The following is a 70064-nucleotide window of genomic DNA, read 5'->3' as shown; positions in this document are numbered from 1 at the left end:
TGCCGAGAGGTGGGCCTCTCTGCTGGAGGAAGAGAAAAAGAGGGGGGCTGTGAAATCTGGCAGTTGTAAGGGGATGACCAGTGACTTGGCGGGGGGCGGGGGTAGCATCTTGAAGTGAGGTAGGGGGTTGCCCTGTGGGAGCTGGTCTAGCAAGAACAGGAGAATTTCTGCAGCACCCAGGAGGAGCTGGAGGCTAACTCTACCAGGGTGAATTCTGGAAGACTTTGGGGAGCAATTTTTAAAAAATTATTTTTCTTCTTCTTATTATTACATTTGTTAAGGAATTTCTATCTATCAAGCACTACTCTACGCACAGGGCAATTAGGTTGGACACAGTCCCTGTCTAAGTAGAAAGGAGAACAGGTATTGAATCCTCATGTTACAGTAGAGGAAACTGAGGCATAGAGAAGTTAAGTGACTTATCCAAAGTCACATAGCAAGCAATTAGCAGAGCGGGATTAGAACCCAGGTCCTCTGACTCCCAAGACCGTGGTCTTTCCACTAGGCCGTTTTCCACGTTCCCCCTCTAGACTTTAAGCCCCCTGTGGCCAGGGATCGTGCCTCCCAACTCCGTTATATTGTACTTTCCCGAGGACTTGATACAGTGGCAGTACCCAGTAAAAGCTCAGTAAATACCACTGATATTGATTTATCGACAGGCCGTGCTGCTTCCCTGAAGCTCCATGGAGTCTTTTGGGTCTTTGTCTCCGTTTATCTCATTTTAAAAGAAAAGAAATGGTCCCTGGATGAAAAATGCAGAGAATGTTTCCCCAGAATTCACAGGCTGGGACCGAAAACACAAACCAAGTGTGTGGTCTCACTGGAATCACAGTCTCTGCCCTGTGGGTGGTGGCGTCCCAGGCCGGGCCTGGAGCCTCTGCCATTTGCGGGCCAGCCAGGGTGTCCGATTCGGCCTGTGCCATGCAACTCTCCCTCGTTCTCTGTGCACGGATTCAGATAGTAATCACGATTCTTGGTGAGTGCTAACTATATGCCAAGCGCTGTTCTAAGCGCTGGGATAGATACAAGTTAATCAGGTTGGACACAGTCCCTGTCCCACGTAAGGCTCACGCTCTTAATCCCCATCTTACAGATGAGGGAACCGAAGCCCAGACAAGTGAAGTGACTTGCCCAGGGCCACCCAGAAGATATGTGGTGGAGCCAAGATTAGAACTCAGGTCCTTCTGACTCCCAGGCTTGAGCTCTAGCCATGCTGCTTCTCAGATGGACTGGGATTGCTCTTTGAGCCCGAACAAAAAATTCCCAGTACGCCCTGTGGTTCTAAATCTCGCTGTGTGCTGGGAATTTTGTGGTCGGTCTCGCAGAAAAGTTTTCCAAGACGGTTTTAAATCCCATCTTCTACTCGTCCCCTGATGCTACAGCCAATTTGCCATTCTTGGTATTAAATGATGAACCCAGTCCAGTTGGCAAAGTTCCCCTGCTCCGGAGTTACAGTTATCTCCAAGGAGAGGAGGAGGGATTGCTTTCTTCTTTACTTTATTCCCCCTTCAGATTTCCCTTCTGCAGTTAATTTAATAATGGTACTTGTTAAGCCCTTACAGTGAACCAAACACCGTTCTAAGCACTGAGGAACATACAAGCTAATCGGATTGGACACAGTCCCTGTCCCCCGTGGACCCACAGTCTAGGAAAGAGAGACTAGGATTTAGTCTCCATTTTACAGTTAAGGTAACTGAGGCACAGAGAAGTGAAGCGACTTGCCCAAGGTCACACAGCCGACAAGTGGAGACAGGACTAGAACCCAGATCCTCCCACTCCCAGTTCTGTGCTCTTTCCACTAGGCCATGCTGCTTCTCGTTATGGGCAGGGAATGCGTCTGTTTTTTGTTATAGTCTACTCTCCCAACTGCTTAGTGTAGTGCTTTGCACATAGTAAGTGCTCAATAAATATGACCGAATGAATGCATGACGAACTCTCTTCCCCTCTTCAAAGCCCTACTGAGAGCTCACCTCCTCCAGGAGGCCTTCCCAGGCTGAGCCCCCTTTCCCTCTGCTCTCCCTCCTCTCCTCCCCCACCCTCTGCTCTTCCCCCTTCCCCTTTCCTCAGCACTGTGCTCATTTGTATATATTATTTATTACCCTATTTATTTTGTTAAGGTGTATATCTCCTTGATTCTGTTTATCTTGATGATGTTGTCTTTTTGTTTTGTTCTGTTTTGCTCTGCCGTCTGTCTCCCCGATTAGACTGTGAGCCCGTCACTGGGCAGGGATTGTCTCTGTCTGTTGCCGAATTGTACATTACAAGCACTTAGTACAGTGCTCTGCACATAGTACGTGCTCAATAAATACTATTGAATGAATGAATGAATGAATGAATGAATGAATGCATGCTACAGTTCTCCTCTCAAACCAAGCCAGCCTGGATGTGACCTTGGGACCGTCCACAGGGTCGGGATCTACGGGCAGAGAGCCCGCTTGACTCGGAGGGGGCTCTTGTAATTCTTCTGCTCTGATATGGAGCCAAATTAGGGATGGGTGGGAGGGGGAAATAAAGTGAATTTAGCTTTACATAGAAGAACATGCTGTTTTGTTTAGCACAGGAGCTGGGTTCTGAGAAAAGACAGTGCCAAGCAAGTAGTAAATGTAATATTAGTAGTGTTCATTCATTCATTCATTCGTTCATTCATTCATTCAATAGTATTTATTGAGCACTTACTATGTGCAGAGGACTGTACTAAGCACTTGGAATGTACAATTTGGTAACAGATTGAGACAATCCCTGCCCTGTGACGGGCTCACAGTCTTATTAGTAGTAAGGGTCCACTTGGTGTGACTCAATATGCTAGGTGCTTGCGGAGTGGAGAGAGCATGGACCTGGGAGTCAGAAGGTCATGGGTTCTAATCCTGGCATCACCACTTGCCTGCTGTGTGGCCTTGGGCAAGTCACTTCACTTCTCTGTGCCTCAGTTCCCTCATCTGTAAAATGGGGATTACGGCTGTGAGCCCTATGCGGGACAGGGACTGTGTCCAACCCGATTTGCTCGTACCCACCCCAGTGCTTAGTACAGTGCCTGGTACATGATAAGCGCTCAACAAATGTCTTAATGATAATAATTATTATTGGGAAGAACAGAATAAAGAAGTGACACATTCCCTGCCCACAGAAGCTTTTGTTCTAATGGAGGAGGCAGGCATAAAAGTAATTACAACTACACTGGTCAAAATAAATAATTGAATAACCGTATGTAATGAGTCCTGAGGAGGATATAAATAAGATTGTTAAGAGCTAGATTTGACTAATGGGAGTATGTGGCTGAGGGTGCTAGGAGATTAATCTGAGAAAATTGATGGAGGACATAGGGGAAATAAATCTGTGCGAAGCAAACCCAGTTAACCCTAGGGTAAGGGAGAATTGATTCCAAGACCCTTGGGATTGAACGAGACCACTCAAGACACTGTGAGCCACAGCAGGGCAGGGCCCCCTGGATGCACAGGACACAGCTGTCACCAATATAGAACGCTGTCCTTCGTGTTTGAAGAAGACAAACTGACGGTAAAATTAATCCTGGGGGGCAAGTGGGATCAGAAAAGCCAATTATAATAATGCCGGTTGTGGTATCTCTTAAGCACTATCTATACACCAAGTGCTGGGCTAAACGCTGGGGTGGATAAGGATAATTAAAGCCGACATTCACCCTCCCACGCAGTTTCAGAGGGACCCGGTGAGGGGCCCACAGTTCCAGTTGTACTGTGCACACAAAGCACTGTGCTAATCACTTGGAAGAGACCGACAGAGGTAGAAGCAGTGTTGCCTGGTGGAAAGAGCACGGGACCTTGGAAATAGAGGGCTGGGATTCGAATCCAGGCTCTGCCACTTGCCTCCTGGGTGATCTTGGGGAAGTCGCTTCACTTCTTTGGGCCTCAGTTTCCTCATCTGTACCAATACCTGTGGTATTTCTCAAGTGCTTACACTATGCCAAGCATTGTAATAATTACTGGGGTAGATAGAAGATAATCAGGTCCCACATGGGTCTCACAGTCTAATTAGGCGAGAGAACAAGGGATTAAATAAAGATTGACTATCTCCTCTCCCTGCCCTTAATACTGTTTCTCACCTGTTTATCTTGTATCTACCCCAGCTCTAGACTTAGCGAAAACCCTTAACAAATATCACAATTATTTCTGTAGAAGACACGGTCATTTCCCTCATGGAGCTTACAGTCAAACAGGAAAAAACTAAACCGTCAAGAAGTAAATCCCGGCCCCTGTGGCCACTCGTTTGTGGTCACTGATGTGGCAGCACCATATTTTGAGCTCCGGCCTGAGAGTCAGAAGGTCATGGGTTCTAATCTCGGCTTCCCCTCTTGTCTGCTGTGTGACCTTGGGCAGATCACGTCACTTCTCTGTGCCTCAAATACCTCATCTGTGAAATGGGAATTGAGACTATGAGCCCCACATGGGACAGGGACTGTGTCCAACTCAATTTGCTTGTATCCACCCCAGCGCTTAACACAATGCCTGGCAGGTAGTAAGCGCTTAACAAATACCACTATTATTATTATTATATTTCTGGTGCCGGGACAGCAATGCTAACAAAGCTTCCCAGACCCAAACAGAAAAGACCATTTGCAAGGGAGGCGGAGAGCCTTGCGCATTGAGTCATTTACCTCTCAGCCTCACTTCTGTCACTGTGTCCGGAATGGCTCCGCTCTGTCTGGGGGAGCCCATTGGCTTCGAGGCTCCGACTCAGTATTCGCCTTCCCAAAAATGTTCTCCAGAGCCCAGAGGCCGGGGTGGATTCTCGGGATTTAGCCAGGGGACTCCGGCCTGCAGGCGCTAACAGAGGGGACTGGCACCTGGAAGGAGGATGGGATCGTAGTCCACCAGGCGCTGGAGAGAGAGTCCTGGGCTGGACCTGGACCAGGAATCACCTAGAATGAGGAGATGCAGAGAGGAAGTCAGGCTAGAGAAGGAAGCATCGGGGTGGGGGGGTGGATGTTCCTTGCCCAGTCACTGGGGGAGATCATGGATGGAGAGGGGAGGATCAGGAGTGTGGGATGGTCCTCGCCGGGTCACTGGAGGAGAATCATGGATGGAGAGGGGAGCGTCAGGGGTATTGGATGGTCCATCCCTAGCATTAAAGGGGGGCTTCCAGAAGGACAACCAGCATACGGTTCTTCCAAATGTCCTGTTTCTGCTGTGGGAGGCAGTCCTGGGCTGGGTGGACCGTGGGGTGGGCGCGGGATGGCTTGGGGTAGGATGAAGTTCTTAGGAACGGCAGCATCTTCGGTGGTACCGGGACAACGGAGCTGGTGGCAGTGCCATTGCCAGGTGTTATTTTTTAATGGTATTTAAGTGCTTATTATGTGCCAGGCACTGTTCTAAGCACTGGAGTAGTTGCAAGGTAATCAGGTTGGACACAGTCCATGTCCAGCATGGGGCTCATAGTCTTAATCCCCATTTTACAGATGAGGTAACTGAGGCACGGAAGAAGTGAAGTGACTTGTCCAAGATCACACGGCAGATGAGAGGTGAGGCTGGGACTAGAACCCAGGCCCTTCTGACTCCCAGGCCTGTGTGCTATACTAGGCCATGCTGCTTCCCAGCGTGGTGTGGATAGGAATTGGCTCCATCCCATAGTCAAGGAGGCCCACGCCTCGGCAGATCTCACGATGTGGGGAGCATTTGCAGGTGTCTCCTGGAAGAAGGGGAGAGCTTCCTTCGGCCCCAGCGCACCTTGGATTACCTCTGTCCATGGCTCGCTGCAGGACAGCTCCCTCCATGTGGGTGATGTTCAGTCGAACAGTTGTATGTATTGTGGGCTTACTGTGGACAAAGCCCTTTACTAGAGAAGCGGCGTGGCTTAGTGGAAAGAGCACGGGCCTGGGAGTAAGAGGTTGTGGGTTCTAATCCCAACTCCACCACTTGGCAGCTGTGTGACTTTGGACTTTTCTGTGCCTCAGTTATCTCATCTGTAAAATGGGGACTAAGACTGAGCCCCACCTGGGACAACCTGATAACTTTGTATCTCCCCCGGAACTTAGAACAGAGCTTGGCACATAGTAAGCATTTAACAAATACCATCATTTTTTATTACTAAGCTCTTGGGAGAGCCCGATAGAGTTGGTAGACACAATCCCTGCCCTCGAAGAGCTTACGGCCTAGTGGGGAAGGCAAAAATAAATTAATAATTGTGGTATTTGTTAAGCGCTTACTAAGACACAGTCACTGTACTAAGAGCTGGGGTGGATATAAGCTAATTGTGTTGGACACAGTTCCTGTCTTATTTTACGGATGAGGTAACTGAGGTGCAGAGAAGTGAAGTGTCTTGCCCAAAGTCACATAGCAGACAAGCGGTAGTCAGGATTAGAACCCATGGCCTCCTGATCCCAGGCCCATACTCTATCCACTAGGCCACACTACTTCTCATAATTACAGTTAAGGGGAAAAACAGAGAATAGAAATATGTACATAAGTGTTTTGGGGGAAGGGGTTGAGTAGCGAAGAACTTAGGTGGCTCAGAAGTGACTCATCCCAGTTGGGGGCTATGAAGTGGAGAGATTAGAAATCAGTCAGGGAAGGCCCCCTGGGGAGGTGTGATTCCAGAAGGACTTTGAAGATAATAGTGATCTGCCAGATGTGAATGGGGAGGAAATTCTAGGCAGCGAAGAGGGGGTGAGCAAGAAGACTGGATAGGGGCAAGTATCCCAATGAGTAAATAATTATCAGACAGATAATTGCTCTCCCCCACTTCAAAGCCTTATTGAAGGCACATCTCCTTCAGGAAGCCTTCCCTGATTGAACCTTCCTTGTTCTCCTTGTCTTCTCCCCTTCTCCCACTCCCTTCTACGCCGCTAATCTTTGCTTCTTCATCCTCTCTCCCTTCCCCCGGCACATATGTATATGTCTGTGATTTATTTATTTTTATATTAATATCTGTCTCCTCCTCTAGACTGTGAGCTCATTATGTACAGGGAATGTGATGTCATACTGTACTCTCCCAAGCGCCTAGTACAGTGCTTTGTACACAGTAAGCACTCAATAAATTTGTTCCTCCCAAGCTCACTTTTTATTTTTATTTATATTATTAATTGTAAATGATTAATTATAAGTAACTGTTATAGTATAATAATGATAAATGAGCTTGGGAGGAACAAAGAGTGTGAGCTGGGGGGAATGAGAGAAAAAAGTGGTTAAGGGGGAGGCGTAGAGCTGATTGATGTGCAGTGGGGATAAGGTCTCTCTCCACTTCACAGGAAAGTTGTGAATTCCCGGTGAGATAAGGGATAAACCATTGATTGAGTGATATGCAGCAGCAGGGGGAGTCAGAAGCAGCTGGTCACCTCCCCCAGCCCCTCTGACACACCCTTCATCAGCCCGCATGGCAGCAGCTGTGTGGAGTCCTGCCTGCTGGTCCACAGGGGCCTTTTTTATGGTATTTTTAAGTGCTTACTATGTGCCAGACACTGTACTAAGTGCTGGGACAGACACAACCTAATCAGGTTGGATGCCATCCCACTCCCACCTAGGGCTCCCAGTCCTAATCCCCATTTTACAGATGAGGAAACTGAGGCATAGAGACCTGAAGTGACTTGCCCAAGGTTACACAACAGACAAGTGACGGAATGGGGATTAGAACCAGATCCTTCTGATTCCCGTCCGGGCTCTTTCCACTAGGCCACGTTGCTTCTTGGTGGCCCTTCTGGGTATGAGGTCTAGGGAGATTCCCTAATTTACCCTCCCTTAAGAGACAGCTCCTCTCCATTGACCCAAACCGTATCCAAGACCACCCTTTAAGCACTGACTGTTTCCTGCTCTGGTTTCCCCCTCAGAAGCTGCTGGGAAGGAAAACTACTCCCTTGCCTCACTCCTACCATAGCCCATGACTTCCAGAGAACCTCGTTTCCATTCTCCATCCTCACGCCCCCCCCAACCAATATCCCTCACATCCCCGTCTTCCACCCCCACACAGTAGTAATTGTGATATTTAAGAAGCATTTATTATGTGACAAGTACTGTACTAGGTACTGGGGTAGATACAAGATAATCAAATTGGACATAGCCCTTGTCCCATAGGAGCTTAGAATCCTCTAGACTGTAAGCTCCTTATGGGCAAAAAACATGTCTGCTAATTCTGTTGTACTGTACTCTCCTCCCAAACACTTCGAACAGTGTTCTACACTTAGTAAGTGCTGAATAAATACCATTGATTGAGAACAGATATTTAATTCTCTTTTTTTCAGACAAGGACACTGAGGCACAGATAAATGAAGTGACTTACCCAAGGTCACCCAGTAGGCAAGCGTCAGAACTGGGATTAGAACCCTGGTTCTCTGTCACCCAGGCCTGTGGTCTTTCCACTAGGTTAAGCTTCTCCTCAATGGTCTTGCCTTCCCCATCCTTTACCCCCTTGCCCCATCCACACCCTCTGATGCTCCCCACCCCCAAAGATGGAAAACTCGTTGTGGGCAGCGAGTGTGTCTGTTTAATGCTATATTATACTCTCCCAAGCACTTAGTACAGTGCTAATAATGATAATAATAATTATGGTATTTGTTAAGCTATTCTAAGTGCTGGGGTACACACAGGGTAATCAGGTTGGACATAGTACTTGTCCCACATGGGGCTCACAGTCTTAAGCCCCATTTTACAGATGAGGTAACTGAGTCACAGGGAAGTGAAGTGATTTGTCCAAGATCATAGAGCAGGCACGTGGTGGAGCCGGAATTAGAACCCATATCCTCCGACTCCCAAGCCCGTGCTCTTGCCACTAGGCCATGCTGCTTCTCTAATGCTCACACAGGAAGTGCTCAATAAATTCAGTTGGATGGATGAATGAATGCATTCAATTCATTTATTCAATAGTATTTATTGAGCACTTACTACGTGAAGATCACTGTCCTAAGCGCTTGGAATATACAATTCGGCAACAGATAGAGACAATCCCTGCCCAGTAACGGGCTTACGGTCTAATCGGGGGAGGCAAACGGACAAAACCAAAACAACATAATGATCTCTTGGGCTCTCTGTTGGGCGAGTGAACCTGCAGGGTGGCAGAGGCAGGGATTCCCTGGTTCCTCTGCTCTCTCTAACCACGCGGGTCAGAGATCTGGTTCGTGGGAGCTGGTGAGAGGGCAGTGGACTGCAGTCTCACCCCCACGGCTGACCTGACCCCTGGGAAAGAGATCCCGCCAGGGGCCAGCAGCAAAGTGAGCTGTGTTCTGCACAGGAACCCCGTACTTTCATCCGTTTGTAATTTATTCTAATTTATTCTTCCTTGGAACATCCCTGTGGCCTTTGGCAGGCTCAGGCTTTTCAGGCTAAGACCGTTTCCCCCTCTGCAAACCGTGTTTTCCCTTGGCGTGTGCCAGGAACCATTTCTCCTGGGGCAGGAGAAAAAGTGAAATGGGGAAAGCGATTTGCATTTTATTAGTGAATGAGAACATTCATGTCATGCAAATTTATCCCACACCCAGAGGGGAAAGAATTCACACTCCTACAGACAAATCCACTTATAGGTAAGATCTGCGGTAGATGGTAACCATCAGTCAGTTGGTCGGTTGTTTTTTTACGGAGCGCTTACTGTGTGCAGAACCCTGTAGTAAGCACTTGAGAGAGTAGGATATAGGAGTATTTAACAGGCACCTTGCCTGCCCACGACGGGCTTCTGCTCTAGAGGGGGAGACAGGCATTAACACAAATAAATAAATGACAGATAAGTACATAAGTGCTGTGGGGCTGGGAAGGGGGATGAATAAAGGGAGCAAGTCAGGGCAGTGCAGAGGGTGGTGAAAGAAAAGAAAAAGAGGGCTTTTCGAGACTTCCCAGCCCCAAAGCACTTAGGTACATATCTGTAATTTTATTTGTTTTTAATTGTTGTCTGTCCCCCTCTAGACTGTAAGCTCATTTGGGGCAGGGAATGCCACTGTTTATTGTTGTATTGTACTTTCCCAAGTGCTCTGCACCCAATAAGTGCTCAATGAATCCGGACTGAATGAATGAATGAGGAGCTATGCCTTCATTAAGATCTTGAAGTGGGGGAGAATAATGTCTGTAGGATATGAGGAAGGAGGGCTTTCCAGGCCAGAGGCAGGACGTGGGTAGGAAGTCGGCAGTGAGATAGATGAGATCGAGGTCCGGTGAGAAGAGATTGAGATACAGTGAGAAGGTTGGAATTAGAGCAGCGAAGTGTTGGGGCTGGGTTGCAGAAAGAGAGTAGGGAGGCGAGGAAGGAGGGGACAAGGTGACTGACTGCTTTAAAGCCGATGGTGAGGAGTTTCTGTTTGATGAAGAGGTGGATGGGCAACCACTGGAGGTTTTTGAGGAGAGGGAAAACATGGCCTCAACATTTTTGTAGAAAAATGATCCGGGCAGCAGAGTGAAGTATGGACTGGAGAGGGGAGAGACAGGAGGCTGGGAGGTCAGCGAGGAGGCTGATACAGTCATTAAGGCTAGATAGGATAAGTGCTTGGATTAACGTGGTAGCACTTTGGATGGAGAGGAAAGGGGGGATTTTAGTGATGGACTGAATATAATAATTATAATGTTGGTATTTGTTAAGCGCTTACTCTGTGCAGAGCACTGTTCTAAACGCTGGGTAGATACAGGGTAATCAGGTTGTCCTACGTGAGGTTCACAGTCTTAATCCTCATTTTCCAGATGAGGGAACTGAGGCACCGAGAAGTTAAGTGACTTGCCCAAAGTCACACAGCTGACAAGTGAATATGTGGGTTGAATGGGAGCGAGAAATCAAAGACAACGCCAAGGTTATGGGCTTTTAAGACAGAAAGGATGGTGGTGCTGTCTTCGGTGATGGGAAAGTCAGGGGGAGGATAGGAGGGTTTGAGTGGGAAGATAAGTTTTAGACAGGTTAAGTTTGAGGTGATGGCAGGACATCCAAGTACAGATGTTTGCAGGTGAGAGTGGAGGGGAGGAATTTCAGAAAGGGGGAGAACAGGTCACAGAGAGTGAACACAGAGCCAACAGGCCACAGAGATCAAACAGACTGAGAAGCATCGTGGCGTAGTGGATAGAGCATGGGCTATCCCAGTGCTTAGTACAGTGTCTGGCACATAATAAGTGCTTAGACATATCACTATTATTATTGTCTTTTCCTCAGTTGCCTCATCTGTAAAATGGGAATTAAGACAGTGAGCCCCATGTGGGACAGGGGCTGTTGTCCAATCTGATGACCTTTATCTATCCTAGTGCTTAGAACAGTGGCACATAGTAAGCACTTAAATACTACAGTTATTATTATTAAGTCATAAAGAGCCATCAGGCCACAGAGAACCAATAGTCCCCAGAGAGTGAACAAGACAGGATGCTGTCATTTTGGGTCTCCTCAGTCCTGAATGGAAACCCTCAAGTCTCGTCAGTGAGGTGGGATGAACGAGGTTGGGACTTTGACTAAGACAGTGATATCTCTGCCCCACTGTGGAAAAATCCTGCTCTGGAAGCGGGAGAGATAATGACCTGAAATGATGCTGGGAGTTGTTCTAGGGGAAAAGAGGTTGGAAAACAGGAAGTTACTTTGTAAGGCCATAGGGAGAGTGGGGACAGAGTAAAATCCATTACAGATTTTAAAAAATGGTATTTGTTAAACACTTAACATGGGCCAAACAGTGTGTGGTGGCTACAAGGTAATCAGGTTGGACACAGTCCCTGTCCCACATGGAGCTCACAGTCTAGAGGAGGGAGATTGAACAGGTATAGACTCCCCATTTTTCCGCTAAGGAAACCGAGGCCCAGAGAAGTCAAGTGAATTGATCAAGGTCACACAGCAAACAAGTGGCAGAGCTGGGATTAGAATCCAGATCTTCTGACTCGGAGGCCTTGTGCTCTTTCCACTAGGCCATGTCACTTCCCTACAGATCAGATCAAAAAAACCGTCAACTCTCTCGAGGTTTTGACTGAATTTGGAAATGACTAAGAGGGAAAAAAATGTGCAGATAGAACAGGTCAGACCCGGGGTGGCATTTATTGAACGTCTGCTGAATGCCGCACACTGCACTAAATGCTTTGAAAAGTACAACAGAAGCTAAAAACGTTCCCTGCCCACAAGGGGGTTGTGTTTCAGATAACCCAACAGATATCAGGGTTGACCCAAAAGTCTCAATCAATGGTATTTATTGGGTGCTTTGTGTGCAGATCCCTGTACTAAATGTTTAGGGAGTTTACAGCCTAGACAGGGCTTACAGTCTCCTCGATTTCAAAGAAACTAATATTCTGTTTCGCTCTCTGGGGAAAACCCAAATCTTCCACCAAAAGATTGGCGGGAAGCAGATGGGTCACTAACAGTGCTGGAAGTAAGCTGGGTGCCCAGGAGGCAGCTCCTGTGTAAAGGTGATACTACTACTACTACTAATAATAATGGTACTCGTTAAGCGCTTACTATGTGCCAAGCACCATTCTAAGCGCTGCGGCAGATACAAGTTAATCAGTTTGGACACGGTCCCTCTCTCACATGGGGCTCACTGTCTTAATCTCCATTTTACAGATGAGGTAACTGAGGCAAAGAGAAGTGAGGTGACTTGTCCAAGGTCTCACAGGAGGTATGAGGTGGAGCTGAGATTAGAACCCAGGCCCTTCCGACTACAAAGGCTCTATCCACTAAACTACGTTCGTTGCTCCTTGATCAGTCCTCAACCATTCTGGGGCAGTGGAAGGGAAGGAGTGAGAAAATGGCACCTCTCCCCCGTCCCCAATCCAGAGAAAGCTCATTCACCGTCATGGTCGTCACCCCCGTCCCCCGCTCCCCATCGCCCACCTCCCCAGAAAGTCTGCTCGCTTCATTTTTCAAATGAGGTAACTGAGGCACAGAAAAGTTAGACGACTTGCCCTAGGTCACACAGCAAGCACCTGACAGAGTCAGGATTAGAACTCAAGTCCTCTGCCCCCTAGGCCAGTACTCTTTCCACTAGGCGACACTGTCGCCACCGGCCTTCCTGTTGGAAACGATGTTACTTTTAGCACTGGACTCTAGTCCAGGGCAGTCTGGGGGGATTGAGCAACCTCCTGGTGAATTTGGTCTGGGGGTAAATTAATCACAGTGGTACTTATTGAGGGCTTACTATCGGCAGAACACTGTACTAAGCGCTTGGGAGACTACGATTTGCCAGAATTAGCAGACAAGTTCCCTGCCCATAATGAGTTTACGGTCTAGAGGAACGCTTTCGATCATGCAGAACCAAGGAATGGAGGCTGTAACTCAACTAATCGTATAATAATAATGACGATATTTATTCAGTGCTTACTAGATGCCAAGCACTGTTCTAAGCGCTAAGTATTTATTGAGAGCCTGCAAGTGCGCAGAGCACTTGGGAAGGTTCAATAGCAGACACAATCCCTGCCCTCAAGGAGTTTACACTTAATCTGCAGCAATGGATCAGGATGCCCTCCTTCCCTTGTAGACTATAAGATGTTTGTGTGCAGGGATCATACATAACTACCAACTCCACTGTACTATTTTCTCCCAACCATTAAGTATTGAATAAATACCATTGATCGATTCGTTCTTTCGATGGTATTTATTGAGCGCTTACTGTGTGCAGAGCACTGTACTAAGCACTTGGGAGACTACAAATATAACAATAGGCAGACATATTCCCGGCCCACAACAAGCTTACAGTCTAGAGAGGGAGACAGGCATTGATATAAATAAATTACAGATGGGTACGCAAGTGCCATGGGGCTGGGAGGAGGGATGAATAAAGATCGATAATACCAGTGTCTCTTGCACAGTTTAATCTGGCTCTGAATCTCCGACTGCGCTGTCTGCTTCATGAGGGGGCTGGATTTGGGGGAGTTTTTTGGCCTGAGCTGTGGAGGCAGCTTTACGCTCCCTTGATGGGCATCTCCGAAAGACCTGGGCAGCACTAACTCCCAGGTCGGCCCAAAGGCAGAGCCTCGATGCGCCGCGGACCCCCTGACCCTCACCGCCCTCCCGCTAAAGCCCCTTCTCCCCTCTGGGGTCAGGAGTCAGAGAGAGCGCGGTAAATTGCATCCTGCTGACCTGGACTACTATTAATCGTATTTATTAATTGCTTACTGTGTGCAAAGCACTGAACTAAGCGCTTGGGACACTACAATATAACAGAAACACATTCCCTGCCCATGATGAGATCACGGTGTAGAGGGGGAGACAGACTTTAATGTAAATAAATAAATAAATTAGAGAGATACAAATTTGTGCCATGGGGAAGGGAGAGAAGATGAATGAAGGAACAAGTATGATTGGTGCAGAAGGGAGGGGGAGGATAATAATAATGATAACAATTATGGTATTTGTTAAACACTCTCAAGCACTGTCATAAGCACTGAGGTAATAATAATGTTGATATTTGTAAAGCGCTTACTATGTGCAGAGCACTGTTCTAAGCACTGGGGTAGATACAGGGTAATCAGGTTGTCCCACATGGGGCTCACGGTTAATCCCCATTTTACAGATGAGGTAACTGAGGCACAGAGAAGTTAAGTGAGGGTAGCTACAAGGTAGTCCCTGTCCCACAGATCAGCTGTGTGACCTTGGGCAACGGGTACCTCATCTGTAAATTGGGGATTAAGACCGTGAGCCCCACGTGGGACAACCGGATTACAGTCTACCTACCCCAGCATTTACAGCAGTGCTCGGCACATAGTAAGCGCTTAACAAATACCATTATTATAGTTATTATTATAAGGCTCACACTCTTGATCTCCATTTTCCAGAGGAGGTAACTGAGGCCCAGAGAATGCCCAAGGTCACACAGGTGACGTGGCAGAGCCCGGATTAGAGCCCCTGACTCTCTCGCTCCCAGGCTCGGGCTCTATCCCCTAAACCACACTGCTTGGCTCAGTCAGGGAAGGCTTCCTGGAGGAGATGTGCCTTCGATGAGGCTTTGAAGGAGGGGAGGGCAGTTATCTGTGTGATTAAAGGCTGGCATTTGAAAAGGAGCGAAATTTTCCTCCTGGGAAACAGATTTTCGCTGCCTTACTGACAAGGTCATGACTTCTGGAGAAAACTGTGGGAGAGGGACTAAATTGTGGGAGTGGGAGAGGGTCGGATCTCTTCTGCCCACACGGGGGGCCGGGGCCAGGCGGTCAACTTTCAGGGGTCCCCGTCTGTCCCCGGCAAAAAAAAAAAAGTGAAATTGACCTTCAGGGCTGCAGGTCGAGGGAGGGGAGGGGGCTGTTTTATCCGGGCCTGGGGCGTGGCTCAGTGGCAAAAGAGCCCGGGTTTGGGAGTCAGAGCACGTGGGTTCCAATCCCGACTCCGCCACTTGTCAGCTGTGTGACCTCGGGCAAGCCTCATTCATTCATTCACTAGTATTTATTGAGCGCTTACTATGTGCAGAGCACTGCACCAAGCGCTTGGAATGGACAATTCGGCAACAGATGGAGACGATCCCTGCCCATTGACGGGCTTACGGGCTTGCAGTCTAGTCACATCACTTCTCTGGGCTTCAGTGATCTCATCTGGAAAATGGGGATGAAGACTGTGAGTCCCATGTGGGACAACCTTGTATCTCCCGCAGCGTTTAGAACGGTGCTTGGCGCGTAGTCGGCGCTGAACAAATACCATCATCATCATTATTATTATTATAATTTAACCAGGGGCGCCCCCTCCCCCGCAACCTGCACGATAGAAGGGACCTGGAGATGTCGCCCCTTGTCGGGCAGGGATTGTCTCTATCTGTTGCCGAATTGTCCACTCCAAGCGCTTAGTACAGTGCTCTGCACGTAGTAAGCGCTCAATAAATACTATCGAAAGAATGCTTATGGAGAAGCATTGTGGCTCAGTGGAAAGAGCCCGGGCTTGGGAGTCAGAGGTGGTGGATTCTAATCCCGGCTCCGCCGCTTGCCAGCTGTGTGACTTGGGGCCAGTCACTTAACTTCTCTGTGCCTCAGTGACCTGATCTGTAAAATGGGGATTAAAACTGCGATCCCCACGTGGGACGACCTGATCGCCTCGTATCCCCTCAAGCGCTTTGAACAGTACCTTGCACATAGTAAGCGCTTAACAAATACCACCCTTTGAATGAATGAAAGGGCACAACCTTGGTTTTTGAGTTGAAGGGTGGGAAAGACGAGAGCAGGGGAGGGCTGGGTGGGGGGGTCTCCCCTGGTTGTGCAGAGGGTAGGGGGTGGGGCGGGCTGATGGTGAGGACCACCCCCCCATTTGCCCCGTCCCCCGTCACCATCCATCAGGGACCCCCGACCTCGCAGGTGGATGGGGGGGGGGGGGGTGGGTGGTCCCTAAGGGGTCAGGTGGAGGGGGGGCGAACACCTGCCAGATGGTGGCTCAGTGGAAAAAGCACTGGCCTTGGAGTCAGAGATCACGGGTTCGAATCCCAGTTCTGCCACTTAGCTGTGTGACTGTGGGCAAGTCACTTAACTTCTCTGTGCCTCAGTTACCTCATCTGGAAAATGGGGATGAAGACTGTGAGCCCCACGTGGGACAACCTGATCCCCTTGTGTCTACCCCAGCGCTTAGAACAGTGCTCTGCACATAGTAAGCGCTTAACAAATACCAACATTATTATTACGGCTCAGTGGAAAGAGCCTGGGCTTCGGAGTCAGAGGTCATGGGTTCGACTCCCGGCTCTGCCACTTGTCAGCTCTGTGACTGTGGGCAAGTCACTTCACTTCTCTGGGCCTCGGATACCTCATCTGTAAAATGGGGATTAAAACTGTGAGCCCCACGTGGGACAATCTGATCACCCTGTATCCCCCCCAGCGCTTAGAACAGTGCTTTGCACATAGTAAGCGCTTAACAAATACCACCACCATTATTATTATTATTATTATTAGATGGGAGGGAGGGGGTCCGGGGAAGGGGCGTGACCTAGGTGGGGTTTGTGGGCGTGGCTTGGATGTTTGTGGGAAGGTCTTGGGGGTCGTGGGCCTGTCCTGGGTTTTGGGGTGTTACTGGGGGGGAGTTTGTGGGTGGGTCTGGGGGGTCGTGGGCGTGTCCTGGGTTTCGGGGGGGTTGCTGGGGGGGTTGTGGGTGGGTCTGGGGGGTCGTGGGCGTGTCCTGGGTTTCGGGGGTGTTGCTGGGGGGGGTTTGTGGGGGGGGGGGCTTGGGGGTTTTGTGATTGTCGCTTGGGGTTTACGGGCGTGGCTTGGGGGTTTGTGGGAGGGGCTTAGGTGTTTGTGGGAGGGGCTTGGGGCGGTGGGCGTGTCCTGGGGTTTTGTGAGCGTCGTTTAGGGGTTTGTGGGCGGGGCCTGGGGTTTGTGGGCGGGGCCCGGGGGGCTCGTGCTCGGCGGCCCGGCGACCCGCAGTTGAGCTGGAGGAGGCTCGGGGAGCGGAGCGGTGGCGACGCCATGGGCGACACGTTCGGCCCCCGGGGGGTCCTCGGCGTCCTGGTCCTGGCCGGCTTCCTCCGGACAGGTGAGACCGCGCGGCCGGACCGGACCCCTTCCCTCCCTCCTCCCCCCCGCCCCGGACTCCCGTCCCGGCCCAGACCAAGCCTCGGGGGCCCGAGAGGGAAACTTCGGGGACCCCGGAGCCCGGTCCTCCCCTCCCCACCCCGGGGGGACCGGTGTGGGAGGTGCAAGGGCAAAGGGGCCGGGGGGAAGGGGGGCGTGAGGAGGTGCGGGAGAGGAGGAGGGGGTGCAGGGGGGTTTGAGAGGGTGCGGGAGAGGAGGAGGGGGTGCAGGGGGGCGTGAAGGGGTGCAGGGGGGCGTGAGAAGGTGTAGGGGAGTGTGAGAGGGTGCAGACGAAGGGGAGGGTGCAGGCGAGGGAGAGGGCGTGTAGGGGGTCTTGAGAGGGTGCAGGCGAGGAGGAGGGGGTGCAGGGGGTTTGAGAGGGTGCGGGAGAGGAGGAGGGGGTGCAGGGGGTTTGAGAGGCTGCGGGAGAGGAGGAGGGGGTGCAGGGGGGCGTGAAGGGGTGCAGGGGGGGCGTGAGAAGGTGTAGGGGAGTGTGAGAGGGTGCAGACGAAGGGGAGGGTGCAGGCGAGGGAGAGGGCGTGTAGGGGGTCTTGAGAGGGTGCAGGCGAGGAGGAGGGGGTGCAGGGGGTTTGAGAGGGTGCGGGAGAGGAGGAGGGGTGCGGGGGTGGGGGTGAGAGGATGCTGGAGAGGAGGAGGGGGTGCAGGGGAGTGTGAGAGGGTGCAGACGAGGGGGAGGGGGCAGGAAGGTCGTGAGAGGGTGCAGGCGAGGGGGAGGGCGTGTAGGGGGTCGTGAGAGGGTGCAGGGGGTCGTGAGGGGGTGTAGGCGAGGGGAGAGGGTGCAGGGGGTCGTGAGGGGGTGTAGGCGAGGGGAGAGGGTGCAGGCGAGGAGGAGGGGTGCAGGGGATTTGAAAGGGTGCTGGAGAGGAGGAGGGTTGCAGGGGGCGTGAGAGGGTGCAGGAGAGAAAGAGGGGGTGCAGGGGGGTTTGAGAGGGTGCAGGAGAGGAGGAGGGGGTGCAGGGGGCGTGAGAGGGTGCGGGAGAGGAGGAGGGGGTGCGGGGGGGCGTGAGGGGGTGCAGGGGAGGAGGAAGGGGTGCGGGGGAGTGTGAAGGTGCAGACGAGGGCGAGGGTGCCAGGGGGTCGTGAGAGCATGCAGGCGAGGAGGACAGGGTGCAGGGGGTCGTGAGATGGTGCAGGCGAGGTTGAGGGCGTGCAGGGGGGCGTGGGGGTGCAAGCGGGGCGGAGGACTGTGCAGGGAGCGTGAGACGGCGCACAATGGTACAAGGGAGGTAAATAGGGGTGGGGGACTTTGCGGGGCCCGGGGCCTGGCCCTGGCAGCTCCTCCCGCCACGTGCTCCCGGGGAGGGGCTCGAGGGGAAGGCGGGCCGGGAGGGGGCGCCCCTGAGCTCAGGTGTGCCGCCCGGGGCTGGGTCTGCCCACCTGCCGCCCCACTTGCCCCACCTGCCCCACCTGCCGGGTGGCAAGGCAAGCTAGAGGACGCCCCCTGCCGTGCCCTGCAACCGGGAGCCCCACCCGCCCCTGGTGATGATGATGATGGTATTTGTTAAGCGCTTACTATGTGCCAAGCACTGTTCTAAGCACCTGGGGGATACAAGGTGATCAGGTTGTCCCACGTGGGGTTCACAGTCTTAATCCCCATTTTACAGATGAGGTAACTGAGGCACAGAGAAGTGAAGGGACTGGGAGAGGGGCCGTTCAGGAGATGCAGAAGTCTGCATTTGCAAGGGGACACCTCCAGGCGAGGGACAGATATGTGGAGAGAAGCTCCCTGAGGGCAGGGATCACGTCTGCCAAATCTCCCAGACGGCCACCGACTCTCCCAAACGCTTAGTCCAGTGCCCCGCACACAGTAAGCGCTCAATAAACTTGCACTTGCCCCGAGACCAGCTCGTTTGAACACGCAAGACTGGACACCGAGGTGCAAATTTGCCCCTCCCCACGCTCCCGCCCCCCCAACTCAATTTCCACGTTTAGCAGGGTAGGCGGGGCGGAGCAAGTGAATAACAATAATAATGGTGGTATTCGTTAAGCTCTTACTATGTGCTAGGTACATAGCAAATCAGGTTGGACACAGTCCCTGTCCCTCGTGGAGCTCACACTCTCAGTCCCCAATTTACAGATGAGGTAACAGGCAGAGAGAAGCGACCAAGGTCACACAGCAGACAAATGGCAGAGCCGGGAGTTAGAAGGCCCTTGGCCCCCCGTTTTGGGGTACGGGAAGCCTCCCGCCCCCTGTTGTGGGATCTCTGCGCCGTCGTCTTCCCCCCGCCTTCCAAGGAACGAGAGCCCGCCCTCCTGGCCCCGATGTTTTGTTCTGCATTGTGAAGGTCCTTCCTGTGGGGGTCGGTAGGCCCGGCCGGGGTCTGCCGCAGCTGGCCGCATCCTCTCTGGACTGTGGCCACAATGTGCGCAGCAGAGCCCGGGTGGCCCGGTGCTGGCCCTGGTGGGCCGGCCGGTGCGTCTGATGCCCTGAAATCCACGCCCGCCCCTGCTGAGAGAGGGGCACCCCGTTGCGATAGGCTCCTGACAGATGGAGAAATGCCCCGTGTCCCCCCAAATAACCTGCTTTATCCCCGGGCCTTCCGCCCCTCTGACCTGCACCTCACCCTCCTCTCACCTTTGTTTCCTCTCCCTGTCCACCTCTTCTGCCCCTTGCTCTGTGGCTGCAGGCAAGTCACGCACCCTCTCTGGGCGGGGGATGACATCAGAGATGGTGACGTCCCTCTGGGAGAGGGCATTGTATGAACATCTGGAACGGCCCGGACCAGATGAGAGACAGGCTGGAATCTCTTCCCCAACCCCTGATCCCTCTGAGGGACCCTTTCCTCCTCCACTTGTTTATGTTTACCTCTTTCTAGAATTCTCTCTCCACCGCCCGCCTGCCCAAACTGTGCCAGCCTTTGGCAAAATGTTGCCCCTGGGACGTGTGTGTGCTCATGTGTGAATGTGAGTTTAAGTGTCTGTGTCCGTTGCTCCACACCCCTTGCAGAAACAGGATGAAGCCGGCAGGAATGGTGAATCAAATCCCTACTGTTCCTTCCCGTCACCTCCGGGCAGGGGACTGTTATGTGGAGAAAAGCTCCTTGAGGGCAGGGATGTTTTCTACCGACTCTCCTTACCTTGTAGTCCAGTGCTGCGCGCACAGTAAGCGCTCAATAAATACCACTGATGGGTGACATGGACTTGGTGTATGGACTCTGTTGTACCCTCCAAAGTGCTTAGTACATGCACTGCAAGTGCTCGTTAAGTGCCACTGATCGATTGACTGGCTGGACTGTTGGTAATACCAATGGGCGTTGTGACGGCCTAGAGGGCAGACGCGCGTAGGAGCCAAATTGAGGAACTCTCGAAATTGCTTTGAAAATAAAAAAAGAATCCCCGAATCTATGTTGCACCAGCAGCCCCAAAAGTTAGCGTGTCTCAGTGGAAAGAACACGGGCTTTGGAGTCAGAGGTCATGAGTTCGAATCCCAGCTCTGCCACTTGTCAGCTGTGTGACCGTGGGCGAGTCACTTCACTTCTCTGTGCCTCAGTTACCTCATCTGTAAAATGGGGATGAAGACTGTGAGCCCCACGTGGGACGACCTGATTCCCCTGTGTCTACCCCAGCACTTAGAACAGTGCTCTGCACATCGTAAGCACTTAACAAATACGAACATTATTATGTTGATGCTTGTGTGCTCTGAATTTCACCTCAACCGCTCTCTTTAGCGCTCTGGGAGGGGCGTGTTTTGGCGGGACTGGGGGGGTGTTGTTGAAGTCAGGCAAGCTGCGGCCTCTCCTCACTCTGAGAGAATTCTCAGGAGAAATCTGCCTTCCTGTCCTTGGCTCTTCCCTGTCCTCACACACGTTTGACTGTTGTGATGACTGTGTTTGTTCGCCATCGTGGGACGTTCCTTTCAGGATTTTGACTCATTTCCTTAAGTCTCTTCCAGTTGATTAAAGGAGGACACAGAGGAAATAGGTTTCTAATATCCTGGAAGACATTCTCACCGTAGCTAGGAGAGCCGGCCTACAGGAGAGAAATGTGCCGGGGTCGGGGGGGGGAAGGAATTCAATCGTATTGAGCGCTTACTGTCTGCAAAGCTCTGTACCGAGCACTTGGGAGAGTACAACACAGCAACAGACACATTCCGTGCCCGCAACGAGCTCACGGTCCTTCTCTTTGCTTGCCCGGCCTGATTTGTGTCGAGAAATGTGATCAGGTGTGTCTCGGGGCATGGGGCGGGTGCCCCCAGGTCATGGCTTTTAAATAAAGGTGGGAGAATCCCCCGACCCCCACCCCACCCCGCAACTCTTCAGTCTCAGGTCGGAATATGGCCCTGCCTTGGGCAGAGAATACCTGGGCCGATGGCCCTATCCGATGGTAGTGATGATAATCGGGGTGTCCGCCCAGTGCAGGGTGTGTGCCAAGCACTGGGGTAGATATGGGTAATCAGCCTGGACACAGTCCCTATCCCGATTTTACTCCCATTTTACAGATGAGGAAATGGAGGGCTGGGAGAAGTCAACTGCCCAAGGTCATGCAGCAGGCAGCGGCAGAGCCGAGATTGGGACCCAGGACTCAGTCATTTAGTCGATCCTATTTATTGAGCGCTTACTGTGTGCAGAGCACTGTACTAAACACTTGGGAGAGTACACTACAACAATAAACAGACACATTCCTTGCCCACGACGAGCTTAGAGTCTAGAGAGGGAGGTGGACATTAATAGAAATAAGTAAATTCCAGGTGTAACCCTGGGCCACCCGGTGTCTCCTGTCATCCTGATCCCGTTCCCGGTCACGACCCAGGGGAGCAGGGAGAGGGGACGGTGAGCAGGTGGCGAGGGGTGGGGGCGGGGAGGACAAGGAAGGGAAGGTGGAGAGAGGCAGCTGGATGGGCCGAAATCAGAATCCGGCCGGCAAGGGATGAGAGTGTTTACTCAGCTTTGCCCGTGTTAGTTCAGGAAAATGAATCGTCCCAGAGACCGAGGTGTGTCTGCGTTGCTCGTCTTCCCAGCCGCCGGGTCCTTCTACCCTCTGGGATGGGCCGGTCAGTGGGCCGTGCCGGGGGGTCTGCAGGCGGTGGGCCCCTCGAGGCCACGCGGAGGGTCCTGCCTCGCTGGTCATCCCCCCTCCGCCGCCCCTGCCCGGGCTCGTGCTCCGAGGGGCGCCGAGAAGCCCGTTGATGGACTGGCTTGCGATGAATCATGAATCGGAGAGGCCACTTTTGTGTCAGAATAAGGTCAGGGCAGTCTGCTTGCGGTTGTGAAGGTTAACCCCTTCCCAGCCAGCCATTTCTCTGGACTGAAACCGAGGCGTGGGGATTGCCCGAATTTGATCCGCCCTTGTCCCTCCATGGTGGAGAGGGGTGCCTGCCTGTCCTGTGGAAGAGATGGCCACTGATGGCACCCCACATGCCGGTGGGCGGGCATGTCCTGGGTGATGCCTTATCTTTACTTGCAAGTCGGCAGAAAACAAGAGCAGACATTTAGTGGTTCTCCAGCTTTGGTCTTGTGACTGTCACTGGAGGCTCCCGTGACCCCCCAGCGGTCTCCCCTCAGGCCCTACCTCAGCCCTCCAAAAAAAGGCCCATTGTGGGTCACCCCTTTGGTGCTGCTGCCAATCGGGAGGGTCTCGGAGCCACGGAAGGCCAGCCTATCCTGGTCAGCTGTGCCGGGGAGTCCGGCAGAGTTCTGCAGCTCTGGGTCCTGGGACAGCCGTCCCCCGCCCCCTCCGGCTACTCCTCCAGGTTCCTCATGGGAATCCTGAATCCAAGCCCGAGAGACACCGGGAAACAAACCATCCAAACGGACGGCTTCGTAGTCACTGTATTTCGCGAGCTCCCGTCGGCAGCGGGGCTGAGCGCTTGGGAGAGTACAACAGAAGCCTGGGTCATGTCCCTTCCCCACAGGAGACTTACACTCTAATGGGGAAGCAGACATCAGAGTCGTTACAAGGAGGGAAATCAGATCGCTTTTATGGGTACACGCAAGTGCTGAGGAACAGTCCTGCCAGAGCTGCCTTCCAGGCTGCTCTGACTTACGTGGAGAGGGGAGAGTTAAATGGGGAAGGCTTGTTCGAGGAGGTGGAATTTTTGGAGGGTTTTGATTGTAGGGAGATCTCTGGGTAGCTGGGTTTATGTGGGAGAGAGTTCCGGAACTGGGGGGAGCAGTGAGAACGAGGGGTTGAGAGGTGGGAGAGGCAAGCGAGAAACAGCTAGCTTGGGGGGGGGGGGGTTCCTTTGTGAAAATAGAAGGGAGAAGGAAAGCCATTCAAAGCCCCCAAATCCATCCCAGCCGACAGATCCAATCGTACATCACTCCAGGGGTGTGTCTCTAGCTGTGACCTTCAGAAGCTCTTTGACCTTGTCTGCCTTTCCTCCTTCTGCCAGCTGGGATGTACTTAAGTGTCTACTTCCTCTGCAAGACTGGAAGCTCCCCGAGGGCAAGGATTATGTCCACCGACTCTGTAAAGGAGACTGAGAGCAACATTGATTCCTGTCCTGATTGTCCTTACAAAGAGTCCACACGCACCCCTAAAGCTACTGCACCCCACATCTTGGAGTAGTTACGTACCCAGCATCTCTTGGGACACATGGGCTGTGGTTGGGAAGGTCAGGTCAGGGATGGAGCAGGGTCAGGCTTGGTCCTAAACCTGCAGAAAGTGAATCATAGCGGCCCCCGAGCTAGGTCACTGTCAGCCCTAGAGGACAGCTGTCTAAGCAGCAGTAAGATGTCGGAATGTAGGACAGTTGCATGAAGACCCAAGAAGCATTTTCTCCCTCCCTCCAGCCCACCCTGCCTCTTCCCTCGCGAGTACCACGTTCAGATTGCAGGGAGTCACAGTTGGTTTCGCAATTCGTAACTCTCGACTGATGCCTGATACGGTGGAGTTGGAGAAAGCATTCCTCTAGCTGGGAAGAGAGAGGCTTGAGGGAAGGGGGAGTCTAAAGGCATTTTTGAGGTTTAAAGAGGGTTGGAATGATGAGCACCAATTCTCCATGTGCCCGGTGTGGGGAATGGGTGTACATTCACCATCGGGAATTGGGCATCTAGGCCCTCCTGTAGGTCGGGATTGCGAATCTTGTGAACATTCGCACCCGAATCGCTCGCTAGACTGGGCTCGAGGTGCTGGTGTTGGCCGGCGGTCAGGCTGGCTTCTCCCTCCTTCCTGCAATCTGGGGGAGCAGGGTACATTTGGGTCCCGCTGTCTCCGAGGGGGGAGGGAGGCCCTATTGCCGGGCTTTGGGGAAATTGAGTGGGGTGAGGTAAGTGGCTGTGAGAGGTGGGTTCCTCCTCCCCTACCCCGGAGGAGGCAGGGGGATGCCTCATTGTGAAACGCAGGGAAACCTGGTCCACTGGGACTAAGCAGCCCATGGGAACGCCGAGCAGGCTGGCAGAGCCCAACTTCCAGATGCTCCTTGGACACACTCGGAGGCCCCGGTACCGCAGGGGACAGAACTACCCGAGTCGCTTCAGGGGCCCAGAAGTGAGTTATTGGTCTAGAGTAGGCCCAGCCTGGAGAGGTTCCACTCGGAGAGGCTCGGTTGCCATGGTTTTGGATGAGCTCGGACCGACTGCCAATTCTGAAGCCGAGCAGCAAATGTGTTTCCCGGGCGAGGCTACTCTGAGATCCCGGCTGGGGCTTGTTTCAGCCCTCGGCTGCTTGCCGCTAACTCCTGCCCAGAACCTCCTTCCTTCCCCTAACTGGCATATACTGAAGTGTCTCTGTCCTCTGCCAGACTGGACGCTCTCTGAGGGTGGGGATTATGTCCACCGACTCTATTGTTCTCTCTCAAGCTTTAGGTACATACAGTCTAGTAGGCCTTTGGTAAATGCCGTTGGCTGTACGTTTACCGTGGGTAGGGAACTTGTCTACCAACTCTGTTGTACTGTACTCTTCCAATTGCTTAGTATAGTACTCTGCACAGAGTAAGGCTCAGTGATGATGATGATTGATTAGTCCCGACCCGCTTGAGATTTTGTTTGGCCTGTCTGGTCTCCGCAAACCGCTTCCTAAATCAAGAGCCGTCGTGGGTTCAGCTTGATGGGATTCCCTGGAGTGGAAGCCGGGTCCCTGTCAGATCCAAGGGAAGGACCGTCCCTTCAGTGTTTATCCCCCCGGAGTGGTCTTTTTTCCATTGGGGGGACCGAGCCACGTATGTGGGTAAGTCTGGGTGTGGGCCATGTGCCCCCAACCGTGATAATGATAGTTGAGGTATTTGATAATACCTGCACTCTACTAAGCGCTGGGGTTAGATACAAGGTAATCAGGTTGGACACGATCCCTGTCCTATAAGGGGCTCACAGTCTAAATAGGAGGGAGACATAGGTATTTAATCCCCACTTTGCAGATGAGGAAATTGAGAATTACAAGGTAGTTAAAGCGGCTTTTGGGTGCTATGTGCCAGGTGCCCCCAGGGTGCTTTGCATTACACCATGTGCTTGGGTGAGAACAATAGAAACATGATCAATTAATTAGTGGTATTTATTGAGCACTTACTGTGTCCAGAGAGCACCGTTTTAAGCAGTTGGGAGAGCCAATATATTAAAATGATAGACTCTCTGCTTTCAAGGAGCTTCGACCCTGTAGAGACGGGAGAAGAGGAAGGTAGAAAGGGAGAAAAGATAGTCAAGGGGCGTGTTTCATCCTGTCTCTCTACCCTCACTTGATTTCCCTTGCTGTGCATCTTTCCAGATATTCCCTGTCCCCACTGCCCCCCATTGGGAAACTTACCTTTTCCCAAATGCCGAAGACAAGCCAGGGTGGTCATTTTCTGGTCAGATAGATACTACTCTCCTCAGGGTGGTTTCCACCCTGGCGGCCAGTGCCAAGGCAAGGAGGGGAATGGTGATACCCCCTTCGGTTCCCCAGCGAGGCTCTGGAGCCCGATTCCTGGTATCCCTCATCTCAGAGCTCTGAAGACCCAAGATGGTGCCTTTCTGGCCTCTTGGCACTTTGAAGCCTGCCCGCTCTCAGCCCCTGCCCACTTTGCTTCTCACCCCACCGAGGGAGGCCGGCACCTCTAGACTGTTTCACCGTGAGAGGAGTTGAGGCTGGTGAGCCTTTCCAAGATCTGCCCGGGCTGCAGACAGACTGGGCTCCTCTCTGACCTCACCCCTCCCGGCAACTCCTTCAGGAAAGGTCACTGGAGCGGGAGGACTGCAAGCATTTCCAGGTTGAAATGAATGGCTGCCTAAGCCTAACAGCATTTCGGGGTCTAAGCAGTGGGTCTGGGGACTTGGGGGGAGTGGTCCTGAGGAGGGCTTGTGAGGCGAGGCAGTTGGGCTTGAAGAAAGCGGGCAGGTTTCCCGACGGTTAGGGAAGGATGCATTAGCTGGTCCCCCGACGCCTTTCTCCACTGTTGTTCAAACTCATTGGATTCCTCACTAAATATTAAATTTGAAGTTTTAATCAGCATGCTTGAATCGGTTTGTGTCGACTGGTTAAAGGGATGGAACAGGCCTTGAGGGATCATTTTACAGTAACTGACCAAGCCGTCTTCATTGAGGAGGAGGATTTTTTTTTTTAATCGTGTTATGGTATTTAAGTGCTTACCATGGGCCAGGCACTGTCCTAAATGCTGGGGTAGATTCAAACTAATCATATTGGACACAGTGCCTAGCCAACACGGGGTTCACAGCCTTAATCCCCATTTTAAAGATGAGGTAACTGAGGCACATAGGGGTTGAATGATTTGCCCAAAGACATGAGACAAACAAGTGGTGGAGTCAGGATTAGAATCCAAGACTTGCTGACTCCCAGTCCCGTGCTCTGTCTGTCAGACCACACTGCACCTCAGGTTTTGGAAGAAGGAAAATTTAAGGAGGAATTGGGAGTAGAAGAGGGAGAAGGAAAGGGAAGGGAGAGAATTCATCGACAGTTTGTTAAAAGGACTGTGAGATTTAAGGAACTCTGCAGTGTGCTAACTTCTACGTATCTTTATTCTCTATTGCTTTCCCCTACCTGGTCAAACTTGCATATACCTTTCTCTTTTGCATTCTCCTACCTGTAGTGTGGTTTTTAATTATTATTAATAACAATAATAATAATAAAAATAATGATATTCGTTAACTGCTTACTAAGTGCCAGGTACCGTACTAAGCACTGGGGTGGATATGACCAAATCGAGTTGGACACAGTCCCTGTCTTACGTGGGCCTCACAGTCTCAATCCCCATTTTACAGATGAGGTAACTGAGGCACAGAGAAGTGAAGTGATTTGCCCAAGGTTACACAGCAAAGTGGAGGAGCTGGGATTAGAACCTTCTGACTCCCAGGCCCCTGCTCTATCCGCTACACCATGCTGCTTTTAGTGCTTGATGATGGTATTTGATGGATGATGGTCTGCTAGGTCACAGAGGACCTAGGTTCTAGTTCCAGCTCCACCACTTGCCTGCTGTGTGACCTTGGGCAAGTCCCCTAACTTCTCTGTGCTTCAGGCCAGTGGCAGGGCCAGGACGAGAACCCGGATTTCCCGACTCCCAGTCTCAGGCTCTTCCCACTAGACCACGCTGCTTTTTTTTTTTCCTTGTTCCCACAAGGAGGCCTGCAGCATGGATTAGTGGATAGAGCACGGGCCTGAGAATCAGAAGGACCTGTGTTCTAATCCTGACTCTGCCACTTCCTTGCTGTGTGACCTTGGGCAAGGCACTTCACTTCTCGGTGCCTCAGTTCCCTCAGCTATAAAATGAGGATTAAGACTGTGAGCCCTATGTGAGACCCAGACTGTGTCCAACCTGATTATCTTGTATCTACCCCAGCATTTAGAAGAGTGTCTGGCACAAAATAAGTGCTTAACAAATACCGTTATTATTAATATTATGGGTGAGCCCTGGGTTCACAGAGGCGCTTCCCTACCCACCCAAACTCTGGGCAAGGAGCTTGGGGATTCCCAAGCTCTAGATTTGACACAGCCCCTGTCTTCAGCGCAAGACAGCGGTCGTTCATTCTTTCAATCATATTTATTGAGTGCTTACTGTATGCAAAGCACTGAACTAAGCGCTGGGGAGAGTACAACAATAGACACATTCCCTCCCCACAGCCAGCTTACAGTCACTCAGAGCGGACCTAGGGCGAATTCCTCAGCATTCCAACTTCCGCTGGAGCAGACAGGTGTTTTGGCTCCTCTGAACATCCAATGATTTATTGGGAAGTGCCCTACTGGCGAGTACTTGGAATGTTGAAAAGTCACCTGGGTCTGGGACCCCTTTGGGGTCCTCGATTGGGGGTGCTGTAGCAGGGCTCTTAGCACCCACTGACTCTGGGGTCCCCTCGGTCCTGGGGGAATGTTGGCATATTCACTTATTAGCACGTCCCTAATCTCGATGATTGGATCATCCCACTGCCAACAGCGGACACGGTATTCATTCCCATTTCCAAAAATTTGAAATTTCCTTCCTCCGTTGGGCCGGCTCCAATTGGGCATCGATGAAAATTACAGAGGAAAAGGTTCTGATGTTGATTGAGGTTGGTTGGCCTTTTTATAGGACCCGCTGTCATCCCTGAGGTCATTTGGGGCAGGGGAAATACTCTCCAAACTAATGGGAATCTGGGGAGAGGGAAGCCGGTCCGGGAGAGGGGAAGAAAGTCATCAGATCCTCATCCAAAAAATCTCTCTCCATCCGTATGCCACAAAGAGACAACAGAAACAATTCCCCTACAGGGGCTGCTCGTAAAAAAGTTGTTGTTTAGATGGAGACCAGCCAGAAAGCTGATGCATCTTTTTAGAGCAAATGCCACCAAGAAAAACCAGGAGGAAAGTGGAAACCCATTAAGCAAATTGACTGGCAAATGTTCTGATGGAATAGAGAAATTACTAAAGGGGGAGGGGAGACTTATTTTATCCATTAATGTGTTTTTAAATCAACTTAATTGTTTCAGTATTATTACTGCGTATGTATTCAAATGTAGGGAGGCCGAGCAATTATCCGATTAGCAATATAAAGCATTGGTGTCTGATCTCAGAGCACTCCCAAGTAATATTAAGTTGGACTTTTGATAGGTTTTTCTTGGCTGATGAATACACTGGCAATTAGCTGTCTTTCACTGATGTGAATGCTGTAGAGTAGGCCGGGGTTGCCGGTTTAGTGAGTCTGGCAAAATCTGGCCAATTCGTACTGAAGCGGGGCCTGAATAAATCTGAACGAGTCAGGTGTCCAAACTATAGAAGTTTCAAAAAGAAGTGGGGCCACAGTGGTGTGACTACTCAACTCAGTTTTAATAATAATAATGATAATTGTGGTATTTGTTAAGCACTTATTACGCGCCAGGTACTATACTGAGCTCTGGGGTGGGATTAAGCAAATCGGATTGGACACAGTCCCTGTCTCACTTAGGGCTCACATTCTCAATTCCCGTTTTACAGATGAGATAACTGAGGCACAGACTTGCCCAAGGTCACGTAGCAGCCATGTGGCAAAGCAGGGGTTAGAACGCAGGTCCTTCTGACTCCCAGGCCTGTGTTCTGTCCAATATGCCATGCAGTTTAGCTCCCTGTTTTCGGTACTGGCCTGCCTCTTTCTCTGACTCTCTTTCGATCTGCCCTCCACAGGTGAAGTATTTTAAATACTGTGTGTACCTCCTCTCAGCTGCACCTACCACCAGCCCTGCCTCCTGTTTGCAGCTGAGAATCACAGTGTTGTGGGGAATGTCATTTTTTAATGGCATTTGTTAAAGTGCTTACCCTGCACTAGGCACTGTGCTAAAGTGCTGAGATGGAGACAAGGGAATCAGGGTGGACAGAGTAGGACAGAGTACCTGTTCCACATGGGCTCCCAATCTTCATCCCTCTCCCCCGGCAATTTTACAGATGAGGGAACTGCGGTGAAGGGAAGTGCCTTGCCCAGGGTCACACAGCTAATGAGTGGCAGAGCTGGGATTAGAACCCAGGTCCTTTGACTCTCAGGCCTGTGCTCTTTCAAATAGGCCATGGTGCTTCTCTTTCAGACCGCTGACTGCCTTCCCTTGGCAGGGGAAGAGAGGGAGAAGTGGGAGTTTGACAGGAGTTGCAGACGGGTCGTCTAGGGGAGAGAGGGTTAATTCATTGCACGGTCCCAAGGTACAATGCACCGACCTGTACTAAGCGTGCAGGGAACGGGCAGCAGGGGCACAAAGGAACTTAAACGGGTACACGATCGACGTGGGCCAGAACCTTTAGTAGTTTTATAATGGGACTTGCTGGTTGGGTTGGGTTTCGGGTCTGCGAGGTCACCGTCCCTACTGGGCCCGCGCGAGGCAGCGAATGCTGCCCAGCTGCCCCTTCCCAACTCGGGCCCGTGGATGTCTGGAGGGAGAACCGGTCGTGGGCCAGATCGCAGGTGGTAGCGCCAGGCATCGGATCTCCTCCCGGAGGAAAAAATCTGTTTGCACTGACTTCTGAGATTGAGCATGCCGGCCAAGTCTCTGCAGAACCGGTGCCACGTTCTGGATCGGATTCCGTGCAGGGGTCGGCCTTAGTTGGTGATGGGTGGGGTGGGGGGAAGGTGAGGCACGTGCTGGGCTCTGAGCTCTGGGCAGGGTAGATGGGATAGAGCATCGGCCTGGGAGTCAGAAGGTACAGGGTTCTAATCCTGGCTCTGCCCCATGTCTGTTTTGTGACCCCCCCCTTCTCTGAGTCTTAGTTACCTCATCTGTAAAATGGGGATTAAGAGTGTGAGCCCCATGTGGGACAGGGACTGTGTTCAACCTAATTAACTTGTATCTATTCTGGTGCTTAGAACAGTGCTTGGCACATAGTAAGCGCTTAACAAGTACCATAATCGAGAAGCAGTGTGGCTTAGTGGAAAGAGCCCGGGCTTGGGAGTCAGAGGACATGGGTTCTAATCCCAGCTCCACCACTTGTCACTGTGTGACTTTGGGCAAGCCACTTAACCTCTCAGTGCCTCAGTTACCTCATCTGTAAAATGAGGATAAGACTGTGAGCCCCACGTGGGACAACCTGATTACCTCGTATCTACCCCAGAGCTTAGAACAGTGTTGGCACGTAGTAAGCACTTAACAAATACCATAATTATTAATTATTATAATTATTCCAGCTGGGTCGGTCAAAGGTGGCACTTGTGGACACCGGACACCCAGATTCCTGTTATGGTATTCATTCATTCAATAGTATTTATTGAGCGCTTACTATGTGCAGAGGACTGTACTAAGCTCTTGGAATGTACAATTAGGCAACAGATAAAGACAATCTCTGCCCAGTGACGGTCTCACAGTCTAATCAGGGGAGGCAGACGGCAGAGCAAAACAGAAGGAAACAAAAACAAGACAACATTATCACAAAAAATAGAATCAAGGGGATGACATCACACCAGGCGCAGCGAGGTAGTGTGATGTCATCGTGGGTGCCATTTGGCAGGAATCTGTCACCAAGGGGCTACCTGAGCCCTTCCCGCTCGCTCCAGAGTTGTGGTCCCAGTGGACTTGGGTGCTGCTTCTGAGCCATGGAACCCGGCAGCGAAGGGGAAGGGAAGAGAAGCCGGTTGCTGACAATAAAAGCAACGGGGCTGTATGTGGACCGGGAACAGACCGGCTGGAAATCAAACCGTCACCGTTGGGATCAAACCGGAAGACTGACCGTCCTAGGGCCAGTTCTGGATGGCAGCTGACCCGGATTCGCTGTCCTCGGGAATGCCTGCCTCGCTCCCATCCTGATTGCTCTCTCCCCCTGCTGACACCCCACCCCCACCCCCTCTTACACCCAGCCCTGTCCCTGGAGCCCAGGATATATCGGCTGGGCGAGACTATTTTTTGTGGGCTCAGATTGGAGGAGGCAAAATGACGATTAATGATGATGATAATTCAAATACGGCCGCTGTGGATCGGGGCAATGCTTCCACACCAGCTGTCTCACTGTAGTCTCTCATACAACAGTGAGATAGAGAGAGGCAAGGATTAGTCTCCCCATTTACAGATGAGAAAACTGAGGGTCAGAGAAGTTCAGGGACTGTTCCGAGATCATGTAGTGGGCAAGTGGCAGAGCTAGGATGAGATCCCGGGGCTCCCAGCCCTGGGCGTTCTCCGCTAGGGTGTAGTGACATCAAACTGCCCTTCTTCTGTCCTCCCCTCCCCCACCGCACAGCCCCCTGCCCCCCACACCTGCTGTCGGCTATGACCCGTCAAAAGGTTTGTCATTTGGTAATAATGTTGGTATTTGTTCAGCGCTTACTATGTGCAGAGCACTGTTCTAAGTGCTGGGGTAGATACAGGGTAATCAGTTTGTCCCACGTGAGGCTCACAGTTAATCCCCATTTTACAGATGAAGTAACTGAAGCACAGAGAAGTTAAGTGACTTGCCCACAGTCACAGAGCTGACAAGTGGCAGAGCCGGGAGTCAGACCCATGACCTCTGACTCCGAAGACCAGGCTCTTTCCACTGAGCCACGATTTAGTGTCTAGTGGCTAGTGACCGGGTGGCTGCCGAGTCCTCCAGAGCCTGGACTCTTGACCGGCCTGGCTGAATGGGAAAGTTTCTCAGTGTTTCTGTTTCTTTTCTGAACAGCCCTTGACCACAGGGGCCTCAGGATCAATTCCCACCCACCTGCCTCGCTGGCGGGCCACCTCTCCCCCAGCCCTGCCCCGGCCGACCCTGCGGGCTGATGGGAAGAGTGTGTGCGGCTGATAAAGTTTGTCTGGGTCGGGGAGGGGGCTGTGGGCAGGAGCTGGGGGTGGGGGAGGTGGGCAGGGGGGTGTGGAGGCTCAGGGCAGGGCTGTGGGGGGTGGGGAGAAGCGAGGGAGTTGTGGGCGGGAGAGGTGAGGGGGTGAGGAGGCTCTGAGAAGGGGTGGTGACGTGGAGAGGAAACGAAGGTGGAGGACAGTGGTCCCCCACAGGTCTTGGGAAGGGTAGGGATCTGTGAGGGCCTGGGGTGGGGGCCCGGCCCCTCCTGAGCTTTGCCGGACCTCTTGGGCCCTGTGGGTGAAGATGAGACTGCAGGATCAGGAGGGCAGAGGGGACAATGGGCTGGGAGGTCTGCTATCTTCCCGCTCGGGGACTGTGTCCCCCATTCCAGAGGGAGAGGAGGAGCAGGAGCAGGAAGCCCCCACCCCCACCGATGCTCTCTTCCGAAGTGGAATCGGGGGGGAACACAGTTTGTGCAACCATGGCTCTGACCATGGGCTGAACAGCGGGAGTACCTGCTCCCAGGACCCTCCAGTCTCAGAGAAGGTGCAAAAGCACGGGCCGTGCCCGGCCTGGAGGGGCACCGCGTGGATGCCCGTGTTCTCGGGCTGACCGTGACTCTCACCCTTCTCTCAGGAACCGCCCTCGCCCCCGGGAGACCCAGCGCGCGCCCTCAGTTCTGTGCCCGGAGACCACCTGCCCCGCGGTTGCAAAATGTCGACATTTCGAAAGGGAATTGGGGGGTTGGGGGGATGGGTCAGACACGCTTTCCTGGCAGCCGGAAGGGGGAAGGGGCCAGCCCAACTGCTGTCATGGTCTCGGCCGTGCCACCGGGCGGGGGGCCGGCCCCGCCGCGGTCCCAGACGGTGGCTTGGGTGGGGTCGCGGGTCAGCCCCGTTGTGGGTTATGATCTTGATTTGGCGCTCACATGCGAGTCCTCTCCCACGGCTCCTCTTTCCCGAGTCCCTTTGTCTTCAGTGTCTCACCTCCCGCTTTCCCCTCCCCCACTCAGCTCCGCCATGTACCTCTTCTCCTCCAGGAGGCCTTCCCTGACTAACCCCCACCTCCCCGGTCATTCATTCATTCAATAGTATTTATTGAGCGCTTACTATGTGCAGAGCACTGTACTAAGCGCTTGGAATGAACAAGTGGGCAACAGGTAGAGACAGTCCCTGCCGTTTGACGGGCTTACAGTCTAATCATGTCATGACACCCATCACTATTTCAACACTTGCACATGTGCAAGTGTGTGCCTCTTCCTTTTTTGTAGTTAATTTTATGTTTAGTATTTGTGTCCAGTTTCTCTTACCTACTTTCTCTTGGCCGATGTGCCTCCCCCTCGAGGCAAAAGGAGCCCTGTGTCTGGCTCCTTCCTGTCACTTGTTCCCCAAGCATCTAGTCCAGTGCCCGGAGTCCAAAACTCCGCACCCTCCCTTCTCTCCCTCTCCATTTTTGTTCCGGGGGTTGGAAAGATAAAGGGATTAGTGGAAGGAAAACCTTGGATCGGCTTTCTCACCTCAACATTCCAGATGGCAGGGCCAGGCTCAGCAGACACCAGAATCCCCGATCCATCTTGCCGTGGCGTTCCGGCTTTCAGACGCCAAGGTTTCGGAAGTCAGAACCGCTCTAGCTGAACTCTGACAGACACAAGTGGCCCCGGGGGCTTCTGGAACTGCATCCTAGAGGCAGTAGCAGAGTCCTCCCCTGGGCCAGAGAGATTCTCTCCGTGGGCATGGGCCAGCCATGGGGGCTTCCTCTCCACATCCTCCTCTCAGATCCTCAGCTTCCTTGGGGACAGTGGGACTCCCAGAAGGGCAGGAGGGGACCAGGAGGGCCGAGGGGTTGGTGGGCAACTCCTCCCCCGCCCCCAGGAAGATGGCACATCCTGTTGATTAGTGAGTTTGCATCTCCATTTTTTTTTATAATGTTTGTTAAGCACTTAACCCTGTGCTAGGCACGGTATTAAGCGCTGGGGTAGGTACAAGCTAACCAGGATGGACACAGTCCATGTCCCACATGGGGCTTATAGTCTTAATCTCCGTTTTACAGATGAGGCCCAGAGAAGTAAAGTGACTTACCCAAGGTGACACAGCCAACTAGTGGCGGAGCTGGGATTAGAAATCAGCTCAGGCCGGTGCTTTATCCACTAGGGCACACTGCTTCTCAGGTTTTAGGATCTGTGGGAGAAGGGAAGGGTGGTCTGGGGAACGGAGATTTTCTGGGGCAGTTTTGTGCCCAAGCAAGAGCCAGATAGGCGGTCGTGCTGGCAGGGCGTTGACCGGTTCGAGAGGGTCTGCTTGTGGACAGGACGCCCGGGGCCCGGTGTGGCTGCTGAGCAGCAATTTCCTCAGCAGTCAGTCGTATTTATTGAGCGCTTACTGTGTGCAGAGCAGTGTACTAAGCGTTTGCAAGAGGACAGTATAACAATAAGCAGCATGTGAAGGTGATGAGGGCAATAATCATTCAATAGCATATATTTGTATAGCGCTCTTCATTTTCTCCAAAGTGCGGACTCGTCAGTGAACTCATTATAGCCTCACGATGTCTCTCAGAGAGAGGGGACATTCCCCCCATTTTACAGATGAGGAGACTGAGGCCCAGAGTGACCGAGTGACTTGACCAAGGCCATGCAGCAGGCCAGTGGCAGAGCTGGGGCCAGAACCTTGGGTTTCCCTGCTTCGGTGGTGCTTGTCCAAGCACTTGGTAATAATAATTTTGGTATTTTTAAAGCACTTACTTTGTGTCAAGCACTGTTCTGAGCGTTAGGGTAGATTCAGGATAATCAGGTCAGATACAGTTCCTGTTCCACAAGGGGCTCACAGTCTAAGTGGGAGGGAGAACAGTTGACCAATGAAGAAATTGAAGCCCAAAGGAGTTAGGCACCGTTAAGAGAAGTTAAGCAGCAGCGAAGAGCAGCGGGGCTTAGTGGAAGGAGCCTGGACTTGGGAGTTAGGGGTCGTGGGTTCTAATCCCGGCTCTGCCACTTGTCAGCTGTGTGACTTTGGACAAGTCACTTCACTGCTCTGGGCCTCAGGTACCTCATCTGTAAAATGGGGATGAAGACTGAGAGCCCCACGTGGGGCAACCTGATGACCTAGTGTCTGCCCCAGTGCTTAGAAAAGTGCTTGGCACATAGTAAGCGCTTAACAAATACCATTATTATCATTATTATTATTATTTAAGTGATTTACCCAAGGTCACATAGCCGACAAATAGTACAGTGCTTTGCACTCGGGAGGTGCTCAGTAAGTGTCCCTTGGTAATGAAGATGGAATCATCCCTGGCCCAGTCAAGGAATGAGTTGGCTTGGACACCTTCCACTGTCGCTTGGAAAGGGGAGAGCAAACAGGAAGGAATTCTCCACCTCCTACATCCCTTTCTCCCTTTCACTCTTCTTGCTTCTTAGACCAAAGGTCTAACAGTCAAATCTGTTTGTAGTACATGCTGAACACCCACTGGATGCAGAGCCTTGTACTGAGCGCTTGGGAGAGTATAATAGAGTAAGCTGGCATGACTCCTGTCTTTGAGGAGCTTTAAGAGCACCATATTAAATGCTCAGGAGAGGCCTAGTGTACCCACGTGCTCACAGGTCACAGAGCGTGCATCGCCACCACCGGGTTTGGGGGATTCAGGATGGTCTGCACGACCGGGCCCGCCCCCTCTGACCTCGACTGTTTGATCTTGTCTGCTGTGTGACCTTGGGTAAGTCACTTAACTTCTCTGTGTCTCATTTCCCTCATGTCTAAAATGGGGATTAAGGCGCTATGTGGGACAGGGACCGTGTCCAACCTGGTTATCTTGTATCTACCATATCGCTTGGAATAGTCCTTAGCACAGAGTAAGTGCTTAACAAATTCCACAGTTATCATTATTATTATTATTGTGTCCCACCCAAGGGGCTGGTTCTCCATCCACATTGAAGCCGGGCAGAGCCATCTGCCTGCTCGGGTCACAAGGCGGGGTGAAGTTTCCAGTTTTAACTTCAGCATACTCTGAGTTCCCAGGGAGGTGAGGGCACTGCCTTGGATGCTCAGGGACTTGCAAGAGGGTCCTGACCCCGGGCAGCTCTGGGAATCAGAGGGGAGGCGGGTGGGCACAAAGAGCCAGAGAGGCCCAGTAGGGAACGCTCAGAGCCGAGGCCGAAGCCTCAGTGGGGAGGTCGCCGACCAGCGGGGCCGTCAAGCGGTCTTGGAGCAGACAAAGCCAGGACCGGAATGACCCAGGTATTCATCCGTCCACACCGGCAGGCGCTCCTCAATCGACCAGCAGTTGGTCCCTCCCGCAGTTGGTCGTGGAGGCCGGCGACTCGCTCAACCTGTCGTGCGACCTCAACAGCCCGGTCTGGTGGAGCTTCCAGAACTGGCCCCCTGAGAAGAAGGTCCTTGGTGACAAGTTGTACAAGAAGCAGGCGACCGCCCACGACACGGGCCGGTACACTTGCACCGACAGAGACCTGAATACCAGCTCCATCTATGTCTTCGTCAAAGGTAACCCACCACACCTGCACCAGGGGCAGCTCTCCGGGTGGGGAGGGGACAGTGGGGTGTGGGGGTCGCCTGGCAGATGGCCAACAGGCATCCCAGCGGCCCCTGCCATGTGACGGCGATGCCCTCTTCCATCCGCACTGGTATCGACTGAGCTCTCTCTGGTGCTCGGAAGAGGTAGAGCCACTGGAGGAGGTCGCAGGGCCCCGGCTCTTCGAATGCTGGCGGTCTCAGTTATAAGTGCCAGCTCCTTGAGCGAGAGTCTCTACACCCCTGTGGGCAGCAGTTGGCGGGTATTGATCCGTCGTGCTTCCTGATGGAAGGACCTCCCCTCCAGGCAGCTAAGGCCCTTCACCTCGTGGGATCTGGGGCTTTCGCACTTTGGGAGAATCCCATCCATACACACTCACCTGGTCAAAGCCCCTGCTGCGCCCCAGGTGTGTGGGCAAGGGAGCGTTTTCCGGCTTCCCCGGTGACAAGCTGCACAATCCACTCGGGAGCCGGAAGTCCGGGGTGGCATGGGATGATCAGGAGAGAGGTGCCAGACTGGGGAGAAACCACAAGCATCAGGCACACTGAGGAGATTTTGCACATCCCAGAGGGACTTGGATAGATCCGTGGAGGAACAGAACAGACTGTTGGGAAGCAGCAGGGGAGGGGAGAGTCAGGGGTGCTGGTTGCTCCGTGTTGGGTCACTAGTGGGAGAGGCAGGGATGGAAAAGGAAGAGTCAAGGCTGTCAGATGATCCGAGCGGGATCATTGGAGGGAGAGCCATGAGTGGAGAGGAGAAAGGCAGGGGTGGGAAGAGGAGGGTCAGGGGTTTAGGAACATCCAGGTTGGACCACTGGAGGGAGTGGCAGAAATAGGAGAATTCAGTGTGGTAAAGGGAAAGTTATGGGTGCCGGATGGTGTTTGCTTGATCACTACGGGGAGAGTCAGGGATGGAGATGGAGAGTTGGGTGTGTGGATAGTCTGGGGAGAATCAGGGATGGAGAAGGAGAGTTGGGTTGGGCTGTGTCATGAGGGAAGAGTCAGGGCTGGAGAGAGAGGGGTGTTGGATGGTGCCTCCCTGACCACGAGAGCGGATGTCTCCAAGAGTCCTGGTGCCCTGTCAGAGACAGAGTCCTGGGCTGGTTTGTCTCTGTGTGTGATCCAGAAGTGGCCTCACTTAGAGCCCGATGATGCTCTTCTGTACAAAGTGAAGAAATAGAACACGTACCACGAGCTTTCTTCAAATCCTCTTGGCTTGACGGAAATGGTGAAGGTGGCCAAGAAACAAGTTGGACACCTACTTTTCCCTTCCATAGGTAGCTTAAACCCATTTCTGGACCTTTGTCTCCCCACGCCTTCTTCTTCCCTCCTCCCCACCGCCCCTTTGGCCTCCCACAGATCCCGACATCCTCTTCCTGGTGGATTCCCTCCTGTATGGGAAAGAGGACAGCGACATCCTGGTCAAGTGTTCCGTGACCAACCCGGATTTATCCAACCTCACTCTGCGTGGCTGCGATGGGAATCCTCTGCCTCCAGACCTGAAGTTTGTCTCCAACATCGAGGAGGGCATCATCATAAAGAGCGTCCAGCGGTCCTACAACAAAGTATGCTTCCAGTGCGCGGCCTACGAGGGGACTCACCTCAGGCTGTCCGAAAAGATGACGCTCAAAGTGCGATCAGGTAACTGTCCCCGTCCCCTAAGGTGGAGACCGAGGCCCCAGCCGACTTCCGGCTAAACCCCTTCCTCAACCGCCCACCCCTCAGAGCGATCCTCGCCGGTGGGAAGCCTTGGCTAGTTTGGCTCCCTCTTCCAGAAAGAGAAAGGGCCACTGCCCAAACTCCACTGGATTTACGGGGCTCTTGAGGTCAAACTCTGATGCCTTCTCTGACTGAGGGAACTGCTCCCTGTTTAAAGATTGAGGGGCACCTCGGCTCATCATCTCTTTTTCCCGGGGGAGGGTGGAGGGGCTGGCCATCTGCTGACCCTCTGGTTCAGGGAGGGTCCTAATGTACATGCCTGTACGGCCAGGGGAAATGGATGTAGAACCCGCCCCGTGCTCCCGAAACACAGGGCTGTGTTCTCTTTAGGAAAAACTTCCATCTAGTATGGCCTGGCCCCACCTTCCCTGGCCACCGCCCTCCCCACTCCCACCCCAGTATCGAGCAGGTTTACTCATTCTGAGCCTTGCACCTCCATGAATTCCAACCCATTTCCAAAACCAAATTTGGATCGTTATGGGAGGAAGCGTTTAGTACCGATCATGGCTAGATGGAAGGGCAGTGGCCCAGGGGTCGAGAGGGCCTTTATTTCCAGCTCTTTTAGTGGCCGCACGGAAAATCATTTAAAGAGATTATGAGCCTCCGGTGGGATTGAGACGATTGACTGACTGATAGTGAGCACTTAATAAATGCCATCATTATCGTTGTTACACAAAAAGGAAATGTCAGGAAACCACAGATAGGGCCAAGCCAGGGTAGCCCACTGAAAGATTTCTGGAATCTTGGGTGGCCACCATCTTGGATTGGCATGTCCTCTGGGCCCGAATCCAGATGGCGAAGGTACATTTGGTGTGATGGGGAAGGGCTGTGGGTGGGTGATGACATGGAAGTGCCTTAGAAGTATGTGGCCTTTTCAGGTTGCCCACAGCTTTAACGCATTGGAAAGGAGAACTTCCGTTGGGCTGAGTGTAGAGCTGAACTGTTACAGTCCACAACCCAAACAGGTTGCCCTCGGGGGCACCCAGGCCTGTCCCCCACTGAGGACACCCAGATCTCACCGATCTACCTTGACGCGGTCTCAAGCGATTTTTAAATCAGTGCTGATGCCCCCGCGTGACCCAGTGGTCAGTGTTTTCATTGTTGGTGCCTCCAGATTGTCAGCCCTGAGTGGGGCGTTGCTTGAACACGAGCTCTCCGGTTTTGGGTCAGAGGCCAGAGGTGGAGAGACCGGGCGGCTCGGATGTATAGATCTTTCGGGGCATCCCAGACTCACGGCTGGACTCCTCCGCCCTGTTAGAATCCTCTACCCGGTCAGCAGTCTCAGGGTGGAGAGCTGGCCCCGATCAAGGCCTACATGGTGTCTTCCAGTTCGCAAGGCTCCGCCCGTGGTTATCCTGCCTAGGACGCACCAGCTCCTCCGGGAAGGGGAGAAATTTGAAGTGACCTGCACCATAAGGGATGTGGACAGCTCAGTGGTATCGGAGTGGATAACCACTAACAACCGGGTGAGTGTGGGACCTTGCGTCTCTTGGGCCACGCACAGAGGTGTCCGGGGGTGTTGGGATCCACTGCCCTACTATGGGGACCCAGTTGGATAGCCCAGTGATTCTGTGTTGAGTTGGATTCTTTTTCTCCTCATTTGTTAACTCTGAGAAGCAGGGGTCGCATAGCTTAGCAGAATTTGGACACAGGCCAAGGAGTCCAGGGGCCCAGGTTCTAGTTCTGCCTCTGCCACTGTTTTGCTGTGTGATCTCAGACAAGTCACTTAGCCTCTCTGGGCCTCAGATTCCTTCCTCTATAAAATGGGGAGATGATTGATTCCCTGCTCTCCCTCTCCCTCTCTGATCAAGAGCCCTGTGTGAGAATTGTGTTCGAGCCCCAGTGACACGGGACTTGACACATAGTCAGTGCTCAATAAATACCATAAAACAAGAAAGGGAGGAAAGCAGATTTTAAGTGGGGCCAGTGCTAGTCACCTTAAGGCAGTGGAATTTTTTTGGTTGTTTTAATAGAATTTGTTAAGCTCTTACTATGTGCCAGGCGCTGTATTCAAGGTAATCAGGTTGGACATAGGCTCTGTTTCACATGGGACTCAGTCTTAATTGTTAGAAATTGTTATAAATGCATGAGCGTTTCTTGTGGGAGCCTAAGGTGATTTTTGACTGATGAGGAATGAATGAAAAAGTGACTTCAAGTCCCATTTGGTCATTACAGGACCAAATTATTATGTAAATTGTTAAATTAATGTCTGTCTCCCCCTCTAGACTGTAAGCTTGCGGGCAGGGAACCCGTCTACCAACCCTGTTGTATTGTACACTCCCAACCACTTAGTACAGTGCTCTGCGCAAAGTAAGCGCTTAGTAAATACCACTGAGTGATAACAGATCACCGATTCTGAGCGTTGCTTAGCACAGTGCTCGGCCCTTGGGGCTTCAGTCAGTCCCAGAGATCGATTGATTGATGACTGGTTTCTCACTAGAGCCGGAAGAAGAGACTTTCTAGACGTCCCCTCCTGCTATTTTGCTTACAACACTCTGCCCCAAACTGCCACTAGCCCCCTTCTGTGAAGAATGGCCTCTGTATCCATTAGAGGGGAAACTCCTGGAGGTCAGAGGTCGTGGGTTCTGTGGTATTCTTCCTTTTCTGCCTAAAAACCACCAGTAAATTGGCTGGCCCTGTGGTCAAGGGTTTGCAGTTGCCTGTTTCCTGGTGTGTTGCTTTTCCAGTGAGGGCTGCGCTTGCTTTTCCAGTGAGGGCTGCACCACCTTCATAGGGCCCAGCAGATTGACTGCATCCCAAGACACTGCCTGTGCCAGAGGTAGTGGATGCTTCGATGAAACGTCTGCTGGATGCCCTCCTGGACACCCACCCTCGCCTTTGGGGCTGATCTGTCCCCACCCCCACTGATCCAGGACAGATCAGCCAACACCCCGATTCTGCCTTCTCCATCTCTGACTCTCCCCAATGAACCAGCCCAGACCATCCAACATCCCTGACTTTCCCTCAGGGATCAGCATGGACTATCTAATAATGAGAATAATAATAATAATTATGATATTTGTTAAGCGCTTACTATGTGCCAAGCACTGTTGTAGGCATTAGGGTAGATACAAGTTAATCAGGTTGGACACAGTCCATTTCCCACATGGGGCTCACAGTCTTCATTCCCATTTTACAGATGAGGGAACTGAGACCCAGATAGGTTAAGGGACTTGTCCGAGGTCAGACAGCAGGTAATGTAGTGGGGCTGGGATTAAAACGCAGATCCTTCTGGCTTCCGGGCCCGTAACCTAGCCACTAAGCCACACTGCTTCTCAATGCCCCTGACTCTCCTCAGTGACTCAGCCCAGCCCATCCAACATCCCTGACTCTCACTTCTCCATCCCTCACTCTCCCCCAGTCATTCAGCACAGACAATCCAACCCCAACCCCCTCATTCTCCCCCAGTGATCCAGCCCAGACGATCCAACACTCCTGACTCTCTCCTCTCTGTCCCTTCTGAATGTGCTGACACGCTTAAGCTCCATTTGGTACAAGACAAATGTCAGCCTGCTCTCCTGCTTCTGAGAGCCTCCTCTCCACCTCAGCTTGTTCTTACTCAGTTCCTGGCTGCCTTTGAACAAAGCCTCCCATTCCCTTTGCATATCCCTCTGCTATTTTTCTTTAATCTCCAGCCTGTCTCCAAGCCCTGCAACCTCTGAAATCCCCTTGTCAGGAATCTGCCTGTTCTTCGAGAATAGTTTTGTAATGAACCCTGCTCACTCTGCTCCCTTCGGGCTCTACAAGCCTCCGGAGAAAAAGAGGGGTGGGGAAATTCTGGTTCGGCATCCCCTCTCCCCGAAAGCGGCAGAGACCTCCCTACCGGCCTGTGAACCTGTCGGTCACCATGGGGATCCAGACAATCGAGGCATTGTAGCAGGATTCCTGCAGACAGGTGACAGGCTGCTTGCCCAACTCTCACCGCTGGCGGGTGGCAGGGCCGGGGGTGCCTCCGAATGTTCTTTCAGCCTGAATGCTCCCCCAGAGTCGCCGGGGGCTCTGAGAGCCTGTGGGGGTGAGCACAGCTGGCTTCTGGGTCCATCCAACTGAGCGGGGCTGATGAGAGCCCCGATATATTCCTTCCTGGGGTCTCCCCACACTTGTTGGATTAGAAGAGAGGCCGAACTAGAGCTTCCCTGGCCCCATTCCCCTTGAATTTCCAGAGGGGCCAGGGCACCTCCAGCCCCCATAGTGTTCAGGGCTGGGGTTAAGGGGCAGATGCCCCTGGCCGGCCTCCGGCTCAACAGGGCATGCTAGCCTGGCCTGGAACCCGGCATTTAACAACGGAAACGTTCCCACAGAGAGTTTCTACTCCCCTTGCCGTGCCCTTTGGATTCCTGGCCGGTCCCCCCAGCGGCTGGAGGAATCAGGCACCTGCCGGCAGCGCGCCCTTCCCTACATTCCCCAGTCTGCCGGTGCACTGGGCCGGCAGCCCGGGGAGAAGATCTGGGCCAGGGAAGGGGTCCGGCCCAGACGTGGCCCCCCGTCACCCGGAGACCCGTCGCCGATTCCTCCGAGCCCGGCAACTTTGGCTGCAGTTGTGCAACCTTCCTGGCTGGGAACTGGCGCCAAGAGCAATATTTTGATTCACATATCTTTTTCCTTTTTCTTAAAAAAGCAGTGGAAAGGGAATAAAGACACCAACCCTTCTGGGGTTAGCTGGGGCTAGGGTGGGGTTGCCAGGGCCAGGAGGCCCCTCTCAGGGAAAGGGGCCCCCTTATGATGTGCCTGAAACTCATCACCCCTGGTTCTGGGTCTCAGACAGAGCGTTATCCAAACCCCGGTCCCAGGGTAGCGTCGGTGCCCGGGGCTGTTTGTGGGTGAGTGCCGCTTGGAGCGGTGTCAGTAGAAGTGTTGTGATTGGCTACTTGGAACTCTCCGTGGCTGGAACATCTGGGTGTCTCTGTTGATGGAAAGTGTTTTCCGAATGCCCCCTTTGTGCCAGATGCCGGGCTGGGCACTTGGGAGCGCACAGCAAAAAGACAGAATCCCTGCCCTCGAGGAGTAAACTCCCATCTCTTGAGGGAGACCGGCAGACTCTCATGATGTGCAAATGGAGTAAGAGAAAGGAGGAGGAGGAGGAGGAAGGTAGGATAGACAGACTGGCAACTCAGTTCCCTACACCCACAGTCCTACACACAGGCCGAAACACACACTGGAAGGCAGACGGGCAGATGTGTAAATTATTGGGGATCGGAAGACGAGCTGCAACCCGGCCCTGAACACTGCCCCCAGAGCTCCGAGCAGGGGAGGGGCGTGGAAACGATCGGCCCGGCCTTCATCACCTGGCTCCTGGCCGATTGGTCCTTGCCGGTCTCTACCCGGGCCACAGCCAGGTGGCTCAGCGGAAGCCAAGGATGGTGGGGCTTCTTTCCTCGGGGCCATTGACCGGTGATGGGAGTCAACCAGACCGGACGTCCCTGCTGGGGGACCGGAGAACCATATTCCTCCGCCTCCTGCAGTGGCAGGGAAAGGCCTCACTCAGCTTCCAGCCCACCCCTGAAAATCTGGGTCTGTGCCCGTGCCCCTGCTCGTGGCAGCAAAAGGAGGATGCAGAGGGGGCAGCCATTCATTCAGTCATTTAGTGAGCACTTACCATGTGCAGGGGACTATACCAAACGCTTGAGACCATATGATATAACAATAAGCAGACAGGTTCCCTGCCCACAATGACCTTACAGTCTCGAAGGAACCCGTGGCTGGGCCTCTTGGGAGGCCAGCGAGCACAGGGTGTGTCCGCCCTCCCCAACACAATTTCAAGCGGGTTCCGCAAAAACCTCGCAAAGTTTCCTGGTGGGAGGGGTCTCCCCATGCACGCAGGCCCCGCTTCTCCTCATGATTAATAATTAATACCGCCTCTTCCCCCTTAACGATGAATCTTTCAACATAATAATACCAGGCAAAGTTCCAGCCCTAGATTTTCTGGGCCGCCTCCTCATCCCGGCCTGGGCTTGGTACAGCGTGAATATTAATATGGCACCGTTAATTGCTGCTATTTTTAATTTATCGGGGAAGGATTCTGCATATGCTTTGGATGTTAATTACTTTGCGTGTGTTTGTGTGTGTTTGTATGTGTGTGCGCTCGCGCGCGTGTGCACGCCCGCGTGCCGCCCACAGACCAGCCGCCATGCACCGCGGAGCAGGAACTTCGGTGATTACGAGTACGAACAGAAATCCACGTTGAGCATCGAGTCTGTGTGCGTTGGCGATTCTGGGGTGTTCACGTGCCTCGCCAATAACTCATTTGGACCTGCAAGTGCCAGCATGACGCTCCAAGTGATCGGTAAGCCTGCCTACCGCCCATCACCCCCAAGGACCCAGAGAGCGCCCACCGGCTGGGCATCTCTCCTCCTGCCCTTCCCCCAGGTGGCCGAAGGTCATCTAGTGGGTGGTGAATGCTGGACTGCTGAAGTCCCTACAGAATCAGGCACAAAGAACTTGGTGGAGAACCTTGTTTAACAATAACGATATTGTTGTTAAGTGCTTACTATGTACCAGGCAGTGTTCTAAGTACTGGGGAAGATACAAGATAATCGGGATGGATACAGGTCCTGTACCAAATAGGGCTTACAGTCTTAATGCCCATTTTACAGATGAGGGAACTGAGGCACAGAGAAGTGAAGTGACTTGCCCTAGGTCACCCAGCAGACGAGCGGCAGAGCCGGGATCAGAACCCAGGTCCTTCTGACTCCCAGGCCAATGTTCTATCCACTAGATCACACAAACGTCTGGCTCCTTTCTTGTGTTCAGAACTTGGGCCTTCAGTAATAATGAGAACTGTCTGTGGCACTTGTTAAGCGACTGTTCAGTGTTAATCTCTGGGATAGGTAGACTACAATCAGATCAGAAACAGTCCCTTTCCCACAGAGGGCTTACGGTCTAAAGGGGAGAGAGGACAGGTTCTGAATCTCCGTTTTACAGATGGGGAAACAGGCACAGAGAAGTTAAATGACTTGCCTGAGGTCATCCAGCAGGCAGGTGTCAGAGCTAGACTTAAAACCCAGGTCTTCTGATTCCCTGTTCTCTTTCCACTGGGCCACGCTGCTTTTCTTAATGGAAGGGTCCGGGCTTCTCCAATCCTCAGAAGCTGGGTGGGCCAGGGGTCAGGACTCCATTCTGCGGTTGAAGGAGGTCCGTGCGGGCTCCCCCGTGAACCCCGTCCGCTGGCTTCTTCTCGGGTTTGCCAACCCTGACCCGCTGCCTTGTTCTGTTGGGTTATGACCTCCCCTGGCAGACAAGAAGAGACAAAAACTTGGCAGCATCGCTTCCAAGCTGGTCCAGAAAAATCCCGACTGAGTAGAGTGAGCCCCTCTAGGCTCACCGCCACGGGGCCCTCCAGGGACTTCCACAGTCCATTTCTGCAGGTGGACGAATCGGCAAGCTGAGGCCGCCGCCAGCCGCCGGTCCGGGGTTGGTTTACAGCCGGTCCTCGGCATCCCCGCCCGGAGCCCTCAGGCCGATGGCCATCAGCAGGGGTCTGGGAATCGTCCTGGAGGCCAGCCACCGGAGGTCACTTGGTTCTCAGTTTGGTTTCCACTCTCAGTCAGTCATATTTATGGAGCTCTTACTGTGTGCAGAGCACTGTACTAAGTGCCTGGCAGAGTACAACAGAACAATAAGCAGACACATTCCCTGCCCACAGAGAGCTTACAGTCAAAAGGAACAAGTTTGTTTTGGCTCTGAGGAGTGGAAGGCCCCTTGCCCACTGTGGTGTTATAAGGTAGCATCCCAGCCCGGGCCCAGTGGGCACTTTAGGAGGAGGGACCCAAGGGACAATGGGGTCTCTTGCCCAAGGCCCTGGAAGCCCCACACATGCTTACCAGCCCACTACCCATTCTCAGGCGAGGCGCATCTTCAATATTGAAATCCATAAGTGCTAATTGACTAAGGTGATTAAGGACTGCATTGTCTGGGGAGATTGGCTCCAGAAATCAATTAATCCGACCTTGGCTCCAGAAATCAATTAATCCGAATGTTGTGGGCACATTTCGGTATGGGATCGGATTCTTTTAAAAATCCGTCCATTGATTTCTCAGAATCCAGCAAGAAGGAAGGATGTGCAGTGGTGAAACCGACCTACGCCCCAGACCCACCCCACCCCCGTAGTTGAAGTTGAGGGAATTCCAGGGTGGGCGTGTGTGAGTGGTTGTGTGTGGATGTGTGAGGGGGAGATGGATGGGTGGTTTTGTTTGTGTGTGTGTGTGTGTGTGTGTGTGTTTGAAAAGAAAGCCCACCTCACCAAACTCCCGGGGCAGCAATCGGGATACAAAGATAACAGCCCACCAGGTATCCTGTCATCTGGATTGGGTTTTCAGTTCCCCAATTTAAAATTGTAAGCATGCCTGGCCCCAGAGCACCTGGACAAAAACAACTTCAACCATTCGGAAAAAAGTTTGACGATTTTGCGTTCATCTTGAATGCAAGCGAACGTACCGGGAGTTAAAAGGCGAGGGTGTTGCGGAGACAGGCTGGTGGGGGTGCTGAATCTCTTGGCCGAGGCTCCGAGACATTTTGCCAAATGGCGTCGAGTCGAGTCTCTGAGATGTGAGCTGGAAAACCTGGGCGTTTCTCCGTGTTCCAGAAAATCCTGGATCTTGAAATTTGCCTGAAATGAACACACGCAGGAGCCGAGCTCCAGGTGATTGACAGGATGGACTCGGGCCTGATGTCTCAGCTCTGTTCCCAACTGATCCGCTCTCCCGCCCTGCGCCTTAGTGCTTGACGGGCTGGGAGAGAGGAGAGAGAGGAGTTCCGGGCTCGGGAGCAGGGAGCCGTAGGCCTTGGGTTGACTTCAATCAATCAGTCAATCAGTGGTATTTATTGAGCGTTTACCGTGTGCAGAGCACTGTACTAAGCACTTGGGAGAGTACAATATGACAGCGTTGGTAGACATGTTCCCCGCCGCCAACCAGTTTACTATGTTATAATAACAATAATGTAAATTTAAATTATATATTTTATAAAGTACCTATGTCTGTCTCTCCCTCAAGACTAAACTTGTTATAGTCAGGGAATATATCTGCTAATTCTGTTGTATTATCCTCTCCCAAATGCTTAGTACAGTGCTCTGCACATAGCACTCAATAAATACCTCTGGTCGATGGTATTGTTCTCTCCCAAGCAGATAGTACAGTGCTCCGCTCATAGCAAGCGCTCAGTGAATACCATTGATTGAAAGATTGATAGACTTCCCTCTGGGTCCCCCGTCCTCCCGGCCGCCTCGATGTCTGGAGTTCAGCTCTCAAATGTGTGCCGCAGCAGAATCAAATCAAAGTGCTCAGCGTGATCTATTTTTACTCATCCTGCTCGTTACTTCTTCCTGGAGAAGTCAGTCCCTGATCCTCCGACCCCCAATTCCTGTCCAAATGCTGCAGGAAAGGTCTGTAATTGGGTGAGCACTCCTTCCTCCGTGCCACACCTGCCTCAATGTGAAGAGCGGGCAGGGGGCTGGAGTAGGGATAAAAGGGGGAGAGTTTGGTCTGTTCCCCTCCTTCGGGGACCAGGACGCGGGGGCCCCTTGGCACTAACGCCTCTTTTCCCCGATCTCTCTGGCCTAGACAAGGGATTCATCCACTTCCTCACGGGGACCAACTCCACGCTGTCCGTAAACGCCGGTGAAAACGTGGATCTGGTCGTGGAGTACGAGGCCTACCCGAAACCGAGCCGCCAGGGCTGGGTGTGCCTGAACGGGACGTCGACGGGCAGGTGGACCCATCGCCCCGGCTCCGAGGACGAGGGCAACATCCGGTAATGAGGCGGGCGCGGCCACGGAGGGTTGTGACCCCGTTGGATAGGAGTGCCTCAAGGGCAGGGACTGGGTCTCCAGATTGGGCCCCCGATACAGCGCTGTGACCAGGCCCACAGAGTTGTGGGAGTCCACTAGAGCGCTCTGCTGTAGAGTCTAGACTGTAGATCACTAGGTGTAGAGAAGCAGCGTGGCTCAGTGGAAAGAGCATGGGCTTTGGAGTCAGGGCTCATGAGTTCGAATCCCGGCTCTGCCACTTGTCGGCTGTGTGACTGTGGGCAAGTCACTTAACTTCTCTGTGCCTCAGTTCCCTCATCTGTAAAATGGGGATTAAGACTGTGAGCCCCACGTGGGACAACCTGATTCCCCTATGTCTACCCCAGCGCTTAGAACAGTGCTCGGCACATAGTAAGCGCTTAACAAATACCAACATTATTATCACTATGGACACGGAACGTGCCTGCTAATTCTGTTGTGTTGTACTCTCCCAAGCACATAGTACAGTGCTCTCCACATTGTAAGCACTCAATAAATGCGGGCGCCTAATCCATATTGTGGATGATGGCCTGAAATACATCTTTGTTTTCCCCCCTTCGTTGACTGAGGCCCTCTCTCTGGGGGAGTCATGGCGGGGGGTGTATGTGCGTGTGTTACTGACTCAAGTTTCTGTGTGCTGGGCCCAGGGCAGGAAGTGGGAGCCATAAATCTCCTGGGTTTAGGGGAACTTGGGCCACCTTGTCAGGGGGTTGGGCGGTGCCGAAGAAAAGTCTGCAAGGAGAGTGGCCACTTCCTCTCCGGTGGTGCCTGGCCCCCCTCGGGGGTTTGGGGCTGGGGGTTCCCAACAGAGACCCGGGGTCCTAGGCAGCGAACAGCGCTGGCTTGGGGAGCGAGGCGTCAGCGTGCCCCCGAGTCAGTCGGGGCGCTGCCGAGAATAGGCATCTGGTCACGGTGGCAGCTGGTGATTCCCCTGGTGGTGTAGAAATGGGTCAGGGCCCCCCAAATGAGAGCGGGCACCTGCCCACAGCACACCCGGGAAACTGTGGTCAGTAGCGGAGGCCCCAAAGTGCTTGAGAGAGGGTGTGGGGGCTTGGGAGGGTGTGAGCGAGAGTTTGTGTGTGGGACTATTGGTGTGGATGTAGGTCTGTGGGTGTGTGACTGTGGGGATGTAGGTGTCGAAGTGTTTGTGTGGTTGTGTGTCTGTGTCCGCAGGTGTAGGTGTCTGTGTGGTGTGACTAGTTGTGCGAATCTAGGTGTAGCTATTTGTGCACCGTTGTGAGGATGTAGGTTTCCGCGTGTGTATGTGTGGACGTAGGTGTCTAGTGTGTGACTTTGTGTAGATGCAGGTGTCCGCACACCAGCATGTGTGTTTATGTGCGCTTGCGCATTAGAGTTAATGTCTGTGCGACTGCATGCATGTGTGAGTAAAATGGAGCGCTCACCCTAAGGTGACACTGCAGACCTGATCCCATTACCCCGCTGGGCCCTGGGCAAGGGGATGGTGGTTGGGATGTCTGGGGGAAAGTGACACAGCAATGAGCACGGTAAGCGCTCAATAATCGGCATCGACTGATTGAGTCAGTGACGCAGCGACGGGCTCATCTCTCGGCAGGTACGTGAGTGAACTGCCGCTCACCAGGCTGAAGGGCACGGAGGGAGGCACCTACACATTTTTCGTGGCTAACTCTGACGTCAACACCTCGACCGTGTTTCACGTCTATGTGAACAGTGAGTACTAAGCCCCTGGGGCCCTCAGGGTGGTCCGGGTGCCTATGGGATTGTACTCTTGTGGAGATGGACGGTGTGGGGCACGGGTGCCCGTGGGGTTGGGATCTCGGTGGAGAGGACAGACTCTGGGGACAGGAACTCCAGTTTTAGGGGCCCAAAGATCCTGAGAGCATTCCTTTCTCCAAGACTTACAACACTGTCTGCCCCCACCCCCCTCAGCTGACCATGAAAGAAAACCCATAGAGTCCAGGGCCTCAGTTTCTCTGCCTGCAAAATGGGCACGTCAGTGCCTGCGACATCTCCAAGCACCCGCCGCCTTCTCGCTCCTCCTGAGCTGTTTTTAGCATTGGATGGGGCAACAGAAACTCTTTCCCCTCACCACCCCCGCAGCCCGAGAAGTTCCAAATGGCCTCAGACTCCGCTTACGGCATTTCTAAGTTGACCCCTGTTTTAGCGCTACAACACATCGGCGATGAGCTGGGTGAAGGATATGGGGGATGGGGGTGCAAGGCCCTTCCCTGACTGAGCCCTCCTTTCCTCTTCTCCCTCTTCCTTCCGTGTCACCCTGAGTTGCTCCCTTTACTCATCCCCCCTCCCAGCCCCACTGTACTTATGTCCAAAGCCCCAATTTATTTATTTATATTAATGTCTTTCCTCCCCTCTAGACTGTAAACTCACTCTGGGCAGGGAATGTGTCTATTCTGTTGTACCCTCCCAAACGCTTAGTACAGTGTTCTGCACACAGTAAGCACTTAAAACAACTGGCTGATTGTCTGACCAGTGGAGTAATGAGTTGGGAGAGACTTGGGAGAGGGTGGGGAGGGAGGAGAGCCATCCCCCCATCATTAGCAGGGAGGAGAGACCGTCCACTTCTCTTCCAGTCCAGTCAAAGTCGGCAACTTAGCCTTGGAACCCCTTGGACCCGATTCTGGAGGGTTTGGTTTCCTCAGGAAGCAGTCTGCCTTTTCTCCCCGGGTTCAAATGGGAAAATTGGTTCCCTCTGATATTTCGACCTCAGGTGCCAGTTTCGGGACCCAATGGGGTTGCGGTCGAAGGGCGGCAGTGTCCGGTAGGGACGGAGCCCACATCTGCATTGGCTCCGGAGTCCCCGGCCCGAGAGATAGGGAGCATAGCGGTGCTGTCTACAGCGATTAGAAAGAAAAAGGGAGGACAGGATTTGGGTGGGAGGATGAGGAGTTCTGTTCTATTTTGAACATATTTAGTTTGAGATGTCAGCAAGACATTCAAGTAGAGATATCCCTAAGGTAGGAGGAAACATGAGACTGCAGAGAAGAAGAGGGCTGGAGATGTAGATTTGAGAATCATCAATCAATCGGTCAATCAGTGGTCTTTTTTGAGCACTTATTGTGCGCAGAACACTGTACTAAGCGCTTGGGAGAGTACAGTAGGACAGAGTCGGTAAGGCACGTTAGCTCCCCAAATGGTAGTTGAAGCTGTGTGAGCGATTGAGTTCTCCAAGGAAGTGGGTGAAGATGGAGAACAGAATTGAGCCGTGCGGGAGCCCCACATTTAGGTGATGGGAGACAGAGGAGGAGCCCGTGAAGATTGAGAAGGAGCGGCCAGGGGGATAGGAGAACCAGGAGAGGTCCGGTGTCAGTGAAGTCAAGGTTGGAGAAGGGGGAAGTCCACAATATCGAAGGCAGCTGAGAGTCCGAGGAGGATTAGGATGGAGTAGAGGCTGTTGGATTTGGCAAGAAGAGAAGGTAGGTAGTGACCTTAGGACAATTCCTGTGGTGTAAAGGAGGTGTCCAGACTTGAGGGTGTCAGGGAGAGAATCTGTGGAGTAAAAGGGGCGTTCAGACTGGAGCGCTTCAGAGAGAATTCACCCAAATCCATCCTCTCTCTTTTGGATATTTTCCATCTGTATCTTTATGTCTCCTCGCTAAGGCTGCAACCTTAAGGGCAAGATTAAGTCTTTCCCCTCCTTCCCTAAGTGTCCAGGACAGCACTCTGCACCGGGCAGGCGCCCAGTACGTAGCTCTACACGTGCTAGATACCAAGTAGGCACTTGCTGTATGCAGGGCACTGTATTAAGTGCTCGAGAGAGTCCAATACAAGCAAAGGGACTGATGGTCTAAGGGGAGAGACAAGCAGATCGGGTACTAAGAGTGAGAGTTGGTGGAACAGCCAAAGTCATCTGGGAATGAAGGAGAAGAGGGCAGGGGCTGTGGAGAAGGAGTGTGGCCTAGTGGAGAGCGCACGGATCTCGGAGAACAAGAGTCTGGCACATAGTAAGCGCTTAAAAAAATACCATTAAAAAAAAAGACACTGTCCCTGTCCCACAAAGGGCACCCATTCTAAATAGGAAAAGAAACCTGCTTTAAGTCAGAAATGGGGCCGCTGGATGGCCTGGAATTTGTACCATGACTCCCTTGGCTCAATGGGGTTTTTTTTCAATAGTATTAAGCGTTTACTAAACGCCCCGCACTGTACTAAGCGCTGAGGTAAAGATAATCAGGTTGGACAAAGTCCATGTCTCACATAGGCTCATAGCCTTAGTTCTTACTTTACAAATGAGGTAACAGAGGCCCGGAGAAGTGAAATGACTTTGCCCAAGGTCACACAGCAGACAAGTGGCAGAGCCAGGATGAGAACCCAGGCCCTCCGATTCCTGCCGTAAGCACTGGGGGAGATGCCGTAAAATCCGAGCAGATGCACCCCCTGTACTACATGGGGACTCACCATCTAAGAGGGAGGGAGAGCAGAGAGGTTAAGTGACTCATCCAAGGTCACACAGGCCAGTGGCGGAGCTGGAAACAGAACCCAAGTCTCTGGCCTCCCGGTCCACTTGCTCTTTCCACTGGACCACACTGCCTCCCGGCAGCCTCGCCATCCAGGCATTGTTCAAGGTCAGGACCTAGGATTGCACATGGAAAGATCTTATTTATGGAAGCGGATGGCAAGGTTGGGCTACAGAGGGGGGATGGGTGCACTCCTGACTTGCCAGTGGAGAGCGGGACTTGGGGATTTTAATAATAGTAATGATAATAATTGTGGTAAATGTTAAGTGCGTACCATGTGCCAAACACTGTACTAAGCACTGGGGAAAAGTACAAAAAATCAGGTGGGACGTAGCACCTGTCCCCCACAGGGCTCACAGGCTAGAACAAGTTTTGAATCCCCATTTTAGAGATGAGGAGACTGAGGGCCCAAAGAAGTTGTCCAAGGTCACCTAGCAGGCAAATGGTGGGACTGGTATTAGAACTCAGGTCCCCGACTCCCAGGCCTGGGCTTTTTCCACTAGGCCACGCTGTTAGAGAGGCAGAAAAGTGCTGTGCCCAGCTCATCCGAATCCTGTAGACATGATCCCTGCTGGGTGAGGACCACAGGGGGGTGGCGAACAGTGGGGGCTGCAGGACCCAAGCCTGGCTTTCTCTTGTGACACACCTCGAAGCAGGGATAGGCTGTGCCACTTGTCTGCTGTGTGACCTTGGACAAGTCACTTCACATCTCTGCATCAGTTTCCTCACCAGTAAAATGGGGATTAAAACAATGAGCCCTATGTGGGGCAGGGACTGTGTCTAACCCAATTGCCTTGTATCTATCCCAGCGCTTAGTACAGTGCCTGGCACGTAGTAAGCATTTAACAAATACTATTATTATTATTGCTGTTAATAAGAAATGGCTGCAAAGGATGACGGGTCACAGGTGGCGAGGCCAGACTCGGGGAAGTGTGAGTGGTGACTCACCGTGGTCAGTCAATCATTCAGTCAGTCGTATATACTGAGCACTTACTGTGTGCAGAGCATTGTACTAAGTGCCTAGGAGAGTATAGTACAGCAATATAACAGTCACATCCCCTGTCCACGGTGAGCCTACAGGTTAGAGAGGGAGGCAGACGTTACTATAAATACATGAATTACAGATATGTACATAAGTCCGGTGGGGCTGAGTGAAGGGAGCAAGTCAGGGTGATGCAGAAGGGAGCGGGAGAAGATGGAAAGGGGGCTCAGTCAGGGAAGGCCTCTTGGAGGAGACGGACCTTCGATTAGGCTTCGAAGGCGGGGAGAGTCACTGTCGGATGTGAGGAGGGAAGGTGCTCCAGGCCGGAGGCAGGACGTGGGTGAGTGGTCAGCGGTGAGACCGATGGAATCGAATTGGCCCAAGGCCCCCCAGCTCAGACCCGCTCCCCCTTAAGCCCCGCCCACTCACCAGCAGTCCCACCGCCGCCACCACCACTTTCGGCGGTCTGTCCCCATGTGAGTGTGCTGCTTCCTGCTTTCCCCTCTTTGTTATTCTTCCGAGCTTTCACTCTCTGTTGGTAATTTCACTCTGTCTCCCCCGGTTTGCTCCCAAGCTCCTTGAAGGCCAGAAGTTGGTGTCCTGCTCCCGTTGAGCTCTCCCGAGCGCCCAGAGCAGTGCCTAGCACCCAGGCCCGCCGCGTCTGGGCATCGGCCCTGATTGCCGGTTGGGCTGGGGTGCCAGAACAAGTAATAATAATAATAATGATGGTATTTTTTAAGCTTAGCACTTAGCCGGGTAGATACAAGATAATCGGGTTAGACACAGTCCCCGTCCCACATAGCGCTTACAGTCTTAATCCCCATTTTACAGATGAGGGAACTGAGGCACAGAGAATTGAAGTGACTGCGGACAAGTGGCAGAGTCGGGATTAGGACCCGGGCCTGGGCTCTATCCACCAGGCTACGCTGCTTCAAATCCCCAGGTGGTCAGCTCGTGCCCCTCACGGGACTCAGCCACTCACCCTGCCTTGTAGAATTTTCTTACCCCCATTTTGCAGATGGGGAAACTAAAGCTTAGAGAGTCCCAGTGACTTGTCCAATCTTCCCATATTCCATCCACCTAGTGGGCTCTTCCCAGTGAGGTGAGCAGGAACCTTTCATTCAGTTCATTCAATCGTATTTATTGAGCTCTTACTATGTGCAGAGCACTGTACTTAGGCCCAGCCCGACCCCCAGCTATGAAAGGAGGGCTGGGGACACCCTGGCAGCACCCTTTGGTGAGACTTGGCTCCCGGGCATCCTCTAGTTCTAACTGAAACTCCTCGAGGGCGGGGATCGTGCCTACTTGTTCTACTGGACTCTCCCAAGCTCTCAGTACAGTGTTCTGCTCACGGAAAGTAGCACCGATTAACCGGTTGGTTGAGGCGCTCGGTAGAAGCTGCCGATGGGGGCCAGGGAGTACCTACCCGGAGCTGGCTGTGGGGAGCCTCATTTCATGGATGCCCGACTGAGCTCCTGATCCCCCACCGGTGCCGTAGAGCTCCCGGGCAGACGGGCTGTCCGTCGGCCGGGGCTCCCCTCCACACGCTCACAAAAGTATGGGACCACGGGGAGACTCAGCCGCCCACCCGGGACCGATTCTTAGTGAGGCGGGGGGTGGGCAGGCTCATGCCAGGGAACAATTTCAGGAAATGCTAAATAATGAATTATTTCTAAATTGCTGCCCCATGTAATTTCCCCCGTCCTCTCCGGCGTGGGTGCTATATATAGCTCTCTCCCTGCAGCGCGCCCGCTCTGGCAATAAATCACCCGCGATGAGGCCCCGGTAATGAGAGCGAGCGATTCCTCTGACCACCGGGGTGCCGCGGCCCTGACTTGAGTCGGGTACCCGGCCGGCGGGCTCGGGGCTGGGGGAGGGGGCGCCCGGGGTCCTGGGAGGTGCGGGTAGGAGGCAGATGGAGCTCTCTCCCTGCAGAGCCTGCCCTCACCGGGCCCCCGTCGGAGCTGTGCCCCGGGTGGTGTGCCCAAGACAGGGACAGTTCAGCAGAAGCAGCAAAGCCTAGTGGAAAGTGAGAGTCAGAGGACTTGGGTTTTAATCCCGGCTCTGCCCGTTGCTTGGTATGTGACCTTGGGCAAATCACTTCACTTCTCTGGGCCTCAGTTACTTCAGTTGTAAAATGGGGATTCAGTGCTACCTCTCCCTCCTAATGAAGATTGTGAGGCCCATGTGGGACAGGGACTGCATCCAACCTACTGGTCCTATACCTACCCCAGTGTTTAGAACAGTGTTTGACCCATAATAAGCATCATTAAACAGAACCAACCGACAGACCATCTGGCCGCCCGCCCAGCGCCTCCATTAGAGCGACAGCCCCTCGGGAGCTAGGAGCGAATCATCTCCTCTTACCGACTGTTTCTCGGCACGTAGTGGGTGCCCAGCCCGGTGCTCTGTTCCCTAGAGGTGCTCAGTAAATACCCCGGGCAGAGGGAAGGAAGAAGGGATTGATCGATGACCACAGGTGGGATAATAGTAATTATGGTATTTGTTAAGTGCTTATTATGTGCCAGGCACTGTACTAAGCGCTGGGATGGAACGCGCCTATCTTTGTGTCCTCAGCGAAGCCAGAGATCCTGACGACGGACAGGCTAGTGAACGGCACCCTGCAATGCACCGCCTCCGGCTTCCCCGCCCCCACCATCGACTGGTATTTCTGCCCCGGGGCTGAACAGAGGTGAGACCGCTGCGGGAATGAGGGCAGAGTGGCACGGTGGCATGGGGGGGCTGGTTTCCCAGCCCGCTCCTTTTCTCCGGCTCGGCTCAGGTCTCTCCTTGGCCTTGCGGAGAAGAAGGTGGCCACCATCTTACCCCCGGAGGTGTCAGTCGGGCCATTTGGCTTTCAGAAAACGCCTCCGTCGGTCTCTCTCTAGATGCAATGGGTGGATTCGCGGGGTTATTTGTAGCTTGGCCTTTGTAGCTGACTGGTACTGCAGGGGGTAAAGCGAACTGAGCGTTGGCCGCGGGGCGGAGCGTCTGAGAACAGTGGGCGCGCTGAAAGCCAGGTCTCAAAGGGGGGCCCTTACATAGACCAAGGTGTGACTGGAGATGCGGGGGGGGAATGAAGTGGAAGGTCCTCATTGGGTCACCTTCATTGCTGGCTGCGGGAGTGTCTAAATGGCAGCCTCCTGCTTCTTCCAACAGCCCACAAGTCCTACCAGGGGTGACGGGACCAGGGAGAGGGACCTGTTCTTAGCGCTTTCCTCTGGTTACTTTGCCCAGTCCAATGACCGGAGGCTCGTGAGCATCCCGGGATACCCAGTCCAGTGTGTAGCACCTGGTACAGCCCTCTGGGTGCTGAAGCGTTGCTCCCGGCACCTGGTGTTCCTTGCCATTAACGATGCTGAGCTCTGGGCCCCAAGGGCTCCCGGGACCGGGCGGACATCTTCATGATGCCAGTCCCTGTCGGCTCTAGAGTGGGGGGCCCTGCCGACGACGATGACCGGGGGAAGGGACGTGACTTCCAACAGCCCCACCCCAAGCCCCGGAGGAGTCTGAACACGAGGGGGTCCGTGCCGGCCCCCCCGCCCCCAGCTCGGCAACCATCCGGGCCGTCGGTTCCTCAGGTGCTTGGCGTCCATCCCCCCGGTGGACGTGCGCGTGAGGAGCCCGGCCCGCTTCGGGAAGGTGGTGGTGGAGAGCACGGTGGACCCCAGCGCCCTGAGGAACAACGGCACGGTGGAGTGTAAGGCGTCTAACGGCGTCGGCCGGACCTCCGCCTATTTTAGCTTTGCTATTAAAGGTAACAGCCAAGGTATATTCCCTTTTTGATGCCAATTTCGGGGGTTCCCTGGGCCTTCGGTCCCGCTCCGTGCCCGGCCGGAATGCCAGCACATCCCATGAGCCCCTGCCATCCGGGCCCATCTCATCTCCGGTAACCCTGACACACCGCGCTCCATCCAACCTCATCTCATGCTGCTGCGGGCTGCGGTGGGGGGCTGTGGGGAGGGGTGCTGGGGGGGTGGGGGTGGGGGACTGGTTGCGGGGTGGAAGGGAGGTTAGAGTCTCTTCGCCACTCTCGGGAGCTGCCCGCTCTCCTCTGTGACCAATGTGGGGGTGGACTCTGGGCCCTGTGGGAGGGAGAGGACGGGCACCACATCAATCCGTCAGGAGGAGGATGGGCACCACTCTAGCCACATCAATCCATCATATTATTTATTGAGCGCTTGCTGTGTGCGGAGCACTTTACTAAGCACTTGGGAGAATTGCAGTATAACAGAGTCAGCAGGCACATTAGCTGCCTTTAACGAAATTACAGTATAGAGGGGACACAAGCTGCATCAGGGCCCGATTTTGCTTTCTCATAGTTCTCCTCAGCAGGAGAGAGGGGTCACGAGTGACCATGAGCTCTGTCCAACCTCTTTGACTCGTTCCTGCCCCAGCCTTTAGCACAGTGCTTAGTCCAGATTGTAAGTACGGTCTAGTGACTATTTTTAGTGCTCGGTACAGTGCCCGGCCCTCCACGAGCGCTCGACGGATAGCCCAGCTCTGGTTACTGGCCGCACCCCCCTCCACTGCCAAGTAGTCCCCAGATGGCCCCAGTAGGCGAAAGAGTCGGAAAGAGCGGATTCGTCAGGAGCATTTTTGTTTCTCTGTCAAAATCTCGACTCTGCCCTTGCTTGATCTCCTCCCAGAGCAAATCAGCACCCACTCCCTGTTCACACCACTATTCATCGGCCTCGTGTCCACCGCTACGCTCTTGAGCCTCATCATCTCGGTTCTCCTCTATAAGTACTTTAAGGTAACGGACGGACGGAGGGGTGGGCCGGCCGGCTGCAGGCGGCGGGACGGAGGTGGACGCGGGCGGCCTGGACTGATGTCGGTGCTTCCTCCTTCCCCACCCAGAAACCCATGTATGAAGTCCAGTGGAAAGTGGTGGAGGAGATCAACGGAAACAGCTACGTGTACATAGATCCTACACAGCTTCCTTACGACCACAAATGGGAGTTCCCCAGAAACAGGCTGAGTTTTGGTGAGCTGAAGATGGGACTTTCCTTGGGACCACCGTGCCCCATCCTCCCATCCCGTGACGGGAGCTGTGTTTTAGCCGGGACCTGGTGGGGTGGGGGTTCGGAGCGGCTTCTCCACCTTCCCAAGGTCGCCGTTCCCATCCCAGAACTCCGTCAGCCACGGTGACGGGGTCGGGCTGGACTCGGGGAGGGGTTGGGGGGGACAGTACAGGGTGGGAACCTTTGAGAAGAGGGGTCCAGGGTCTCCTCTGACCGTGGCCGATGGGTTTCAGGGAAGACCCTCGGAGCCGGTGCTTTCGGCAAAGTGGTGGAGGCGACGGCGTACGGCCTGTTCAAGTCGGACGCGGCCATGACCGTGGCGGTCAAGATGCTCAAACGTGAGTTCCTTGTGAGGGGGCCGAGGAAGGGTGGGGGCGGGCAGGGCCGAAGGGCTGCCACGGCTTTCCCCGGCTCCACTGACATGACTCGGCTGTGATTCCAGCCAGCGCTCATCTGACGGAGAGGGAGGCCCTGATGTCCGAACTCAAGGTCCTCAGCTATCTTGGGAACCACGTGAACATCGTCAATCTCCTCGGGGCCTGCACGGTCGGAGGTCAGATGGGCGAGGGGCGGGCGGGGGCTGGCCAGGGCCGACCCGACAGAAGGAAGTTTGTCTCGTGGGGTTCTGTGCTTTGTCTCCCGTAGTTTTGTCCAATTCCTGCCTGGGGGGCGGGGATGGGGCCCAAGGGCAGGGCCACTTGCCGGCCGAATCTGTGCTTGTGGGCCGAGCGGAGGGCAGGCCATCCACATCTCGGGAGCGGTAGCAGTGTGTGTGGGTGTACGGTGTGTATGTGTATGCGCGTTCATGTGTGAAAACAGCAGAGACCCTTGCCCAGAGAACCCAGAGCCAGGAGCCCGGGCTGTTGCCCCGGGCCTAAAGCCCCAGTTCCTGCCCAGTGAGGGCAGCGAAGGGGCCAGTGCTGTACAGCTGGGCTACTCGGATGACAGGAAGGTGACTCCTGTCCTGGTCCGGTGGCCCTTGGCTGACCTTCCCCACCTCCCCACCCCCGTTTCTGTGTCCTCAGGACCCACCTTGGTCATTACGGAATACTGTTGCTATGGCGACCTTCTGAATTTTCTGAGAAGAAAGCGGGACTCATTTATCTGCTCCAAGCACGAAGCTCAAGGGGACCTGACACTCTATAAGAATCTTCTCCGCTCAGCAGAGGTCCTGGGGTGAGCACAGGATCGGGGCTAAGAGGGAGTGGGGGTTGGTGGTTGGATTGGAGCTAGGAAAAGTCCGTCGGGTAGATGGCTCCGTCTGTCCTGTCGCTTTTGTGAGAATCACTTAAGCGGTGTGGCCTAGTGGACAGAGCATGGGCCTGAAAGTCAGAATGACCTGGGTTCTAACATCAATTCTTCCACTTGGCTGCTGTGTGACCTTGGATAAATCACTTCTAATCCCTCAGTTAGCTCATCTGTAAAATGGGGATTGAAGCTGTGACCCCCCCATGTGGGACACGCACTATGGCTAACCTGAGTACATTCGATCTACCCTAATGCTTAGTACAGTGCCCGGCATACAGTAATCGCTTAACATATTAAAAGAAAAAATCACAGCGATTGCCAGAAAGTTGTTACTGCTTTGAAGTGGACGGTTCAGGGGAGTTTGGTCTCTTCCAGTTGGACATGCTTTCTCCTGAGTTCTGCCCGAGACTCCGGTGTCACCACTTGGAGTCATCGGGCTCCATTTGGCCAGGGCTGGGAGTGGCTGCGGCCACGCGGACCGTCCTTGCTCTGCAAGATGGACATCCCAGCTGTCCTTCCCCCTTAGGCCGCAAACCTCATCTTAGGACGGGGTTTGGGTCTGACCAGGTTATTTCCTACCCGCCCTGGCTGTCAGCCCAGCGCCGGGCATGTCCCATGAGCGACTGACTCTGTCCCACCATCTAAACCCCCTGCAGCGATGGCGCAGACGAGTACATGGACATGAAGCCGGGTGTTCCGTACGTCGTCCCGACCAAGGCCGGCAAGAGACGGTCAGCGGGAGCCGGTGGGTACCCCGCCGGACCCGCCCCGGGGAGCTCCTTGGGCCGAGGGGGGCGGTGCGGGCCGGGCAGCCCTGGAATCTGATGGGAAAACTCCTTTTCCGCTCACTTGCCACAGGCTCCTATGCTGAGAGGGAGGACGGCGCCGCCATCATGGAGGATGACGAGTTGGCACTGGACATTGAGGACCTGCTGAGCTTCTCTTACCAAGTGGCTAAGGGCATGAGCTTCCTCGCCTCAAAGAATGTGAGTGGTGACAGTGGCACCGCCATGTGGGAGAGGGCAGGGGGTGGGGCCAGCCGGACAGATAGGGTGGGCTTTGGAGAGTCGCCGTCTTGGGTCTCGTCGAAAACCTGAGGTGAGTGAGGCCGAGGGGGTCCCACTCCTACGACCAGGGATGATTTGGCTTTATAGCGAGAGGGGAGGGGAGACGGATATGTTAGTAAAAAATTCATGAGTGACTAATTGTGGTATTTAAGTGTTTACTATATTCCAAGCACTGTATTGATTTCTGGGGCAGATACAAGTTCATCAGGTTGGACTTAATCCCTGTTCCCCAAGGGACTGAGGGTCTAAGGCAGAATGTGACTATTTTCTATTGACCCTTCCCAAGCGGTATATACAGTGCATATCACCCAAGGGGTGCTCAATAAATATCATTACTGCTGAACTCACAGTCTAAGAGGGAGGGAGAGCAGGTATCTAGTCCTTCTTTGACAGGCAAAGAAATGGAGGCCCAGAAAGATTCAGTGACTTGCCCAAGGTCACACAGGCAAGAGGCAGAGCCAGTCAAAACCCAATCCTCTGACTCTCAGGCCCAGGCTCCATCCACCAGGCCATGCCACTTCTCCATTGGCTTTGATGGTGGGAGAGTGAAAACTTAGCGAGAACACCACACCTCGACCATAGTTTTAGGTGGGAAAGTCAGCGATGGTAACGAACCGGGAGTGCTAGGGAACTACCGTCTCCCACCACGTATGTACCAAACGGCAAGATAGCCTCAGTGACAGCACCTGTCGGGTTCAAAAACTGCCTTTATTTTCACCAATTACAGTGATGATGATCAAGGTACTTTTGCCAAGTGCTCAGTGGGTGCATACACTGGGCTAAGCACTTGGGAGAGTACAACAGAAGCCAGGTGGGCCGTAGCTGGGGTGGCAGGCAGCGGGGTGAGTGCTAGTGTAGACTCTGCCTTGTCTACACCAATTGGCCTCCATCCCCAGGTGATCAGGGGATGGGGAGTGGGTGGCAAGAAGTGATCTTGACATCTTTTCCCCCTCCCCCTCCAGTGCATTCACAGAGACTTGGCCGCCAGAAACATTCTCCTCACTCACGGCCGGATAACGAAAATCTGCGACTTTGGCCTGGCCAGGGACATCAAGAACGACTCCAACTACGTCGTCAAAGGCAACGTAAGTACCTGTCTGGCCTGGCCCTGGTCTTCCCGGGCTCCCTGATTGACATAGCTTCAGGGAGCAGGTGGAAACGGAGAGAGAAGGGTCGAATGTCCTTGGGAACTAGAAGCATTAGGCTGTTTAATCCCCTCCCACCCGCATAACAGTTACATACATTACCATAACTCAGTGGCTGCCGCCTACCCATTTTATTTTAGTGTCTGTGGTACTCTCCCAAGTGCTTAGCACAGTGCTCTGCACAGAGCAAACACTCAACAGTATTGATCGGAGTGTTTTACCAGGGTTCTGAGCAAGCGTGCTCACTTCCCCAGCTTCATTTCCCCTTCACAAAAAGGAAGTGGGCTCAGCACTTAAGTGACTCCGAGATCATCAATTAATATTATTTGATTGTGCACCTTCCGTGAGCAGAGAGCACTTTTCTTGGCACTTGGGAGAGTACTGAAGGATTAGTGTTCAATCCCTGGCGCTCTACAAGTTTACCGTCTAATAGGGGAGAGAGACATCACAACAAATTACGCGAAAGCAGGTAAATGGGTATGGTCATGAGTTGGTGTTTGTTTAATAGGGCATGTAAGACAAGTACTCACCGTCAGCTGAACCACCAAAGTAGACAAGTGCTTAGCTGCTTTCCCCAGCTCCTCTACCGGAAGTAGCAGTCGCTGGGGTGGATGCAAGGATGATTAGAAATCAATCAGGGAAGGCTTCCTGGACCCCAGGAGATGGGATCTCAGCTGGGCCGTGAAGACAGGCAGAGCCGTGGTCTGGTGGATGTGAAGGGGGAGGGAGTCCCTGGCGGGAGGGAGAGCTCAGTCCAAGAGGGGTCGACTGCACGAGAGGTAACTAACAGGGAGGAGCGGGGAGCGTGAGCTGGGGTGCAGTGGAAGGAGAGAGTTGATAAGTGAAGGGACAGAGACGATGTGGAGGTCCCCGCCTTCCCGGGAGATGTTGGAGGAGTCGGGAGATGTGTTGATCTGTGGCAGAGCTGGTATTTGGACCCAGGTCTTTACCTCCCGCACCCCGTCCCCTTCCCTTTAAAGTGAGCTGCTGGGCACCGAGATCTGCATCCAAATACCTACCGATACCCCCTTGGGATGGGATAAGGGAATCTCTCTGATCGGGCCCCAAGTGCTCAGTCCAGGACTTGTCAACAATAAGTGCCTGCTAAATGTCTAAATGAAGCTGGCCTTCTAGCCTGGGCTTGCTGGCCTTTGACAGCATTGGTCCCTTTCCTGCTCTCCTCCCGCCCTCTGTTCGGTCTGGTTGCCATTAAGAAGAATTGATCTGTGGGCCAGGGCCAGCTACTGCCCCCTCCCCTCTGCTTCAACTTAGAGGGTCCCGAGGGGACTCGGAAGGAGCAGGTGATGGAGCATGGTGGTCCCCCACAGCATGGGGTTGTGAGAGTCTTTGTGTCTGGCCCGGCTCTGGGCGAACTTTACCCACACTCAGTCTTCCCGCCAGGCCCGGCTCCCGGTCAAATGGATGGCTCCCGAGAGCATCTTTGGCTGCGTGTACACGTTCGAGAGCGACGTCTGGTCCTATGGCATCCTGCTCTGGGAGCTTTTCTCTCTCGGTATGGCTGGAAGGAGCGTGGGTGGGTGGGGGGCCTCCCTCCACGTCCGGGCCCGATCTTGAGAGGCCCGCGGGTGCCGTCTGTGTCCCGCAGGAAGCAGCCCCTACCCAGGAATGCCTGTGGATTCCAAGTTCTACCGCATGATCAAGGAAGGCTACCGGATGCTGAGTCCCGAATGGGCGCCGGTGGAAATGTAAGGGTGGGAGGCGGCGGATCCCTCTCAGAATCCCTCGAGGCAGTCGCTCTCCTTCCCTGGGCCCAGTCCCCCGATCCGGATTCTCCTTGTTGCCATCTGTCCCCGAGCACCACATCAGGGGCTGTGAGGCGGGCGGGTTCTACTGGGTTCGGTTCTTAGACCGCTGCCTGGCACACCCTTACCCCTCGCTGCGTACAGGTACGACATCATGAAGAGTTGCTGGGACGCCGATCCCCTGCAGAGACCAACGTTTAAGCAGATCGTTCAGCTTCTTGAACAGCAGCTGTCAGACAGCGCCATCAACGTGAGTAGTCTGCGATGCTCACCTCTCCCCTAGCCATCTCTCTCCAGTGACGCAACCCGGACCATCCAACCCCATCAACTCTCCCTGCAGAAACCTGGACTGGACCACCAAACACTTCAAATCATTCCTCTCCCTGTCCCTGACTCTCACTGTGATGACTCAAGCCTGGACCATCCCACACCAATACCTTCCCTCTCCATCTCTGACTCTTCCTCCTGTGACATATAATGGACCGTCCACCTCCCCTAACTCTTCCACTTCCACCTCTCATCTTGTTCACCCAAGCTTGAACCACCCCAAATTTCTACTTTCCATCTCCATCGCTGCCTCTTCCTCCATTGACATATAATGGACCATCCATCTAGCCTAACTCTTTCATTCCATTCTTGACTCTCCTCTTGATGTCCCTGACTTTCTCTCCAGGGACGGGACACGAACCATCCAACATCCCTGCTTCTCTTCTTACTCTCTATCCCTGGCTATCCTCCAAGTGACTCAACATAAAGTCAGTTAATGCTATTTATTGAGCGCTTACTGTGTATAAGCACTTGGGAAAGTACAACAGAATTGGTAGGTGTGATCCCTATCCAGAAGGACCAAACACTCCCTCCCCTTTCCAGCCCCTCTGATGACTCAGACCAGCCCTTTCAATAGCCTTAATCAGTTAATCAGTGGTATTTGAGCACTTACTGTGTGCAGAACACAGTACTAAGCGCTTGGGAGAGTACAGTGCAACAGAGATGTCTCCCTTCCCCATCTCTACCTGTTTCTTCAGTTCACAGCATGGACCATCCAACACCCCTAACTTTGCTCTCCATCCCTGCCTCTCCCCACAGGAAGAGGCACGGACCATTCATCATTACTGACTCCCCACTCTCCTGAACTCTTCTCTCTCTTGTCCATGATTTTCCTTCCACTGAAAAGTATGCATCTTTCTTCATCCCTGACTTACCCCCTTAGTGACCCATCATCGACTGACCAACATCTCTGGCTACCTTCCCAGTGACCCAGCACAGAGCCGGACTCATGCTCAAGATAACCAGACTGGACCATCGAGCGCATCTAACTCTCCCCTCTCCATCCCTGACTCTCCCCCAGTGTCTCAGCATGGACCATTCAACCCGCCTGACTCTCCCCCTCTCTATTCCTAACTCTCCTCCAGTGACTTAGCACACACCCTTACTCTCCCTTCCAGATAATCTGACTGAACCTTCCAACACCTCTCCCGTGCTCCTCTCTACCCCTGACTCTCCACTCTCCGGTGACCTAACACAGACCGCTTATCACCCTTCAACTCGCCCTCTGTCTCTCCCTCCAGTATCCCAGCATTAACCATCCAAAACCCCTGAGTCTCCCCTCCCCATCACTGACTTACCCCCAAATTACCCATCTTGGATCATCCACCACTTCAAACTGTCCTCTCTCCCTTCCTGACTCTACTAACACTCCAGACATTCCCTTCTAGAACCAGCGGAAATCTTCCATCGCCCTGATTCTGGCTTCTGATCTGACTCTCCCTCTAGGGATCAAGCACAGACCATCCAACACCCCGACTCTCCCCTCTTCATCCCTGACTCTTCCCAGGGATCCAGCACAGACCGTCCAACACCTCTGACTCTTCTCTCTCCAGTCCTGACCAAGCATGGACCATCCAATAGCTCTGACTCTCACCACGAGATTCCCAGGGAGGACCATCCAAAACCCCTGATTCTCCCCCCACTATCTTAATTCTTCCCTCTCTGTCCCTGTATTTCCTTCCACTGAACGGTACACATTTTTCATTGCCTCCGACTTACCCGACACAGATTATCCAACACCCCAGTCTCCCCTCTCTCCATTCCAGTTTTTACCGTGGTGTCCGTAGTTCTCTCCGGTTCCTGTCACATCTGTCCTGAGCAGCTCCTCTGCCGGGGCCGGGGCGGGGATGGAGCACTCCCTTGGGGGCTCTGTTCCTCGGTGGCTTGAGTCCATCATCCAGTGGGCAGGGCGGATCTGCAGTGGACACCCCTTCAGCTTCCCTGTCCGGTGTCGGACAGCCTGCGGACTGCTGAGTCGTGGCCTAAAGGAAAGGGCACGGTGCGGGGAAGCAGGAAAACTGAGTTTTAGTCCCAACTTGCTGAGCGACCTGAGTCGAATGCATTAACTTCTCTAGGCTGGTTTCCTCCTCTGTAAAATGGGGAGAATAATTTTTTTTGGTGGCATTTGTTAAGTGCTTACTATGTGTTAGGCACGGCACTAAGTACTGGGGTAGTTGCAAGTTAATCAGGTTGGACACAGTCCATGTCCCCTATGGGGCTCACGGTCTTAATCCCCATTATATAGATGAGGTACCTGAGGTACACAGAAATGAAGCGACTTGCCCAAGGTCACACAGCAGACAATACGAAAATGGGATCAGTATGGGAGAATCTTCAAGTGCCCTGGAAATGCAGCTTGCCAACGCCATCTCCTCCCCCGCCCCCGCTATGCCCAAGTGGGACCTCATGAAGGAGGGTTGTCCCAGAGGAAAGGTCGGGTACCCCGGAGAGGCAGGGTCAGGCCGAACCTTGACCCAAGCACCCCCTCGGTTCGGTCCCCCTGTCTGAGCCGTTGCCTCCCCCGGCCACAGCCGACAGCCCCCCGAGTGCCGGGACCTGCCGAGTGCCCCAGGAGCCTGCCCGCCCACCCACCCGTTGACCCACCCCTTGCTCTCTCCAGCTTTACTGCAACCTGTGCCCGTCTGCGCCCCCGAGCCAGAGCCTGGCCCCGGTGGACCACTCGGTGAGGATCAACTCCGTGGGCAGCAGCGCGTCATCCACCCAGCCGCTCCTGGTCCACGACGAAGCGTGAGGGGCCGTGGGGCCGGGTGGTGGATGGAGCCCCCCTTCTCCGGCCTGACCAGGTTCTGTGGCCCCTAATCGAGCGCTCTCTCCACCTCCCGGTTCCGGAGCCCGTCCTTCCCGCTTCCCTCTGCCGAGCTTGATTCTTCCGCATGACTCGGGCCCGGGGCCGCCACTCGTCCTTTCCCCGGGTCTTGGGCTCCTCTCTGCCACTTCGCCTGGGCAGGGGGCAGCGCAAGACTCCGAGCCCTGGGCCACCCATGGGCCCACCTATACCCCTTCTGAGCACAAGCCAAGAAGCCCAGGGCCGGAGCAGCCCCTCAGCCCCCGCGGCTCGGACAAACGGTTTAACGGGGGGAAGTGGGTTGCGCTGGGGTACTGGGCCCGACCCCACTGTAGCCTCCTTCCCCTCCCCCCTCCCCCATTGCAGAGATGATCATCAGATAGCGGAAGGCCTAGTCCCTGGGCCTCAGTCTTGGGTCTGTCCAAGGGCCCCCAGGGACCACCAGGGTGGGGTGTGGTGAGGGGGAGGGGTCCATGCTGCTCTGCCACGGTGACCCCTGCCCAAGCATGAGAAGCTCCTATCGGGGTGCCAGCGGGCTCTCAGTGCCCCTTCTCCCACCCCCCACTGCGCCATTGGGAAAAGGGAGTCTGTCCATTGGCCTGGCTGACCTCGGGCCCGTGACTCAAGCAGCCCGGGTGCCCTCCCTGGGCAGAAGAGCTGGGACATTTGACTGCCCCGGTGCCATCAGTCCCCCGCAACCAGAGTGGACAGGTACGTCGTCGCGGAAAGGAGCCGGGGCTTGGCCCTGCTCCAAAGTTTATATTTTTGTAAATTCTTTTTTTTTTCCTTTCGGAAATCGAAAGTTACTTTGCAGTCAGTGGCTGGATGTTAAAAATTGTTCTGTGGTGTGTCTGTAAATATTGAAATGTAGCAATAATGACTTTGGAATATTCTCAAGCCCCTGGGTGTGGAAAACTTATTTTTTTATATCGGTAGGAACTTTATGTATGGATATGTGTAAGTGGCGCGGGTTTTGGCAGTGTGGGTGTCTGGCGTTTCTGACCCGCCCTCTTCCCCGGTCCAGCAGTGGATTGATGAGAAGCATTCTAATAAAAATGTAAATACTCAGAATTAAAGGCTGCTCCCAGCTCTGTGGCCGTTGCCGGGAGGGAAATTTCCAACACGAAAAGTAGGTAGGATGTGATGCGACCCCTAAAGCCCCTACCCTGACCTCTCACCTGTGACCTGTCAGTCCATAGGACCACTCCACCTGGCCATACCCTGGCACCTCCAACTCAAATTGCCGACAATGCCCGATCTCAGCCGATAACCCCACCGACCTCACCGTCTCAGAAGCCGGCGACCTAGATCGCGTCCTGGCCCAGTAGTAATGATAACCGTGGTGTATAAGTGCCAACTCTGTGCCAAGCACTGTACTAAAGTGCTGGGGTAGATACAAGAGAATCCAGTTGGACACAGTCCCTGGCCCACATGGGGCTCACAGTCCAAGTAGGAGGAAGAACAGGTATTGAATCCCCATTTTGCAGATGAGGAAAAAAGCACAGAGAAGTTGTCAGTCGCCCAAGGTCCCCCAGCAGCCAGATGACAGAACTTGGATCAGAATCCAGGTCCTTTCCCAGGTCTGGGCTCTCTCCACTAGGCCAGGTTTCTTCCTCTCAGACCTTCAACTCTCCCATAAATCCTGCCACCCTAATATCTCCCAGAACTGCCCCTTCCAAACAGCTACCACTCTAGTCCAAGCTCTGGTCATCACTGCTTGATTATTGGAATCATCACCCTGTTTGCTGGACTCCTTGCGTCCAGCCTCTCCCCTCTCCAGCCTGCACCGTACGCTGTCACTGCAAGGATCGGCTTCCCCTAGGCACCCCCTTTCCTGGCCCCCAGGTGCCCCAACATCAAGCAAGGATCCTCTCCCTTGCCTTCAGGGAGAGGCTTCACCCCACCTCACGTGTCCCCTTTCTTCACCTGCTGCCCCTTTCTCTCCTTGCCCACGCTACTTCTCCAGCCCTGAGCCCTCCCTCTCCCACCCCTCCAACCCCAGCCGGCCCCAGCATTCCCCCACCTTCAGAGCCTTCCTAAAATCCCACCTTCTCCAACAGGCCTTCCCAGATTTGTTTCTGGCCCTTCGGGGCACTCCAGCACTTACACTATTTATAGACAAACCGAGCATTTTTGTATATGTGCCATTCAGTTACTTACATTCCTCTATATTCCACTTCCATGGGCTGGGAATGGGTCACATAATTGGCCTTCCCAAGTACTTAGTACAGTATATTGCACCCAGCAGACGCTCAATAAACTAGTCCGATTACGGCTCCAAAGCAGCGGCAG

At 53.5% G+C, this 70064-nt stretch overlaps 1 protein-coding gene and 1 long non-coding RNA gene across 3 annotated transcripts; one reads left to right on the top strand and one right to left on the bottom strand.

Moving 5' to 3' along the window:
• Positions 1 to 17218: 17218 nt before the first annotated feature.
• On the top strand, positions 17219 to 68843 carry KIT (KIT proto-oncogene, receptor tyrosine kinase). 2 transcript variants are annotated; one of them, XM_029076787.2, is made up of 21 exons: positions 17219 to 17331; positions 37193 to 37432; positions 38819 to 39100; positions 40508 to 40644; positions 45296 to 45461; positions 48736 to 48925; positions 50533 to 50648; positions 56970 to 57084; positions 57974 to 58149; positions 59042 to 59148; positions 59253 to 59379; positions 59650 to 59754; positions 59859 to 59969; positions 60442 to 60592; positions 61321 to 61409; positions 61523 to 61650; positions 62694 to 62816; positions 64278 to 64389; positions 64483 to 64582; positions 64784 to 64889; positions 67587 to 68843. In XM_029076787.2, the coding sequence occupies exons 1-21, from the start codon at positions 17265 to 17267 to the stop codon at positions 67716 to 67718; spliced, it is 2880 nt and encodes a 959-aa protein (XP_028932620.1). In that variant the 5' UTR covers positions 17219 to 17264; the 3' UTR covers positions 67719 to 68843. The 2 variants fall into 2 exon arrangements, with proteins under 2 accessions (XP_028932620.1, XP_028932619.1); XM_029076786.2 differs by having other exon boundaries at positions 57974 to 58161.
• Positions 63349 to 66953, bottom strand: LOC114815546. Its single transcript, XR_003763334.1, has 2 exons — positions 66740 to 66953; positions 63349 to 64820 (listed from the first exon to the last, which is right to left on the bottom strand). It is a non-coding gene; the product is annotated as an uncharacterized LOC114815546 (long non-coding RNA).
• Positions 68844 to 70064: the final 1221 nt, after the last annotated feature.

This window comes from Ornithorhynchus anatinus, chromosome 12 (genome assembly GCF_004115215.2).
Source record: "Ornithorhynchus anatinus isolate Pmale09 chromosome 12, mOrnAna1.pri.v4, whole genome shotgun sequence".
In the NCBI taxonomy this organism is placed as follows: Eukaryota; Metazoa; Chordata; class Mammalia; order Monotremata; family Ornithorhynchidae; genus Ornithorhynchus; species Ornithorhynchus anatinus.
Note: the sequence above shows the minus strand (reverse complement) of the source record. Positions and strands in the feature narration are given on the sequence as shown.

What these genes read in the sequence shown, in the direction of transcription:
- KIT (XM_029076786.2), top strand. Translation starts at nt 17,265, where the DNA reads ATGGGCGACACGTTCGGCCCCCGGGGGGTCCTCGGCGTCCTGGTCCTG. An exon ending in TATTAAAGGTAACAGCCAAG is followed by an intron (nt 58,162 to 59,041) that starts GTATATTCCCTT and finishes ATCTCCTCCCAG; the next exon opens with AGCAAATCAGCACCCACTCC. An exon ending in CGGGGCCTGCACGGTCGGAG is followed by an intron (nt 59,970 to 60,441) that starts GTCAGATGGGCG and finishes CTGTGTCCTCAG; the next exon opens with GACCCACCTTGGTCATTACG.